At 34.4% G+C, this 51,045-nt stretch overlaps 3 protein-coding genes and 1 non-coding gene across 4 annotated transcripts; 2 read left to right on the top strand and 2 right to left on the bottom strand.

Moving 5' to 3' along the window:
* The first annotated feature begins 3,014 nt into the window (after window positions 1–3,014).
* On the top strand, window positions 3,015–18,070 carry LOC111046839 (NADH dehydrogenase [ubiquinone] 1 beta subcomplex subunit 10). The gene is made up of 4 exons (XM_022332474.2): window positions 3,015–3,283; window positions 8,837–8,972; window positions 15,917–16,056; window positions 17,810–18,070. Exons 1-4 carry the CDS (start codon window positions 3,178–3,180, stop codon window positions 17,938–17,940), a joined length of 513 nt encoding a protein of 170 aa, XP_022188166.1. The 5' UTR covers window positions 3,015–3,177; the 3' UTR covers window positions 17,941–18,070.
* A 742-nt stretch (window positions 18,071–18,812) lies between these two features.
* LOC111046840 (NEDD8-activating enzyme E1 catalytic subunit) lies at window positions 18,813–24,093 on the bottom strand. The gene is made up of 2 exons (XM_039435093.1): window positions 23,358–24,093; window positions 18,813–20,896 (listed from the first exon to the last, which is right to left on the bottom strand). The coding sequence occupies exons 1-2, from the start codon at window positions 23,990–23,992 to the stop codon at window positions 20,356–20,358; spliced, it is 1,176 nt and encodes a 391-aa protein (XP_039291027.1). The 5' UTR covers window positions 23,993–24,093; the 3' UTR covers window positions 18,813–20,355.
* A 10,214-nt stretch (window positions 24,094–34,307) lies between these two features.
* Window positions 34,308–34,380, bottom strand: Trnaf-gaa. Its single transcript has one exon. It is a non-coding gene; the product is annotated as a tRNA-Phe (tRNA).
* Window positions 34,381–34,602: 222 nt separating this feature from the next.
* Window positions 34,603–48,084, top strand: LOC111046841 (MICOS complex subunit MIC13 homolog QIL1). Its single transcript, XM_022332476.2, has 3 exons — window positions 34,603–34,746; window positions 38,713–38,863; window positions 47,798–48,084. Exons 1-3 carry the CDS (start codon window positions 34,727–34,729, stop codon window positions 47,978–47,980), a joined length of 354 nt encoding a protein of 117 aa, XP_022188168.2. The 5' UTR covers window positions 34,603–34,726; the 3' UTR covers window positions 47,981–48,084.
* Window positions 48,085–51,045: the final 2,961 nt, after the last annotated feature.

The following is a 51,045-nucleotide window of genomic DNA, read 5'->3' as shown; positions in this document are numbered from 1 at the left end:
GTTGAGCAAACCAGAGACATTCTTAGCTGCTGATGACAGATATAATTTTTCTCAAAGTACTGCTCATAGAACATTCTATGAGATAGTGGATGTCATTGCAGCTTCAGTAGATGAACATGGTCGACACCCTTGCAGCAACAAAAGTCATCTGATGTAATTAATAATAATAGCCTTTACCAACTTCATAACTTGTGCTTGCTACATAAGAACTTCCTTTAATACAAGATTATCACCGGGTTGCACAACGGTCTGTTAACTTTTAATCCCAAATAAATTTCACTTTTGTTGCATCAGTAGTCCACACATGACCCTCTGTGGTGACTTCTGTAACATAAAGAAAACAATGATATTAAAACACCATTAAGTAGTGAACATGATTGACTTCCATAAGGTAGGTCTACTAAGCATTATGTTATAATTACAAGTAGTGCAGTCTATATACAGTGGTGCTTGCAAAATACATTGTAGTTCTTAATTTTCATTTTCAATATGTTATAAATCACTCTCAAACAGGCTGTATCATTGCCACTTTTTTGAAGTTGTCTTTTGAAGGAAACTTCAAGCTTGGCTACAAAATCTTACAGAAGCTTGATTAAATTACACCGGAAGAGTAGCTCAAATTATGTTATAATCACATAATTATAACATAGAAGAAACGCGTCTATAGTGAGGTCACGTTATATTGGCAGTAGAGTAATATAGAAGAACAACGTTGCCGATTCTCTGCCTTTTATAGCTGATACCAGTATATCTTATGTAACTGTTCATTCTTCTTTAGAACAATCAATTTATTGTACTCATCAAGTGAATTTACTTTTTAATAAATAATACACTTGCATAATTAGATTGAAAATTTTGTTAATAATTAACAATTATCGATCATATTTCAACATTGTAAAAAATCTGGCAAAAGGATAGCAACACCAATGTTAATCAAATACTGACTATCCTAGGAAAAATTAAAGGTTACAAATTTTCCTAAACATTTTATTCGTCTCACAGTTTTAGAGATTTCTCTATACTGTAAGTCTTCTATGTTTTTCTCTGTATCTTCTTTAGTATTGACAAAAGACAGACTTCTTTCAATTGTGGAGTAGCTTGGTTTAGTTTTCAAAATGCAATGGGTTTAAAGCTGCATATTATACACCAAAGTTTTCACAGATTCTTCTATAAAAAAGTTGTTGATTATCTTTAAAAATTTGCTGTTCTCAAACAATGTAGAGCAACAAGAGCTGTCAAAATTTTCGCTAAGAAAGCATAGTCTGCATGGACTTGTAATGAAGGAAAATTTTGTTGGCAACTTTCTCAGTGTTTAGAATGTATGGTAAACAAAAATCATGTTAGATAGAGGGATATTCACAAGTTGAGGAAGCAATTTTGCTGTAATTTTAACATATTGCCATAATTTGTTGAAAACTTTTAATGACAACTCTAATGTAAAAGCTCCAAGTTTTTAGCTTGGCATAAATTATCACAGTATCTACAAAAAATAGCAGCAGAATATGGTAAAATTATTTATACCAATGTGACTACTATCACTAATCGTTATTACGGTATGTGATAGAAATTATATTATAAGAGGATTGCATGAAAGCGCCTTACCTGCTGCTAAACCAGCCATCTCGATGTGGCCATAGTTTTGTTTCAGATAGGACTGGAAGAAGTCCAAGCTGCCTGTAAAACAAAAATCATAAAGTTTCAGTACTTGAGCTATTAAATTTAAATTAAAATCAATCTTTATGAAATGCAGAGGACCTGCATAGCAAATAAAATTATTCTTATAGAAAGCAAGAGATAATTTTTATAATCTTTATAATGCATAGGCCTATTCCATAGAATAACAAACTTTTTAATGAAATGAAAATGAGTGAAGTTTATTAGGTTTAAGTTTATGTTTAGCCGATTAAGTATTCTGAAATTTGATAATGAAATTCTATTTATTTTTTAATAAATTATGTCATAAACAAAATACGAATAGGTATTGAGGTTAAACAGCTATGAAAATCTAAGAAGTAGCCAAAATCAAAGTAAATATTTCAATGCTATTTAATGGATCAATAACTTTCATGACCACACAGAATAATATTAACAAAATATTATATTATTTATTTTATTATTCACAATTTCCTTGATGAACACTGAAAAGCCTACTGTAACAGTTTTGGATACCGTAGATCACGTCATGAGCACAAATATATTTTAATATAATAGTTATACTAAACTAATAATATTTTCAAAAATGCAATTAATAAACTTACCAGCCAATAATGTGTGAATTTCCTCCTTTCCAATTATTTTATAAAATATGCCTTCAAAAACAAACTCATGTTTGTATTCGTAATGATCCTCCATATTTGCATTTAGTTGTGTTGTTTACTTGACTGCAGACCAGAGCAGACGATGCGAAACTTTCAACCAATAGGAGCGCTCCGATTCCGGGTGACTCGAGCTAGAACTTCGTAGCCCGTACTATTTGGTCGGGTCACGATTCCTGACCCGGGCTAGAAAAATCAAAGATGGCGACCGGGTGATGAACTGTCAAAAGCTCCCATGAAACGCGGGTCACCTAGCTCGAGTCACTCGAGTCATTGGAGCAGTGTATCCCTGAAGACGCTCATTGTTCAATTCGTAACAGGTCAACGTGGCCACTCAGCCGCTCCATAGTTTACTATAATAGCTCGTTGCTTCAAGGTCTTTGGAATAGACATGCCCAATACTGAAAGTCGATGAAGCCAAAATCTACTGCCATATTGTCTCATATTGCCCCATCATGACAACAGCATCGTATAGAAAACTTTTCTGTAGAGTTTGTTTACATTGTTTTCCATAGCAGATTGTGAATATTTCAGATGGAAGTAAATTACTGAAGATTATTATACATGGAAAGATAAGATCTATCTAATTTACAAACTCTACAGAAAAGTTTTCTATACGATGCTGACGTCACGATGGGGCGATATGGTAGTACATTTTGGCTTCATGAACTTTCAGTAAGAATATACAATAAGGCGTGTCTAATCTATAACTGGTCTAAGGAGAAGCAAATCTAATAAACAGCTGTTTCGACTTCCAACTTTCAGCTCACGAGCTCAGATCTCAGATGTCCGATCGACCTTGTTTGTAATTAATATAGGTTAAGTTATCATTTGCTTCAATTTCCTATTAAATCAATCAAAAATGCCTGATGTCGAAAAAATCCAAATTCCTACGACTGAAAGTTTGCTTGTGAAAGCAGTCAGTAGCTTTGTCGCATTCTTTGAAGCACCAGGAGATTGGGTTCGCAGTAAGTAAATTTATAATATAACCTACTACAAGTAGAAGGAAAAAATAATATTGGATAGCCTATAATAAGCCAATATATTATTATATTTTGTATGTTTTACCAATTCTCAATAAAACACAATATCTTAACAGGTTTTTTGAAATTAAATATCTACCGTTTATATTTGTTGATATGTTATAAAATAATGATAACCAGTCACAACTCTCAAATTATCAGGTAGTCAAACTTTAAAATGTTTAACCTTTTGTCAAGTGCAATAGGCTTGATTCACAATAATATAGTTAAATTTTGGCTCAAGTTTAGAGGAAATAAGAGCCAAATCTCTAAATAGGCTATTGTCAAATCAATTTTTTTTTGTATATTATTCAAATAAAGAATTCTAATGAGGTCCATGAATTTGTACTGCACTGTGAGACAACCCACAAGAAAGGAAACCTGTCTAGACAATGTGGTAATGAACTTGCCACAGTGTTTTTACAGAGTGGCAGTGATGAGTTATGCTTTGAGTGACCATGAGTCCATCTGTTTCTCTGTGGATGGAAGGAGCTCTGATCTTTTTGAGAATGATCCTCCTGAGGAAATTATGGTGCGCCCAATAGCTAAGAGTCGGTTGAACCACTTCTCACACCTCCTGTCACTGGTGAACTGGAATGAAATAGTAACACCTGGCCCTGCAGAAGAAAATTTCAACAAATTCTTCAGTCGATTCAAGTATCTCTTTGACAACGTTTTCCCTGTCAAAATAGAAAAACCAGATCAAAAACCCAACCATTAAAATAAGCCCTGTTGGACGAACCAAGAATTGGTTGTACTCAAGAACTGGTCATTGTGGCATATGATTGGTACAGAAATCTCAAGACAAATGATGCCAAGCAAATGTACTAATTGCTCAAGAAAGATTACAAAGAAAAACTTCTAAGAGCTGAACGAAATGCAAATGCACAGCATATACACTCTTCACAAAATAAGTACTCAGCTGCATGGAGAGTCATAAGAAGAGAAATAAGGACTCCAGGAAGAACCACGAGGATCAAGCCAGACGTTTTCAACTCCTACTTTGTGGACTCAGTTAAGGCAGTTCGTGATTCTATAGGCACTCCAGAAGAATCAGCCCTGCAGTTTCTGAATGCTGTGCCCAAGCCTGAGGCAGCTTTCTCACTTCGAACAGTTTCATGTGAGGAGGTGTTGGAATTGTAGGTGAATTGAAGAGTTCAAATAGTGGAGACTTTTTTGGCATGTCAGTGAATCTGACCAAGAGTGTTATTATGCAAATCCTTATACCCCTGACCTCCTGCCTGAATGCATGCATCTCAGAGGGTGTCTTCCCTACTGTTCTGAAGATCGCTAAGACCATTCCAGTGCATAAGAAGGGATCATTCGATATGCCTGGTAATTTCAGGCCTATCACTGTCCTGCCAGTCTTCTCAAAAATACTAGAATCCATCATTAAGAAGCAGTTATGCTGGTACTTCGAGAGCACTGGGTTGTTTGTAGATGCTAAGTTTTGTTTTAGAGTTGGCAGAACTACAGCCCAGGCAGTTGGAAGGCTGGTAAACACCATTCTGGAGGGTTTTGAGAGCCGTGTTTTTTCACCGGATTGACATTGTGTGATCTGAGCCGTGCTTTTGACACTGTTCAAGCTGGATTATTATGGAGTCACAGAGGGGACATTGAAGCTCATCAAGTCTTATCTGTCGGATCGTAGCCAGGCAGTTAAGGTGAATGGAAGGTTATCTGGATTGGAAGCGATTCATCATGGGGTTCCCCAAGGATCCATATTGGGCCCCCTACTCTTCATTATCATGATGAATGATCTTCCATCAGTGTTGGGTAACAGGTTGGTTGCATATGCAGATGACACCACATTGTATGATGTGAATAAATCAGTGGACAATCTGAATGTAGAGATGGACTAGTCTCAGAGTGCCGTCTCAGCTTCGTTTGAGTCCAACTATCTCAAAATAAATGAGGAAAAGACTCAACGGATAATATTTGGCTTGAGAAATGTCACAGATCAGGCAAGGAGTGTTGGACTTCTGGGTTTTCATCTGGATTCAAAGTTGACATGGAACCCTCAAATTATCGACTACATGTGTACAAAGCTGTCCAGAGTAATCTACCTACTTAGACAGCTGATGCTGTGTGTACCTAAAAGCTATGTGAGGACTGCATATCTCTTTCTTCCAAGGAATAGTGATGTACGGTTTAGAACACTGGGGTGCAGCCAGCGGTATTGATAGAGTTCTTCTACTGCAGAAGAGGGCCATCAGGATCATCACAGGCTCTGGCATAATTGATCATTGTCACCCACTATTTTGTGCAGAATCGGTCATGACTGTCATCTGCCTTTACATCTTCATATCCCTTAAACAAATCAAGGGCACCCTGGAATATTTGAGTCTGAGGAGTGACTTTCATGACCACAACACAAGAGGCAGAAGCCATCTCAACCGGCTGCCAGCATCAGCGAGGACTCTTACAACACGGCAGTTCAACAAATGCACCCATGCATTCCTCGTGGAAACCCCTCTTTATTCAATAAGAGAGTTTTTCAATATCCCGGATGTTACCGATTGTATTTGTAATTGTATAAGAACAAGAGACAAAATGCATACTGCCTTGAAAAAACAACCTTTTAATGTCACATTGAAAGAGAGGTATAGAGCCTATAGAAACTTATTAAATAAACTTATTAAATCAGCTAAATTCGAATTCTATAAAAACAAACTGAAATCATGTGAAGGAAACAATAAAAAGGTATGGAACTGCATCCAGGAAATATTAGACACTAAACGTCATAAGCTCCCCCCTGATATTGATCCTGAATTATTAAATAATTATTTCTCACAGGTGGGAAAGACATATGCAGAAAAACTATTTGAAGAAAATGAAAATTTTCCTCAAGAAACTGGTAATAATTCTAACTTTCGACTTCTGAATTCATTTTTCATACGTCCCACAAATTATGATGAAGTTATAAATCAGATAAATAGTTTAAAAAATAGTGCTGCTCCTGGTTTCGATAATTTAAGTAGCGTTTGTCTTAAAAGAATAGCCCACTTCATAGCTCTACCTCTAACTTTAATCTTCAATAAATGTATGGAAACAGGGCATTTCCCAAGTCGTTTTAAAATTGCCAACATAATTCCATTACACAAGTCAGGAGATAAAACAAACCCAACCAATTATCGTCCAATCAGCCTTATAAGTAATATAGTATCCAAAGTTTTTGAAAAAATTATAAAACAACAGGTTGTTCCATACTTGAATAAATTCAATTTAATAAACAAATATCAATATGGTTTTCAAGAAAATAAATGCACTGAGGATGCCATGGCTGAACTTGTAAATATAATAACAAATAACTATAAGTCAAATAAAAAAAACTTTAGCTGTATTCCTGGACCTGGCTAAGGCGTATGACACCATCCCTCATTCAAACCTGCTTGAGAAACTTGAAGGAAATGGCTTTCGTGGTCCAATATTAAGACTATTTGCTAGTTATTTGGAAAACAGAACACAAGTGATTAATTTGAATGGAAGGGAGAGTAAAATAGCTTTGTCAGGATTTGGCCTACCTCAAGGAACAGTATTATCCCCGATTCTATTTCTAGCTTACATAGACGTTTTATTGAGTCTTCCTATTCAGGGGTGTAGGATATTGTCTTACGCGGATGACACTGTATTAGCTTTTACTGGATCCTCGTGGGACAGTGTTATATCTCTTGCTAACAGTGGACTTTGCAGGGTGAGGTCTTGGCTTGTGAAGAATGTTTTGACATTGAATTATGAAAAAAGTGTTTATATGACATTTTCTCCGAACTCGAGTACACAGCCAACTGACAAAATAGATAATGTAAATGCAGTTAGAGTACATAAAAGGAATTACTTTAATGACCCCAACAATGATGATATGAGTTGTTCATGTCCTGTGTTAGGGAGGGTAACTGAAACAAAGTATTTAGGTGTCACTTTGGACCCAAATCTAAGATGGAATAAGCATATAAATAAGATGTGTAGCAGGATGAAATTCATGATTCATAAATACTATAAATTGAGCTTACTAAAAGATAAATCTTTAAGTAAAATGGTCTATCTTGCATACGCCCAATCAGTTTTTCAGTATGGAATTAGGGTCTGGGGTGGTGCTTTTAATGCTCATTTCAATAAACTAAATATTATTCAAAAGAGTATCCTCAAGGCAGCACTAGGAGTGCATAGAAGGTACCCTAGCCAGCAAGTTCGGAGTTCTGTCAGTTAGGCAACTGTATATCAGAAATCTTGTTAAATATATCAGCAACCATATACATCTTTTTACACCTCATTCAACTAATTATAGTTTTAGATCAGTAAATAGATGCTTTGTTCCTCGAACAGATCTAACTATATGCAGAAGACAATTCAACTATACAACAAAAAAGCTTATTAATTTTATGCCGGAACATTTCATTGCAAGAAAACCTACAAAAGCACTTAAATTAAAAATTGAAAGCTGGATAAAGACAGAAGATATCATACCTAAAATATTTTAATTTGATGTACATATACTGTCTTCCTCAGTTCCTCTGAATTTATTATTAGTAGGGCTATACTCCCAGATTAATTTTCTCTCTCTGAGTTTAAGTTTTATTTTTTGTATCATGTGTACTGTATTGTATTGTTTTTCTAATTCTCTCTTTGCTTACAAAAGGAATTGCATATATGCTACAAATGAATTACATTATGTTACTAAATGGATTACATATGTACAGTGAATTGTAGATTAATAATTACATGAATCATCTCTTTTTCTTTTGAGTTTTTAAATTATTATGAATTCATTCTAGTTTTTCTGCTCTCTTAGTATTTCACTCTTAGTACTTCTTCTTTTCGGATTGAAATTTTTTTTTTTCTAGTTTTTCATACATTCCATATGTTTCTTTTTTCTTTATTATATTTTTTCTATTTTCGACTGAATCTCAAGCCACTAATTATAGCCGACTGATTACTCGTTGCCATCGCTCAAACTACTTAGTTTTGCTGGTAACGCCAATGATAATATTATAATCGATTTTTAAATGGAAAATATTTTAATTTTAAGTTTTTGCAATGTATTGCATATGAAAGTTTTTATATTTTTCACATTTGTAAAGTTTGTTTAATGATTTTGGCAATAAATATTTCTTTCTTTCTTACCATCAAAGAATTTTATACATGAACTTTATGGGATACGGTACTGTTTTTCTTCATGTGAAATTGTGTTTTTGCGCCTAAGACTTAATTTGCTCATTAATATGATAGGCTTTATCAATTTCTCCTGTTGTTGATATATATGTTTTGTGTGCTTGTTTTTCTGACGAACAAATTGCTACTATTAGCTTACAAGGTATTTATTCATTTATAACCTAAAATAGTGATTTTGCAGACAGTTTTGATATGAAGGAGGTCTAGGAAACTCAGTAAACTCACTGTTCAATAAATTGAACACCTTTAAATCCTAACGTTGAATGCATTCTATTGTAAATACATTTGATCAATAATAATCCATTATACATTTCTTATGTAATTTTTCAGAGACCATAGTCGAGCCAAATCAAAAAAAGTACCCTTATTACCATCAGCAATTTAGAAGAGTGCCAACTATTGACCAGTGCTATGATGATGACGTCATTTGTAAATTTGAAGCCGACCAGCAGTTTGAAAGAGACAGGTAGGCTAATTTATTATTAATTTGTTATTAATTTTATTTTTTTATAATACATATACCTGTACGCCCAGAGCGCTCCTTGCTTTCATCAAATTGACAATTAGTGGTTCATAACTTATGTGACTATGGAACAATGAGTGGTATGCTGTTATCAGGTAGTCTGCTTGAACAGATAACTTCATCCTTTCACTCTTTAAAGGTTGCTAAACAAGTTCATTCCACATCAGCTTGGGATTAATCCAGAAACCCAACTGATTAAGCCAGCACTTTCATGACTTACATTTTTCAATGTTCAAATCATGTTTTGCGTCTTGTCCTCATTCAACTGAAGCATTTACTTTCCTACTTGATACTTAAAGTTATCCCACTGATAACGCTAAAAGCGTCGTGGTCGTCATCGCAATAATCAGCTTGCATCCTCAAATGACTCAAAAAAGGCTGTATTATAGTTACACAAGCACTTTATTAGGATAATACATTTCAAAAATCAAAGAGAGCCTTCGTTTCCTTTGTTCCAATCACTGGGTATTTTTCCACTTCGGCATTTATTTGCTTTTGAAGTATTAAGAATTTTCTTTTTGCGTAGTGGTAATGATGGGTTTTTTTAGACCCTGCTTTTCTGAAAGACGAAGAGAGGATTCCATCTCACGACTACCTAGAATAAACTTCAGTTTTTTTGCAAAATCATTTGTTTATCTAGGTCCGAAACTGTATAGCATTATACCTAATGATGGCAGGAGGAAAACCTCCCTTACAAATTTCACGAAAATTATAAAACCTTGGTTGTTTCAACAACATGATTTATACTGTTTACTTCAAGTTTTATATTAACATGTCAGATTATAGTTTTAACCCCATTGTAATCTCTTCATGAATATATTAGTGCTTTATAAATTTTCTGAATTGTATTTTGAACTGTTTCTATGTTTCTGAATTTTTTAGTTTTGTTATTCGTTATTAAATTTTTAACTGTAAATTTTGACTCTAAGTTTCGTTCTCTATAAACAGTATTTTTCTTATAAAATTATTATCATTGTACCGCAATGGCCGCAGATAATAATTGTTATTTATTTTATTTAGCATCTCTTACCTTTATATTATTATGAAATTTATATATAGAATGAATGTAAACTGGCAGCGTCTATAAAAATTGCTGCTAGTATAACTCTGAAACTATTAGTGTTTTAAATGTTGTATTACTCAAATGCAGAATAAAGTTCATTTTCATTTTTTTTTTAATTTCATTTTCTTCAATAGGTGGCTTCTCAAGCATTTCTTGAATGGCCCCAGATTGTTGATTTGCTTGATATCCTGGGGTAATATGTTATAAATGTTGCTGCATAAGTATAGAATCAACTTGTACATCCCAGATTGCAATGATGACAAGATATACGCAATAACTATAAAACTCGAATGGAGAGCAATCTGAATAATCTAAAAGAGGGCTTGATTGACAGCTCAGTGATAGATATCGCAGTAAATTTTCATGCGATTCTTGAGGTCATTTCGGAAAAAATTTCGAGGGAGGCAGTAATAGATATAATTCCTGTTATTTCATTGCTTAATAAATACGATGCAGCAATTAAAGTTAATGAAGATCTAAAGACAAACCTAGCAGACTTAGCAGCTGAAAATGTTTCACTGGGAAAATCACAGTGAATTTCACAGGAACGGAAGAACAGGAAGTACGAGTTGGATGATTCGATTTGCAATGAAGAGAGGGCGGATTCTGAGATTAGAGAGCTCAAGTCAAAGCTAATCTCAGTGCAAACCACTGTTGATAATCTAAGAGTGGAAATCACTACAAAGGATGCTATTGTCAATCTTTTACAAGGTGATGCAAAGCATGCAGCTGATCAAATTAAAACATTAGGGGCCGGTTTCCAAGCTTGGGATTTAGCTAAGTTCTAGACTTTAACTGGCTTTAAACTCAGAAAATTGGCTTTCCGAGTCAGAGCGTTAACGTAGTCGAGGACTTGAATAGACTCTGGAGTTTAGAGATCATGTTAGACCCTGGAATTTATAATTTCGCTTTCTGAGTGAAGGGATTATAAGTCCAGGACTTGAGTTAGATTCTCGCCTCTTTCCAAGTCGAGGATTTATCAAAAATCGTTAAGTCCAGAAACTTAAAACGCTTGAAACAGCGTGATTTTAAACCCTCTACTGGAGTAGGGTTTAAATTTAAGTTCTAGACTTAACTGAGCAAACACAATTCAGTTATTATTTTGGAGTAGATGAAAAGTCAAATAGATGTCATGGAATACCTAAATTATTTGGATTAGTCCATCTAAATTCATAATTTATAGTTTGCAAGTTTATTTTGGAATAAAATTGTATCAGAATTATGTGTAAAAAACTAGCCTCATTTTACGACTGTGACATAACCTAAAAATGTTCAAGAAAAATAATACAAGGATTGCCTTGGAATTTGTATTCCAATCTGAATGTTATTAATCAATGTCATATTCATCATATTAATAATAATTGACCGAGCGAAGTGAGGTCTAAGATTCAAGTCGACGGTTTGGCATTTCTCTTAATGTTTGAATGTTAAAATGTTTATATGTTGCGCATTTACGGCGAAACGCGGTAATAGATTTTCATGAAATTTGACAGGTATGTTCCTTTTTTAATTGCGCATCGACAAGGTTTTTAGAAATTTTGCATTTCAAGGATAATATAAAAGGAAAACGGAGCCTCCTTCATACGCCAATATTAGAGTAAAAATCTGACTATAGAATTATTAATCATAAAAATCAGCTGACAAGTGATTACACAGATGTGTGGAGAAGCCAGTCCATTGCTGTATTTCCATAAGGTCTATATTTTCAATCAGGTACTTGTGGATGAGAATACTGCGTGAGGTCTACTGTTCACAGAACTACTAGTATAACAATAATAAATTATTATTCCAGTTTTTTTTTAAATCAAATACGGTTTCAAACTTAATAGCCTAATGAAAGTTTTATTCCAAAATCACTGGTTAGGATCAATGATCAATAATAGCATAACGTAAAATGAAATGTTTATTCATTCACCTTTCAAAGGTTTTGCTTTGAATAGGCCTACAAAGAAATCGAAATGTATTTTCACAAAATAGTTTGGAGAGCATGCTCATTTGAATTATCCCGCTGCAATCAGCTGTTTCCGTTTTGCTGTAATGCCAACAATACAACAGCAAAATATTGTGAATTTCTCTCATGTTTACTGCGTTAAAGTCCTGGACTCAAATAAGTCGAGAACTTAATAGACACCCGAGTTTAGAACATAAAATCGTGACTCAGAAAGTCAATTTAGATCCGAGCGCTTATTTTAGTCCTGGACTCTGTAAGTCCAGAAATTATAGATCCCGAGCTCGGAAATCGGCGCTAGAACATGAATTTACAATATTTATAAGAAGAGAAACGTTTCCATCAGAACAGTTCATTATCCCCAAGAAAACTTGTATGTTGAATCTAGTTTGTGGCTAATGTGGTTTAGACGTGACAAATCGTTTCTCGCTTCTCGATGTTGATAATTATGATTGCGAATCGCAGCAGTCAGCCGCGGGTCACACATCTGCAGTGAAAGAGCAAGTACAAACTGCACAAAGTTACTGTCGGTGAAAAACCGCATTGTGATTCTCGCTGATAGCCAGGGAAGGGATATGTACAATTTGTTGAACAGATTATACAAGGAGTATTATATTTTTGTTTATAACGTCGTCTGCAAAAAGCCATACCTTGCCCGTAGGAATGGAATCAGGCAGGTCATTCACGTATAATATAAGAAAAGCACCGGACCCAAGTTTGAACCTGCGAGACTCTGATGTTAGTTGGTGGTGATAGGCTACACTTGAGTTACAGCAGCCCTTTAATCCATCCTGTCCTGAGTGCTTCGCAATGACAATCTGTGTTCTATCCCTTAAATAAGTGACAATCCACCTCCATGGCTTTCTTTTATGCTTGATGTTAATAACTATTTTGAGAGTATTTAGTGTGAAAGGAGGTTGAATGCTTTAGTCATATCGTAAAAAATGCATAATTGCTCAGCTATTCCATCTAGATTGTAATTGAGTTGAACTATCAGATCAAAAATAGCATCCGTCGTGTTACTTTTTTTGGAAGCCAAATTGGTAATCGTTCAATATATTTCTTTTTCCATGTATCGTATTAGTCTTCTCAAAAAAAAAACTATTTCATAAATTTTAGAAAATACGCTCTGTACTGTCAGTTTTATAGTTGCTCACTTCATCTTTCTCACCTTTCTTGTGTATAGGTACCACCTTAGATGTCTTTATTATCTCGGGAAAAGGTATATACGGCAATGGTATATTTTTACGAGGGTACAGGTTGTTGTCTACGGTCACGACAACCTATCACCTGGACTCCACACCACAAAAAATCACAATTCCATATGATTACCATATCATTGATGGATGAAAATTTGTCTGTCCTAGTATTAGACTCAATTTACTCATAAACGGTGCATCTGACGGGAAAATATAACTGAACAAAATGTGTTTAGAATTGTGTTCTACATCTGGTTCAGTCATCAAAAGGGCTTATTATTCAATTATTTTCTGTTTTCAACCAACTCGAAAAAATTTTCCTTAATTTTATCCTAAAAATAGCAAAGACGGCGAATATCTCCCGAACCGTGTGTTTGACGGGAAAATGTTACTGAACCAAAAGTTCTTGGAATTCAATTCTACATCATAACCAGTAATGAAAATTGCTTGATCCCCCCCTCCCACGCCGCGGGGGTGAAGGTTGTGCCAACTGGTGCCCTGTAGATGACAAGTTGTCAGGGTCACACCTTGACGCCAGCGTGCTAGGTGTCACGTTGTCGTAAACGGTGCCGACAAAGTATCACCTGCAGGTACAGGAGGCAAGTAGTCGGGGTGACACTCTGACGTGAGTGTGTGAAGTGTCAGGATGTTGTTTACGGTCATAACAAGTTGGCACCTACGGTCCAGTAGGTGACAAGTTGTCGGGGTGACAACTTGACGGCAATGGTATATTTTTACGATGATACTGGTTGTCGCCTATGGCCAAAATGACTAGGTGTCAGATTGTCGGGGTGACACCTAGACGGCGACCCCGTAGAAAAGTAGCAGACTCTTATCACTACCTCCGTAAACAAAACCATAGTGCATTCTGGTGACGTCAGCACAGGTAGGGCTACTCACTATCCCTATAAAAACACTAACTGATATAGATCAACTGAAATCAACAAATGTGAGTTAGTGTTTTTATTGGTGTAGGTGATGGTGAGTAGCCTTACTTGTGCTGACGTCACCAGAATGCTCTATGGTTTTGTTTACGGAAGTAGTGCTCTTATACGATGAGCGCTCGTATTATTGAGAAGCAGCTAGAAAGGAAAGGAATGAATAAACGTAAACAGGTGGTGCAGCAGACGCAGGCAGAAATCGAAGCCAAACGAAATAGAGTTAGAGGAACACTTATTGACAAATAGTCTAAATACCTTTAATTTCTTCAACTTGTAAATACTGTAATTCTCAAGTCAATATACAAATATTCAAAATGTTTATAATCGATAAATTGCATTTAATTTATAAAAAGAATATTGAATGATATCTTCAATTTCACTCTGATTAGTCGGCCATAAATGAAAATCTTCCTCAGATACATCATGGGCTGCATCAATGTCTGGTTCAACTACAGGGTCGGTCAACTTGTTTATTTCAGATATATAAAAGTGATTGAATATAATTATTTGCCACAGTAAGAGGGTTTGTGATAAGTTCGTCGTTGTGTTTCTTGATGCAAATCCAGCTCGGTCGATCGAACACCTTCCGATTCAACCACTTGCTTCCGTTTGTGAAGGTATGACTGTAGAGTGTTGACTGCCCCACCGGAAACACCAAAACGTACCCATTTCCTCAGCATCAATTCATTACACAATCAAAGGCTTTACTCAGGTTGCAAACCACCAATCCGCAATTCCAAAGAATCTCCATCCTCAAAATCAGCCAAGACTCCACAAGAGACATTACTGCTGTAGAAGTAGATCCACCTCTTGTTAAACTATGATGGCTCCTTACAAACAAGACATTCATTTCAAAATGGTCCACCAGCTGCTTCTTCATTACTGACAATGGAGATTGGTCTAAAATTAGACAAAATATTAGTACAGTATCTCCTTTCTTGTAAACAGTACCTGATAGTTCAGCTATTATGGTCGTTGTCCCCGTCGTTACTGAGGATTATTTACTTTTATTCTATGATATTAACTTTTCGGTTAGTGTGCCATCAATTTTTTCAGATCAGATGAGAGGCTCGGTACTCTTCTTGATTAGGTTATCACAGTGGACAGTGCTATTAATTACCTTTATTAATTGCAGCTGTAGCAGTTCTAGATATACAGTAGTAGATATGGGACAGTTACTAGAATAAGGTCAACTAGTGAAGAAGACGTATAGTTAGCTGTCTTGCCGGCTAATGCAGTACTCTAATCCCTCCCCATGCTGCTGCCATTTCAACTTTTCTCTCGTGACTGAACCTGACCATCTATATATGATATTTTTATATCGAAGAAATGGAATGTTTAATCCACACAAATAATTAGTGTATAATTTAATGTTATCTACAAAAAGTGTTATAAACTCTTTCAAATCTTTATACAGCTAAATTATATAATACAAGACTTCCCCCGAAAAATATTCGGGGAAGGAACAGTTTTGGGCTGTACCTGTTGCTGTTGGTCCTTCTCCAATCATTTTAATGAGTTGTGTTCTGCGTATCATTGAATAAAAAAATAAATGCTTCACCAATTCTCCTAGATCGGTACCTATCCTTGTTTGCTAATGGCGATGCCCACATAAGCTCTAGGCTTGTTGAGTGATGATGAGAGGTGGCACAATGTAATGTCTGCATGTTGTTCTTTTTCCACTTATTTCTATATAGATCAATGAAAATAAAGCGAAATGTTGATTTGTTTTTCAGGAAAGTAGACTCACAAATCTTGCAGATCCTGCGTGCGAGAGTAGAGGATTGCTTCATCTATGAAGGTTACGAAGCCAACGAAAAATGCAAACCACTACAGGATCAGTACACCGAGGCCTCTACTAACTGGTTCATTAAATGTGAGTGATTCAAATTGAAATGTATTACAGTTGTTTGATATCGTAATGATAGTTGCTGATGTTCATAGTGAAAATCCTTCATCAAATCCAATAAGATTAATCGCAAGAACGCATTTATATTGATTATTGAAATATTTTGCAAGGTATGTTGGAAGACTTAGTTTTCGGATGTGAACACAGAGAGTGGGCAGGCGTTCTAATTGGATTTCCCAGTTAAAGATAATTTGAAGAAAAACAGGATACTATCAGACATACAGCAAATATCTGTAGCTACAGTATCATTTTATTATACATGGTGAGTCCGAGAACGGCTTAATATCTAATACACAAAGGTAATTTGACGGTGGGTGTGATTGGGGATCCTACTCAATTTGAAAATTCCACTTTACTATGACTTTGAAAATCTGGTCCGCCATATTGAATGTAACTTTATTTTTTTTTAAAGGAAGGTTGTCTTACGATACATGAATTCAATACAGAATTTCAAGACAAAATGAATGGCGAAAACCGCACATCGATATCTCAAACCGTTTAGAAGATATTCACATTATTAATCAATACCATGCAAATCAGAAATGAAACATAAGTGGTATTGATTAATGATATGAATATCTTCTAAACGGTTTGAGATATCGATGTGCGGTTTTCGCCATTCATTTTTTCTTAAAATTTCGTATCGAAATCATGTATCGCATGAACACCTTCCTATTAAAAAAAAATAAAGTTGCATTCAAAATGGCGGACCAGATTTCTAAAGTCATAGTAAAGTAGTATTTTCAAATTGAGTAGGATTCCCAATCACACCCACCTTGGAATCACATATTTTATGAGATACTAAGCCGTTCTTGGACTATTTTTCTCTTTTTTGCTTATCGAAATCTTGTATCGCATAACCACCTTTCTATTAAAAAAAGTTGCATTCAATATCGCGGATCCAAAATGGCAGACCAGATTTTTAAAGTCATAGTAAAGTAGTATTTTCATATTGCGTAGGATACCCAATCACACCCACCGTCAAACTACCTTTATGTATGATATATTAAGCCGTTCTCGGACTTTTCACCCACTCTGTATGTTTAGCTCATCTCTCATACTAATTCAATGATTAAATGCAGCTTCCATGTACTCATTTTCTTGTTATTACGCCTGACTACTTTATTTATGCGCATATCCGTAACGATCGAAGAATATTTAATTAAATGGTAAACTGGTGTTTTACAGGAAATTATGGTTATTAGAAAACTTGATTCTTTATCTAGCTTAATGATACCAAACTAGTTTTGTATAAATTGAACTAGAACTATACTGTGAATAAAATATGTTGAGACTTGAGCTTCCAGCCGACCAACTATCGACGTTGTCGATAGCAAGCCCGTGTGATTAGGTTTATTCAGTGTGGATTTATAGATGTTTGTACATTAAAATTTAATATGTTTTTCAGTAACATGGGCTTGCGTAAGAAAGTCTCAATTTTAAACACAATCTTGGGTGAGATGAGATGTTTTGTCACATTTAATAAATTTAGTTACATGGGCTCAACAAAAAATCGCGATTACACTCAATCTGACAACGCCAATATTTGGTCGACTGGTAGCTCAAGTTTCAACCTATTTAATTAAAAAAAAATATGTACGACAAGACAAATATCGTGTTTTATCTAAGGTGTGGAAAAATTATTGCCAAGGTTATTACTACTTGAGATTGAATTTATGAGTACTTGAAAATAACTTTGTTCTATTTCTCCGAATCCAAGATGGTGACCTGGGCATCTACGGCAAAGCTGAGGCTTGCTACTTCAAGCAGAAGCACCGACTTATCTGGGAACGCCGTCATGGAGAAGTGGGAACTGGCATGAAGGGACAAAATGGCAAAACCACTGAGTAGAATTGCATTTGTGCTCACTAGAGATATCCATTTGTGCTACTCGTTTATGTTTTAGGAGATCAGCTTTTCAAGAATATGTTAGTTGTTGATTTATAGTAATTGGTCAATAAATTTATTGTACAGAGCAAAATTTGCTGGGTTTGCTTTTTATTTGCCTCCTATCAATATTACTGATTGTGTTTGAAGATTTGGAATTGTCAGCGATCTACATGTTGGCCCAACCTGCAATATGACCAGTTCCCAATGAAGACAAGAGGTAGCCAGCGTTGGTGAACCACCCACCCATCCATACACTGGCGCTGGTCGACATTAGCCTTCATTGGGCCAACATGTAGATGCGGCATAACAAACAATCCCCTAATTAGCGAGTTCTAGTCCGGGTCCTGTAGCTTTGCCTGTCGGCGCTAGGCCACTAGACTATAATACTACCCGTTCAAAAACATCGACCTCAACTCTGTAGGGAGCTTCCTCCATCTATAGTGAGGTCCACGTTATAATGACAGTATTTGATCAACTTTGGTTTTGCTATTTTTGTCTATCATTTGACAAAGCCGGTGGTACTATCCTTTTCTAGGTCTACACCGATGCTAATTATGTTTTTGACAGTGTAGAAATATAATAATTTAATGCAGAGAATCGGCATCGCTATTCTTTTATCTTTATCCACTGCCAGTATAACATGGACCTCACTATAGGGATCTAGGCACCCTGATGAGCATGTTTTTTCAAGTAGGAATTTTACGCTCCGAACCGTACCTTGCCCATATGCCGTTTCAAAGTCACACCGAGGCAAAGCTACGGGATGCGTACTATAACTCGCTAATTATATCTTTAGGCCTATTTAAATAGATTATTCAAAAAACACTGTTTTATTTTTTCAATTCCACTTTTATTTAATAAGATTTTCATTCATTCAATAACAGTTGTTTATCCCTTTTATAAATGTTTAAATAAAAATTTATTGACAAAAAATAGAAGTGTCTTTGAAATTAAGTGGAGAAGTTCTATAACATCTATACATATTCAACAAATTTCATCAGATAAGTTTATGTGACTTTTTCAAGTTGTTTAATTCAGCATGGATAGCTTAGACATTAACATCACCTCCACTCATATACATAAAATTAATTATTATAATCATGTTTGGTGTAGATAAATTATTAGCATTCAAGAAAAACTTGTTCTGAAGTCAATGACCAAATGTTATATTTTCATAGGGTTTCCTTAGTGGAGCGACCGAAAGCTGTCAATTTCTTTGCATTGTTTGTACATTCGATGATAAACGTAATTGTGATGCCAAAAATGATAAGGTTTCTCCTCATGAAAAAGAAGACAATTGAAGCAAGTTATTTATTGAAATATGCTACAATTTAAAATATATAAACAAGTATCAATTTTAATTTGCATCTGCATAATGCATAGATAAATAGTTTATTCGTGTGTATGCTCGATCGCAGTAGAATTAAATCATTATTAATTTGATATGGATCAAATATATTGATCAATTTATTATCCACGAAAATTGAAAAATTTTAATTAAAAAAATGAAGTTACTTCACTGATTATTTATATTATAAGTTAACTTATTTAGCTCAATATAAGTAATCACAAATCACATCACGATGAAAAGTCTTTTAAGAGCGGAGACTAGTAGTATTAGGCTACTGATATCACAATTCCGAACTGGAAAATTGATATTAAAGGTCGTTTAAACAATTGATGTTCAAACTAAAACTGAAAAGCTTGATTTATTGTGTGGGGGTTCATTATTGATCCACAATACCAGCTATTCCGATTCATTTTGAACTTACTCTTAGCAAACGTTCAAAAATCTTTCGACATAATACAGTAGAATACAGAAGTTAAACAGTGAGTAGGCCTACACTGTGTTTGAAGATACACATACAACACCATCCTGAAATCAAAACGACTGTGGCACATCATTCAACTTTACTCTTTTCTTTCATCTATATTTTCACAGCTTCTTCATAATAGTAATAATATTAATAAATTACAATTTTTTATAATAATTCATCTAATGAAGGTAAAATTAAAAAAATCTGATTATATTCGTAGGTAGAAAAAGTGAGAAACGTTTTGAACCCAAGGTTATTTAAAAACAAAAATCTTCACTAAGAGAACTAGTCATTAACAAATCAATCTGAAGATACGCGATTTTTCAAGAGGGGATTATTTTTAAGCTTCAATAACAAAATAAATATAATGTCCCTTTCGAAATAGATTTTAGTTACATGAAGTAGATTAGAGAATCCATTATTATTTAAGAAAAGAAAAACAACTAACTTTCTGTCCTTACACTGACCTTTTGAAGGTTAACTGGTACATGAAATTCATATCATCAGCCTAGCTACAGAAATGACAAAAATAACCTTTGAAGTTATCTGTCACTCCCTCTCACTCAACCTGCATCCCCTCCCCCCCACTTGCCACCCTCAACACAAACACCAATGTATTAGGACTCGTCACATCGGCCACATTAATCTCACCCCCGTTTCCAAGCCCCAACTCCCCCAAACTTTTCTTCAAATTCTCCCTTGTCTGCTCCTCGATCGAAGCCACAGTGGGCAAATACAGGGTACGATTCTTGCCCCCCAAACTCATCGTTACACCGGGGTTCTTCATCTGGTACTGCTCCGACAGTAAATCGATTAATTGTTGCAGTTTGATATCGGTTGATTTGATTTCGAGTACCTTGGAAGTTTGTCCACAAGCTAGACAATCTTCCTTCTTCTCGGCTTCGTAGGTGTAAGTGTAGAGTCCATCGACATCATTGAACACCATGTAGTTGCTCAATGGCACACTGCAGCTGGTAGCGATTTTGAACACCTCCGTGGTGCAAGCGGCCGCTATGGCAGCGTTAGTGGAGGCTACAGCCGGTATGATGTTTTTGACGACACCCTGTACCAACCGGAAGTTTTTCAACTTTTTATGAGTGCTCAAAGTACATTAGACCGGTCCAAAGTCAAATTTCAAACAATTTGAACGCTCACAAAAAGTTCAAAAACGTCTAGCAAAGGAACAAATTATATGAATCTTATTGGAAATTTCTTCCTATTTCCAACCATATCCTTACAATTAAGATTTGTAATGATAGCTTTCTAGTTATTGTCGTTCTGAAAGAATATCGAAAAATCTATATCTCTCGAATAAGAAAATCGATATAAGAAAATTTTACTTAACATTTTTTGTTGAAAATTTAATGTAGAATCTATGGTTTATGGTTGTTACACCTTCCGTGGGACACTGTATATGTAGCCTAAGATATAGATATAGTAGAAAGCTACAGGATCTCAGATCACTGTCTGTGTGGCCGGGCCCTAATACCAAGCTTATAATGTCAATATTCATTTATTCAGTTTTAGTTGTCAATTTGTTATGTTACTAATTCACCGGTAATACCAACTATCCAAAAAATATCCAACTATTGAGAAACTATATAATGTGCCTACTATCCTTTACAAAAAGAAAAAAATGTTTAGTGTTGGATATGTATCGAGGAAATGAATATTTTCAATGTGCATAAGAATTTATCATGCAGATCTAACTTCACCATCGGAACGACTCATCAAGCTGTTAGACTGGGCACTATCATTCCTATTGGTCCAGATTCCGGTCAAGTTAGCCGAGTTGACTAGGGCGTTGTACTTCAGTCTGCTAGCGCTACCTGGTCGTGGGTTCGAATCCCGCCGGTAGGCATGAGCATTTGATCATCTCATCAAATATCACACTCACTTTTCATTACCAACACACAAGCTCATGTGGGTGTATCATCCGCAATAATAAAAATAGGAATGAGTGATTATACATATGAAATAATATATATAAAACAAATTAATGTGATTTAAAACATGTTGCCATCTATCAATTATAAGTTTTTCCTGATGATTCCTACGTATTTGGTATGGTTCTGTTTTTTCTATATCTTCTGGTTTCTTGGTTTTATGGCCTGCTGTCATTGGTAGGCGATTGTTGTGTCTTTGATCTGGATGGCCACAGTGGAATTATTTTTGGGAACTCTTTTGGTAATATTGTTGCTTCATAGTCCATATCATTTTAATTTATACTATTGATGTTTTCAGTTTAATCGCTCTTATTCCTACAATAATTTCATGCCAACAGTTGTCCTACTAACATAATTTTATTATCTTCATTATCTTTACATAATATTTTGATGTTTTTACCTACAAGTTTTATGTATGCAAAGTTTCCCATTATTCTCTTTTCTTTGTTTCTTTTTTATTTTTCTGACTGTATATAACTGTGAAGAAACTAAGTAGCGGAACTATTGGCTGTGATAGTATTTCTCTGTTTTGAGTATGTAAAATGTATGTATATGTTTACCTGATGACTTAGTCAATAACATGTATTTGTTCACGGCAATAAAAACATTTTGAATTTGAATTTTTCTTCAGTATTAGTTACATACGTCTTTCTTTTTCTTTTATAAGTTTCATATTTGTAAGGTTTTCTACTATTTTGTTTGTATCTTGTTTTCAGTTTTTTCCTAAAATTCAATAGTATATTAGTTGAGTTATATTATTTTGAATTTAATGTATTGTTTTTCAAATTGTATGCTCAATGTGCGTTATGAGGGCAATAATGGGATTGAGTTCCTGGTGCCCTCAAATATGTATATTTTCAAATAAATAACTTGAGTTTATAACTTTATAATGAGAAAAGGGATGATTTCCCTCACATCACCTAAGCAGAAATCAAACACTAAGGCATCATTAGCAACAAAAATGATTATGATACACGGTAATAAATAAATATTCAACATAATAAATTATTATAATATTAGCAGCAATAGGCTAGGCTACTGATTATGATTGAATAAACTACTAAGTATGCATTTTTAAGAAGATTAGGCTACTCTGAAGCCTTACCTTCACCTTCATAATCTTTGAACAGTGCTCAATGCATTTTCAGATGATCTTGGAAAATAATAATTTTTGAATACAACGTTATTTAGTGTCGGTGCTTCACACTGGCAGATGCAGTAGGAATGATGACGAACGCAAGAGTGTTAACAGCTAACTACTATGAGACAATGCCACTCGGCTTGCGTTTGCTGCGATTTATGTCGATCAAAGGCGTTCATCATTCGGCGATCGACTTGGATAATTTTAAGCAAGAGTGAAGCGGAGGCATAACATGAAGTATATTTTTTTAACTGTAAGGTTCCAACTATACGAGCGTTTGTGCGCTGAATTTATTTCGCGCGTCTTCAGAAAATGCATGGTATCTTATGAGGAACGTCTATTTCACATTTAAAGTTCACTCTATAAGAAACAATGCATCCGGCCAACGAGCTAAGAAAATTCTGAGACGCTCGTATAGTTAAAGCCTAACATAATATATTTTCTACATATTATGTAGACTAATATTATTTTTATCTTACTTGTGGAGGAAAGAGATCCAAGGTGCACTCAATACAGGCAGAAATTCCAGGGAGAATAACTCGTACATTTCCCTTGAATCCTTCGGTACCGCCATCAACCATAGGAATAATTGAAGACTGATCAAGGTCTCCATCATCGTCGTAGTTCAGCAAAGATATGAGCATGCCATTAATCCATCTCCGTGCGACAATAGAATCCAAACCGCATACAACAATATGAAACTGTCTGTAGAAAGACTCATCAAAATCCTGAATCTTACAGTAGTGAGGCGTCACTCTGCAACCGGGAATACGTTCGTTGATAAATTTAGCAGCAACTTCAGCTTTTGATTGTCCGATATCATGTCGGCGAAACAGAAACTGTCTATTTAAATTGGAAAGATCAATAGTGTCCATATCAATCACATGAATGTCTTTAAATCCCATTAGTGCTAGATTCTTCAAAAGTTCACAGCCTAGACCGCCGGCTCCAATAACTAGGATTTTACAGGTAGTCATAATAAAATGGTTGGTTACGTCTATAGATGGCTCGAAATCCGGATGACAAAATGGTCCAGTTCTTTCCAGAACTTTTTTCAAGTGACACCATCTTTTCGGATAAGCGTCCTTATTCTGCACTGTCTCATCCATGATAATGCTATTTGAATTTCGTGGATAGAATCAGCAAAATTACCGATGAAAGTTTATCCAAAAACTGAACAAGTGTAGGCCTAACTAGAAACTTGAAACATAAGTTTTATAGGAGTATTATAGGAGTTTTCTCTGTTTCAAAGGTAAAAGGATAGGTTAGGCGGTTAGGATTTTGCTTTGAATCACATGTTTGTGAACATGTTCATGAAATGAACCACATGTTTGTGAACATGTTCATGAAATGAACCACATGTTTATGAACATGTTCATGAAATGAACCACATGTTTGTGAACATGTTCATGAAATGAACCACATGTTTATGTTCTAAAGATGACGAATAAATCTAAAGTATTAAATGTGAAAGGGTTAGAGGTTAGGTTTTATTTAGGTTATATTTAATAATGTGTTATTAGGATAGGTTAGGTTTTTGCTTTGAAATTGCAATATGCTAGAAGGGGCTAGGGTGCAGTTGGAGTTATGCTTTTTGATGTTTCAAATGTGAAAGGATAGGTTAGGGGGTTAGGATTTTGCTTTGAAATCTAAATTATCAAATGTGAAGGGGTTAGAGGTTAGTGGTTAGGTTTTTTCTGGATTATATTTAATAATTTTCCATAAAATTAGGTTAGGTTTTTGCTTTTAAATTGCAATATGCTAGAAAGGGCTAGGGTCCAGGTAGAATAATGCTTTTTGATATTTCAAAGGTGGAAAGATAGGTTAGGATTTTGCTTTGAAATTGCAATATGCTTGAAGGGAATAGAGGTTTTTCAAATAGTTATGTTTATTGATGTTTTAAATGTAAAAGGGGAGGTTGAGGGTTCGGTTTTTGTTTTGAAATGACAATATGCTGACTTAGTTATAGTGTTTTTTAACATCAGTTAAATAACAACTGTTATATTTTATTAATTATATTTTTCAAAAGTACTCTTTCTTTTATTAAATAAAATAATAATAAATTGATTATTATATTGAATTTAATGATAAATCATCATTGGATAATAATATCTTCATCAAATAGAATGACGATTGGCTCCAGTTACAGTGCTCGGTAACCACACAGAGAAGAGATCGATCCTCTTCTCTGTGGTAACCATCATCAGAAAGAACGTTACATTCAAAGATCTGACTGAATGGAACGGGAAAAACCCGTTGCTAACGCATGCGCGAAACGGTGCTGTCTGAGACAAGGAGTGGTTTGTTTCTTTTCAATCGTTGTTTTGTCGTTAAGTCCTTAGAACAGTTATAGAATAGACACGGCCAATTGTATATTCATACCTTAGACCAGTGAACTCTAAACTAACTGGAATGGACTAGCAACACAAAAAAAGTGAGGCAGCTGGTAAAGATAGGCAACCCGCATTGCTGTGGGATTCGTTCATTTTGTTACGCATTGGCTCTTATGGGAGAATGCATTGCACAGTTTCAATTTCTATTTTATTTCTACATTGTATGTCTTATTCCACGGAAGCGTTATTTTTCCTTTATTAAGCAGTTCATTGTTAACTTTTTGAGAGCAAAAATAATGAAATAGGTTGAATATTAATAAAGAAAAGAATTTTTTTATTTGTGACTGCAGTAGTTTTAGTATTGTCAACTTTTCACAAGCATGGGAATAACTTTGGGCCAGATTTAAGAGAAGCGTATTATTTATTTATTTTTATTTATTTAACAAGGACAAATATAAACTGTCATGAAATGATTGGGAATGAAAAAACAGGCTCATAGTCCAATCTCATATTTTTCACAATAAAAGTAGGTAAATAAAATAAATTATGATGATTCAATAACACAGGATTATTAAATTATGTAATGATAGCAATATACTAGGTATTCTGATAACATTTCAAATCAGTGTGGGAGTTTCAGAAATGATGCAAAGAAATCTATGAAGAAACATTATATCAATTATTGTATTATAATTATGACCATATGATAAGCAAACAGTAAAATATGCAAAATAATAATTATTTTATAATTATAAATTATATAAACAATAATACACATATAATTATACACATAAAATTATTTTATAATTGTAAATTGAACGATTATTAAATTTATTTGAAATGGAAAGATTTCAAAAATTAATTACAATTCAGCTGATAGCAATATCATATTTTTCAAAATAGAAGTAGGTACCTAAAATAAATTATGTCATCTCATGATGATAACACAGAATTATTAATCATTATTGTAAAGCTGTGTTTACACAAAATTCATTAAATGTTTATTTTTTCGTACTTATAGATTCTATTAGATTATAGTATTATTCTATTAGATTCTATTAGTATTATATGCTGCTACTTACACTAAATTTATATTATACATTATACATAAAATGTATGATACGCCTACCTACATAATATACTGTATACAAATTATGATAAATATACTATATTTATTATATGCTGATGCTTAACACCAAATTTATATCCATAAATTACATCATACATAGAATGTGTGATAGAATGAATGATAGTCTTTGTAGGGAAACATTCACAATTTCTGCATCAGATATTATTTATTCTTTTTTGAATAAGGATTAATTTGTTCTTCAACTATGTTTTTTATTTTAGATGTTATAAAGTAGGCCGAAATTTTCAATAAACATAGAAACTATCACAGTACTGTATAACTTACTAGGAATATAACCAAATTTGTTGTTTTATTTTTGGTCAAATAAACTGATCAATATAGAAAGAAGTATTGGAAATGTATATAAAACAAAAAGATTTCTTCAAATTAATTAACAGAATAAAAATGTTTGACTTACCTGTGAAATGGTATTTCATTTCCTTTAACATGCCCATTCTTGCATCCAAATGCAACACAATACATCACCATTTTTTGGTCGTATTTTTATTCAATTCTACGCATTTCACGACAAATACATCACAATATTTAAGAGAAAAGGTTGTGATCCAATACTAATAGCCCTAATACTCATTCAAATCCGTTTTTACTTTAAAAATGAAAAATCGTACTCAAGAGCTGCAACAGCCTGCTTGAATGTTGAAGAGAAGGGAATCCCACACGGTATGCCTGTCTCACTCACTCCGCCTTACACACTTTTGGTTGTAGCTAAGCATTGGACAGCCCGTTCCAGTTAGTTTAGAGTTCACTGCCTTAGACCAGCTGTTATAGAATAGACACGCTGGGAAGTATAGCCTCTGAAGCCAACATCTACTGCCAAATTCGCCCACCTTGACGTCACCACAGTGACGTCAAGCATCGTATTGAAAGCTTTCAGATTGTGTCTATTTCAGATTCATGGTGTTTTTAGGTTATTTCTAGCTACGGGCAAAAACGATATATGTTAATTTATAATGTGTTATGTGATATCGGCTTCAAAGTTATAATGTGTTTTGAAAATAATAAGGTATGGTAGCCTACAAAACTAATTATTTATTGTCATGCTGCAATGACTTCACTTACATCATAACCAATGTTAATATAACAGTTACAACTTACAATATTTTTATGTGTATAAATTTCAACTTACATCTGAAAAGATATTCCAATTTTTTGACGTGACAATGTCTTATAAATTGGTTTGCCGGGTGACACTTCAAGAAACTGTGTTACGATCCACGTTATGCGCTCACAATGAGAGCGAGTGAGAGCGTTTGTTTCGGTTCACGGTCGTCTGGAAAGAGCATGAATAGGAGCAGTGGCGAGCAACACAGCAGCACCAGCAACCCAAAGGCATTAACCTGGAGAGAGAGTGAAACAGAGCAGTCAACCTGTGTAGGCACCGCAAGCAATCTCCTGCAACTGCGCCACTACTTCCCAGTCTGCCATACCTTTCGCTGTGCCACACATACCCCATAACGCCAAAGCACAACAATTCAAACAGCAAAGGTAAATAATTTCAGACTGATAATATAACATGATGAAATAAATGACTAAGACATAAGTGAATAGGTTATGAAATAAAAACACATAGATGTTGTCAGTTTTCTACACTTTTCAGTTGAAGTTTTGAATAGGTTATGTTGTAGTAATCACAATGTTGTGGTAGTTTTCAATCACAAAAGTAGTATAAATCGTTTCTCAGCCAATAATAATTTGTTTAACTTGAAAAAATGAGCGCTACTTGCTATGTAAAAAATTGAATCGAGCACAGTTAGCCCGCCTAAGAGCGAGAGAGACAGAGTGATTTTGTTGAGGATGTGTGAAGGTAAAAATAAAATTTTGTTAATATGAAATTCAGTGCGAGATTCTTTGTATAAATTAATGTTTTAAATATAATTCTTTGTATAAATAGATGTTTTAAATTGTTACTATTATTTCATCCTTCTTCCTACTATATGAAAGAATATTCACATTAAAATTATTTTACCACTCAAAGTCGTTGTCACGTAAAACTTTCGCCCGTATACTGACTTTACAGGCAACCATGCAATTTTTTCCTAAAAATTGGAATATCTTTTCAGGTTTAAGTTGAAATTTATACACATAAATATTGTAAGTTGTAACTGTTATATTATTCTTGGTTATGATGTAAGTGAACTCATTGCAGCATGACAATAAATAATTAGTTTTGTAGGCTACCGTACCTTATTATTTTCAAAACACATTATAACTTTGAAGCCGATATCACATAACACATCATAAATTAACATACAGTAGAAGCTTTCTTAACCGACCTCAGATCAACCGCCTGTCAGATTAACTGATTGTTTCCAGGAATATACAAACTTCCGCAACTGCTGCGATAATGATCCAAAAATAACTTTCATGTTTCAACAGGTCGAACATAATTATGATTCCGTAGCAAGTCAAAATTCAGTCAGTTGCTCTCAATATCATGTGCGGGCAGTTTCTAGTGTGCTAACTGTGTTTGCAAACTTTGATATTTAACAGTTTTTGATACCGTAATTGTTTTTTAATTGTTTATGTAATTGACTTTGTTAGTTTAAAGAACAGTAGTGTAAAATGAGTGATGTTAAACGTAAGAGACTGGTTGTGACAATGGAACAAAAACTGAAAGCAATAGAACAGCTTGATAAAGGGGAATCTGTTAAAAGCATTAGCGATGAACTCGGTGTTGGTGTTACAACGGTTAAGGACTGGAAGCGTAATAAAAAATCCATTCAGGACTACTGCACTCAAATTGAATCCGAGAAAATCTTAACCTCTCGTTGCAATTTAAAGAAACCTACAAACGAGATTGTTGACGATGCATTATGACTGTGGTTTACTCAAGAGCAGCGGAAAGGTACACCGATTAGTGGGCCAATTTTGAAGGAAAAGGCGATGGCGTTACACGCTAAAATTGAAAATTGTGGGACTTTCACGGCAAGTGATGGTTGGCTAGCACGATGGAAGAAACGTCATGGTATCCATTTTCTGAGTATATGCGGTGAAAAACTGTCAGCCGACCCAGGTGCATCTGCAGGAACAGTTTTTAAAAACTTTTGACGTGATAACGTCTTATAAATTGGTTTGCCGGGAGACACTTCAAGAAACTGTGTTACGTTCCCATGTTATGCGCTCACAATGAGAGCAAGTGAGAGCGTTCGTTTCGGTTCACGGTCATCTGGAAAGAGCACGAATAGGAGCAGTTGTGAGCAACACAGCATTCCGAAGGCATTCACCTGGAGAGAGAGTGAAACGGAGCAGTCAACCTGCGCAGGCGCCGAAAGCAATCTCCTGTGACTGCGCCACTAATTCAAAATGTCAAGTCAATGGTTGTCTCTCTCGCTCTTAGGTGGGCGCGGGCTAACCATGCCCGAGTGGAAGGGACGCGTGCCTCTCACTCACTCTCATTGTGAGTTATTATTTCATCCTTCTTCCTACTATACGAATGAATATTCACATTAAAATTATTTTACCACTCAAAGTCGTTGTCATGTAAAACTTTCGCCCGTATACCGACTTTACAGGCAACCATGCAATTTTTTTTCATGTGTTTGAATGATTTTAACACCTATTACGACTATTTACAATATAATTTGGTTTACCGACCTTTTTTGTTATCCAACCATGGTCCGGTCCCGTAGGGGTCGGTTAAGAGAGCTTCTACTGTATATCGTTTTTGCCCGTAGCTAGAAATAACCTAAAAACACCATGAATCTGAAATAGACACAATCTGAAAGTTTTCAATACGATGCGTGACGTCACTGTTGTGACGTCAAGGTAGGCGAATTTGGCAGTAGATGTTGGCTTCAGAGGCTAGACTTCCCATCGTGTCTATTCTATAACTGGTCTAAGGTTGAGTCTTCCTTCCACCAATTCACTTCGATTTTTGGACCTTCGACATCCAACCTCGATATTCCAAATATCGATACTCGTGTATCAATAATATCGATATCTGAATATCAAAATTATCAGATAATGTTGATATTCCATACTCCCGCCACACCACCGGAGACTCCCACAAAGTTTAGGTGCTTTCTACTCCAATATTATGATATGATCCCCCCGAAATTTTTTTCTGGATACGCCATTGTTTTGTAGATCATTTTTCATTTTACAATTTTTATTTTTTTCAATTTTAATCTTTCAATTCATAGTTCCAGACATGGGAATTATAAAAAAAATCAACTCATTTTAGACATGTTTCAACAAAATGAAGAAATTTGAATTATTTATTTCAAATAGATTCTAATCAATAAAATTAATTTTTTTTATTCATTTCAAATAGATTCTATTCAATTAAATGCAAATTTCTTTATTTTGTTGAAACATGTACGGTATAAAATGAGTTGATTTTTTTTATAACTCCCATGTCTGGAACTATGAATTAAAAGATTAAAATTGAAAAAAATAAAAATTGTGAATATTGAAAATGATCTACAAAACAATGGCATATCCAGATAAAAATTTCGGGGGGGATCATAAAATTGGAGTAGAAAACACCTAAACTTTGTGGGAGTCACCGGGGGTGTGGCGGGAGTATGGAATACCCCCATCAAAGGGGTGTCCGGGCCCCCACGGAAAATTTTGAAAACACATTCAATTTGGTGCGATTTTACGCTATTTCCACTTGAAAACAAACATTCCATTCAAGTTTCTTTGGTGATCAGTAGACCACTTATTATTTCGATTTTCCCTTGACAATGTTATAGGCCTATGGGTTTTTTATTAAATAACAAATAGAATGGAATAGAGTAGTATTTTATTCGTTGTTGGATGATTATCCATCTTGTTTTGACTGTTATTATTACTATCATATTTTAATATAACTTTAAATTGAAAAAACACTCACATTCTTTGGTGTGACGATGACCGTTTCATGCTGGTGTTGCACATTTTCTAGCCTAGCCACAGAGAAGAGGATGTTCTCCTACTTTGTGGCCTATAGACTGGTCCACGTTATAATGGCAGTGAATAAAGATAGAAGAATAGCGATACCGATTCTCTGCATTAATTATTTTTATATTTCTACACTGTCAAAGACATAATTGTCATCGTTGTGGACCTAGAAAAGGATAGTATCACCGGCTTTGTCGAATGATAGACAAGGATAGCAAAACTAAAGTTGATGAAATACTGTCATTATAACGTGGACCTCACTATAGCAGAAACTGAAGTATTTAAGGCTATGAGGGTGAGATTTTGTTAGAGTGATTGTGGAGGGGAGTTTTGGCGGTTAATGGAGAAGGATTTTAAATGAGTTTGTCGAACAGGGTGTGAGAGGAAAAGTTGATTTGGTCATTTAATATATTGTTTGGTGTACTTGTATATTATTTTCAAACTGTTTTCAAACTTTATAGGCTTAGTTTTAACTTGATTAATCATTTTTTCAAATTCACATGACTTTTACTTGAGTGTTCAAATTTACATTGTTTTTGGGGGGGGATAAAACTTTTTTCCAACTATTAGGGGGATGTGTCCCTCCTGTCCACGGTGGAATCTACGCCCGTTCATCATGACTGTGAAATTTTCGGGGCTACTCTCTAGAAAAAGCTGCTGGAGCTTTGTTTATAAGGATATGCATGCAACTGAATAAACTACCGTGTAATCAACTAGAGCAATATAAGCTATATTCAATTTCTTTATAATAATAGATGGTAAAAAGTGAACTAACATTGAAGTGCTATCTGTGGTCTGTCTCCCCTGCTATCTAGTCCCTATGCACTATACCACTCACTGTATATAAGAAAATAGCTCATTATTATTATTATTGCTATTGCAGTGCTACTTTGATCCCTTATAATATATTTCTCGACTTACATAGTAACGAAAATATGGCATTAGATGCTAATTTTTGTGGCTGATCCAGCCACAAAAAAAATCCAGGTTCTATTTCGGGGGGAATACATCCCCATATCCCCCCCTGGATCGATACGCCACTGCTACAAGTAGATAGCCTATCTACAAGTGGGTACCGAATTTTAATTTTATGATCACTGTAGGTATCTCGAACAGATTTCTATAATATTTTCCCTCTCGAAAGTAGACATGAAATTTCTGATTACAGCTTATCATTCAATTTTTCGCTTATAATTTCCCAAAAATGTATCAAAATAAAAATAAATACACCTATTTCTATATATTTCACACGACATTCATAAAAATGAATAGGTACCCATCATAGGGTTCGAAAACATAAACTCCCCTCTCATAATATGTACGGTAATATTATTTTATTACCGTATTTTACTATTTCATGTTTTCCTTGAATTGTTCAATATTGCAGCTTCCTAATTGAAATTATTTCCCTCATTGCAGATTATTTTCTTGAATGCAGCTTTAGTTTGCAGTGAGCAGAAATTTTCAATTATTTTTGGCTTTATTATTAATAATAAAATATTTATTAATTTAAATATTTTTGGCTTCAAAATTTTCTGAAATAACTTAATTTATTCAAAGTGCAGTAATATTAAGTGCAATATTTGACTATAATTTGGTATTTTAATCATTCTAAATTCAAAATTTCTAGCTCATATATATATTTTTGGACAGAAATTGAACTTTAAATTTTTTCAGTAAGAACATAACCTATTTTTTGGACATTTTATTATTTATCAAAATTTGGGAACAGAATGGTTTTGGGCTATGCCTGTTGTTCTGTCCCGATCATATTTATATGATTTGTAATTCTATCAACAAATAAATAAATAAATTAAGCAACAAAAGTATCTTCTCAACACTGTGGTTAGGGGTGGGGACTTTTAACATATTTAGGCTCTCTTTTTACTAGTCTCATTAAAATGGCAAAAAGTGTGTTCCAGACATTTGAACATTTCCTTTTTTTGTAAAATGATCATTTTATTTTGTTGCAATATTGAATTCTCATACCACTCTTGCAAAGCTGCTATCCGTAACAATTCAATGAAAACATGGAATACCTTAGTCTTGGTGAAATAAAACATTATTTATTTATCATATATTTATTCATCCAACAAAGACAAAAACACATAATCATGAAATTATTATGAGAGGGAATAACATAATATAGACATTACTATAAGCATTTTTTTCGCTCTCAAAAACCAAAACTGCTGTAAAAGTTGTAAGCGAGTGCTTGAAATAAATAATTTAATACATCAAATTGAAAATAATTCAATGCTCTACGAAGCTACGATGTATTTTAAGTTTTGTTTTTTAATACATTGTTGGAAAGAGCGAAAAATTGGATGAAAAACTTTACTGAGAGCGGATAGTTCAAGATACTGGCGCAAACCCTCTACCGGTACTGGAAAACTTGTAGGAAATAATTTAGTTTTATTTACCTACCAAAATTACCATTTTTGTATGGTTGGTCATGTCGGTGAAACCTATTGTTCCCGAAATATAAGTGTGTAAGAAAAAATGTAACTTTTATATTAAACCACCCTTATCCCTTTAGCACAAGAATTCGAGATGAAGATTTTTTATAATTATATGTTTACTTACTTAGGTACCGTAATTAGTTCCAACAAACCTGCAAAGTCAAAGATTGTGTTCCAAACATTATCCCTCCAAATTCCTGTGTGAATAATGATTCACCATATTGCACCTTGTTGCACAACGTTGCACCTTCAGTCGCTACCTGGACGCGGGCTTAAATCCCGCCGGTAGACATGGACGTTTGATCATTGAGGTTTATCTTATAAATCACCCTTGCATTTTCCATTACCCACACATAATCAAGAAGCTCATGTGTCATAATCCTCTGTAGAATAGAAAAAATGCATTAACAAAAATAAATTATCGCATAATCGTAGGGTTGCAGAGTATATATGGTAGGCATTATTAAATTCTTTTCATTTTTACAGTGTCTTCAAGTTGACTGAACTATTATTATAATGTAAGAATATTATGGACTTTATTGTAAAAATAATAATATTGTGGAAACTAAAATTTTGCTGCATTTATAAAAAAACTTGCCGAAACCCGGGATCGAACCAGGGACCTTTAGATCTTCAGTCTAACGCTCTCCCAACTGAGCTATTTCGGCATATGATGACAATTAATTGATTGCACCACTTGAAACAAGCCTCACTTTTAGCCATTAATTTCCTTTTATAAAATTTATGTATTTTATAAAATAAACCTTTATATTTAATTTCAATATAATATTCTCAGATATCACCGTAATTCCTCTCAAATTTTCTATTCATTCAACCATCTTTATAATATTTTGAATTATTAAATGTATGATACCAACCCAACAAAAATTGGAATTTGTTATTTTGATTTTTATCAAGTTTGAGGTTATGTCACTTTCAGACAGACGATACAGGTTGGATTTGCACTTGAGAAATATTTTGTACTATTGAATTGATTGTGCCTGATTGCTAATCATGGCTTTTGGAATTTTGAAGTAAGTTTACTATTTTTAAATTTATTTCATAGGTATTACAGCTTTTTAGCAAATCAATAAATTATTGGTAGGTTGAGTAAAAGCTTGAATGACTTTCTGTATTCTAACCTTCTCTTTAATTATTTGATATTTTTAAGTTTTTATTTACAGTCTAGTTTAATCCAAACACTTGATGCAATCATAAAATTGACAACTCATTCCTATAATCAAACAAAACTTTAACTTCTGATTTAAGTATGATAATGATTTACAATTCATTATCTACTGTAATATCTGATTCTCTAATCCTCTAGTCAAAATTGAAATTAGTATTGGAATTACTGTAGAAATAGCATAACTTGAATTTTCCTTAATATTCTGATGTAGGCTACAGAATTTGTGAGTCTTAGGTACCTACTTCTTTGATTTATTTTGCATATAGTTTTGAAGACAGCTGGCCCATTTGTATTGCTTGACAAACTAGCCTACATGGATTCTTCAAACAGTCTAGTTAATAGTCTTTTCCCTATGAAATCGTTTTGTTTATCCATACATTTACTGTATAAGCCTCACGACATGTACAGCTGGGGAGTTGTCATTATTTTCTTCACGGCGGGTGATTTCCTCCATGAGTATATCATATAAATTATGTTGAAATATATGCTCTTCAACATACTCTGATACTGCATTGTAGAGTCGGGCCAATAGGTATGACTTCAGGCCTCTGGCAAATACTGCCTCGACAAACATAGAATCGTATAAAAATTGGTCAATTATGAGTCTACTTGATATCCTACTTGAGGTCAATGCCAAGGACTGGGATTTCCAGTTAGGCAGTGTCATAATTTTCCAATTTACAGTAGAATAACCTGCATGGTTATTCGTGCTGTGGAGGTGCTTGACTCCCAAAAGAGGTTCCTCGTAAAAATGCTGAAGTGAGTAGAGTGGCTTCTCTGGGAGTTTATTTTTGCTGAGGTATGGAGCCAAGAGCCCCGTTTTTCCTTAATTTGCCTAGGAAGACTGTTGGGAAATCTTATTGCTTGAGATGGAAAGCTATAGTAGTTTCCTGCCAGTAGGCTTTGTCTAGTGGCATGTATTTTGTATTTGTATTGTTGCTGTCTATATCACACCTTTTTTGGAGCTGCTCCTGATTCCTCTTGAAATACATCAGAGAGCACAATACATATTGACTGTACACTGTGAGTATCCCGAGATCCCTAAATAGTGGCCCATAGGCGATCCCTGAAGCAGGAAAATGTCACTTTTCTCATAGCCTTGTTCTGCAGTAGCAGCACATCGAGGACAGCTGGCGTGTGACCCCACAGGGGTAGGCCTATGCCATAGATGATATGGCTGTCATCCATCACATGTCTCAGTTTTCCGAGGAGGTACAACATTCTGCATACTTGGTTCACATGGTGATTTCAGCTCAATCTCTCACCCATCCATAATCTTAATAGATTTACTGGATCTGATGCAACTGGTTGTCTTTTCAATGAGTGAACCAAGATGCTTGTTTTCTTCTCATTTAGTTTGAGCTTGTTGGCAAGTAACTTAGCTTCTTCTAATATATTGGACTCTCCCTTTCCCTGTTCCACAGTGACACCTTTAGCAATCAAGGTGGTGTCATCTGCAAAAAGCACTGCCCCCTTACTGCTTGAGAAGTTATTCATGAGCAATATGAACAACAGGGGCCCAAAACCAAGCCCCGTGGTACTCCGTGCTCCGCACCTTTCAGTCTTCAGCTAGCATCTCTCAGTTGGACCACCTGTTTTCCATTCTCTAGATAATTCAAATTCAAATTCATTTTATTATTGTGAACATTGATACAATGTATAACATAGTCATAAAAACATAGTATAATAAAATATAAAAATATGAGATCAACAAATAAAATATAATATAACTATAAAAGTAATTTTACATCACATATTAAAAAATAATTCATTCCTGTTATAAGGACATCTTTAACAATATAGGTTTTTATTTAACTTTTAAAACATTCAAAATCGTCAACCTTAAGACTATCTGGCAGGTAAAGTCTTGTACCAAATTCAATAAAACAGTTCAATGTATAGGATGGCTATGAACAGAGCTATTCAAAGCAAGACAGGCTAAGTTTTTCTTAATACATAACAAACATTCCATCGCATAAATAGCATGAATTGTCAAAATGTTATAATAATGCTTGAAAAATGGTTTGGAGACCGACTAGGAACACCAGCAATAGTTCTAACGGCTCGCTTTTGCAAAACAAACAGTTTTGTATTATTAGTATCATTTCCCCAGGCATTAACACTATAAGCTAAATGACTATGCACATGAGCAAAATAAACAGTTTTTAACACATAAGAATCGACAGTAAATTTCAAACGATTAAGTAGAAATATACCTCTTGACAGCCTGCCATGCAACAAATTTATATGTGACTCTCACTTAAGATTATTTTGAATAACTATGCCTAAAAATGTTGAACTATTTGTGTTAGAATTGAAACCAAACTCCAACATCTGACTTTTTTCTTTGCTGAGATATAGTGATTTTGCTGCTGTCCAGTCGTCAATTAATACATCAACAAAACTATGAAAATTACTAAACACATTGATAGGCCTACTTTTGATTTGTACTGCCAGATCATCCGCAAACATAAAAGGCTTTACAGAATTGGTACTTATGGCAGCAGGGAGATCATTGACGTAAATAATGAACAGAAGTGGGCCCAAAGTAGATCCTTGGGCGGACACCTGATTTCACTCCCAAGAAATCTGAATAGCAATTTTTGTAAAAGACAGACTGATGAATTAGTGATAGGAATCACTGTCCTCAGGACCATGCCACCTAGGCCATATCTCTATAGTTTGCCAATTAATATGTTGTGAGGGACACAATAGAAGGCCTTGCTGAGGCCACACAATGTGAGGGAAAGGGATTTACCATCCTCAAAATTTTTCTGGATGTTTCATGTCAATGCGCATGCCTGACTGCTGTATTCCTTATTATATAAAATTGATGATTGTATTAGTGAGGTCCATTTTATAAAGTCAGTGGAAAGTAGAGGACAACAGTGTTGCCAAATCTCTGTCTTGCCACCGCCTTCTATAGAAGGAAGCTGATAATCGGTATAACTGATAAGGTATAACGGTTCATTCTTGATGAAGATAACCAATTATATTTTATTCGTAAAGAAAATTATTTAATAATGCATTTTCATAATTGATATTGAATTAATTTGTATTTGTACATTGTTAGAAAACAATTTGGCAACGTTGCAGAGCTAGAAAAGGCTAGCGCTATCTGCTTTGTCGAATGATAGGCAAGGATAGCAAAACCAAAGTTAATCAAATTTTGCCTTTATAACGTGTACCTCACTATTTCATGCTGATTGACTCAAATAGCTGGATACAACTCAGCTGCTTGATCAAAAACGTGATATTGCTGTGCATAGTGACTTCTTGATGGAGTAAATTTGTCCAGTGATCAAGTTGTGAGAACGTGACTGTATGTTCACATAAGTGTATTAGCCTATCACATTGAATGCACGTACGTATGTGCAAGTGCACGATAGACCATGCATGACCACGCGTGCAGATGAGAAACAAAATCCGGAAAGAGCCATAGAAACACATTGTGACTTTTCTGTCGCTGCTCAAACTGAACGCCACCAAGCAAGTGCACGAGTTCAGTGTGAGTGTTCCTATGGCACTTTTCAGATTTTTCTCCTCATCTGTACGCGTGATCATACATGGTCTCGCGTGCACTTGCACATACGTACATCCCATGTAAACATACCCTTAAAGGAGCATCCCAGTTAGGCCCAATTACATTCTTTAGGGAAAATTTTGCAAATATAGTTCATTATGTATAGTTTACATCCTTCTAAAGATATAAGTAATTTTGTTGTTGAGGTGTCAATGCACTCAACTTTTCAACTTTCAATCAACTTTTGTTTGGGTGTAAATTAATAATTTTCTTTGTTTTTTTTAACAGATTTGGAACAAAAGTGGGAATTTTTGGAGGAGCAATCTATTATAGCAAGCAGCTTGGTGTCTGGTCCAACAGCGAGCGAACAACTCAACTGCTTCTGGAAGGCATCAATTATGTGAAACCCTACATCAAGGATGTGCCTGTACCTGTTGAGGTAATTTCAATTAAATCTTATTTTGTAGAAAAAATATGCACTATTTGATAGGATATGTGTCCCTGGACGGATTTTTGTACTCAAGTCGCTCCATAATTGAATGCCCTGCTTTCCAATTAATTTCTGCTCTGCTGGGCAGAAAGAAAATACCATTGGTTCGTTTGAGTGTTCACACTTTGGCAGACTGAAATAAGTGTGAACTATGAAAACTCTGCAGAGTAGGAGTTCATTGAAAAACTGGTCTTAAGATTCCTAACCTCTGAAGGTATATGATAATATACATGGTGGGTGAAAAGTCCGAGAACGGCTTAATATCTCATACACAAAGATAATTTGACGGTGGGTGTGATTGGGGATCCTACTCAAATTGAAAATACTACTTTACTATGACTTTAAAATCTGGTCCGCCATTTTGAATGCAACTTCATTTTTTTTAAATAAGAAGGTATTTCTATTATATTAATAGATATTCACATTATTAATCAATACCATGTAAATCAGAAATGAAATACGTAAGTGGTATTGATTAATAATGTGAATACCTTCCAAACGGTCTGAGATATCGATGTGCGGTTTTCGCCATTCATTTTGTCTTGAGATTTCGTATTGAAATCATGTATCGCATGACCACCTTCTTATTTAAAAAAATAAAGTTGCATTCAAAATGGCGCATCCAAGATGGCGGACCAGATTTTTTAAGTCATAGTAAAGTAGTATTTTCAATTTGAGAAGGATCCCCAATGACACCCACCTCGAAATCACTTTTTTATGAGATACTAAGCCGTTCTCATACTTTTTTCTTTCCTTTCTGCTTTGAATTGTATTGGTTAATAATGTGAATATCTTCGGAACGGTTTGAGATATCGCTATGCGGTTTTCGTCATCCATTTTTTCTTAAAATTCCGTATCGAAATCATGTTTTGCATTATCACCTTCTCATTTAAAAAAATAAAGTTGCATTCAAAATTTGCGGATCCAAGAAGATGAAGGAAATAAATAATATTAATCCATGAGTATCAAGATCAAGGTATGCTGAAGCGAGGGCCCAGTGCCTTAAAATGCGTTCAGACTTGACTTGTTATGTAAGTTTGTTCTTGTAACAAAATGAATTGTTACGGGCTAAACATAAGCCGATAGACGGGTAGTAGTTATCTCAAAACGCAGCAAAAAGGTTTGGATGCTGCGCATCCGGCCTGCACAGGATTACCAGAAAGAAAAGATAGTAGAAGATCCCTCTCCCCCTGCTATCATTATATTTGCCTAGCAAAGTGGAATTCAAAAACGATTATCAACTCCCAGTTCAAGTAGAGTTCAAACTTTGTACAATAATTAGAAGAGGTTTCAAAAGTTTTGAATTTTTAAAATGAAGTACATAATAAAATTACAAGTCTGGTTCCAATGTTGTTTTAAGAGTGCGCAGTACCAGTCGGTCTTATTGAATTGATGTATTAAAAAAATATCAATGTAAAACAGTCAAATCATGCATTTTTGTGGATCACATAAGATCTACAGTTTACATTGGATCTTATTGAAAATTATCATTGTATAAAGTACTAGCAAGAACCCGTGCTTCGCAAGGATCTATTTTAAAACTTGACAAAATGAAAACTTGACGTAATGAAATTTTGAAGAATTGAGAATAGGCCTATAACAATCCTTGGTTAATTAAGAATCTATAAGCAAAATTTCAAGTTAATTAGTCCAGTAGTTTAGACGTGATAATGCGTCAAACATAATTTTCCTATCCCGTACGTGCATAAGCCAGCTCTACTTTATATTATAGATATAGTTAACGACTGCAAGAGATAGGACTGTGGAACAGAATAGTGGTGAAACTATGATAGCGCCAGAAGTGTCTCAAACACAATATTAGGTACTACATGAACTTTTTGAAAGTGATTTGAAAAGATGTTGAAACAACAGAACTGAATCCTTATCATTCTACCTTCATTTAGAGAGGCTTTTGTTTGAGCCGAATGGAAATTTATTTATAAAAAAATGAATGTCTGTTTGTGTGTTTGTTTGTTCCCTGTAGACTTGAAAACTACTTGACATAACGGCATGAAACTTTGGGAATATGTTGTGTGAATATTGGGGATGGTTTCTGAACAGAGATTTTAATAGGGGGGGGGGGTGGCTAATAATAATTATTTATTAAACCATTTTACAGACATAGGTTTTCGAAATTTTCGGCCTAGCGGCTACTGAAGAACGAAAAGATGATCATGATTCAAGATCATATTGTGATAATACAAGGTGACACACGGGAGACGGACGGTTTTGAACTGCGTAGTACTGAGAGTGCGGCGGTGGGAGGTGGTTGTGGTGGGGATAGTTCTGCTCGACATAAGACGCCATTTTGTTTACTCAGTCACTATGGAGCAGTGGGACTTACAACGTCGATTGTTTGTCTATGACAGTTTCGTGAAAAGTGGTGAGTCTATTACAGCTACGCAGCGATTGTTTCGTGTGCGGTTTAATGTTGGTCGACATGGAGCTGTTCCAAGTCGTAACACAATCCTCAGATGGGTGAAAAACTTCAGATCGACTGGAAACATACTGGATAAGAAGCATCCTGGCCCGATACGCAGTGTAACAACACCAGAAAATGTTGAAAGGGTAAGGGAAGCAGTAGTCAGAAGCCCAGGACGGTCAGCTAGACGTCATGCTAATGAGCTACGAATTAATCGTGAATCGGTTAGACGAATTTTGCATAAAGAATTAAAATTCCATCCCTACAAAATGCTCATTGTCCAACAACTTAAGGCAACTGATTTTGCTGTACGCGAAGACTTTGCATACAGAATGCAAGTGATTTTGGGATTGAATGAAAATGCAATTTTATTGATGAGCGATGAGGCTCATTTCCATTTAAACGGGACTGTGAATAAGCAAAACCTGCGTTACTGGTCTCCAGAGCATCCACACCTTATCCATCAGCGTCCTCTACACTCAGAAAAAGTAACAGTATGGTGTGCTCTTGGCTCTGTTGGCATTATTGGACCTTATTTTTTCGAAGAGAACGGGGCCACAGTTACTGTTAATTCGGCTCGATACATTCGTATGCTTGAAACTTTCTTTAAACCAGAACTACGAAGACGACGAATCCCCTTAAAACGTGTTTGGTTCCAGCAGGATGGGCAACATCACACACCGCAAACAATTCAATGACAGTTCTTGCACGCATGTTTCGTGGAAAGATTATCTCACGTTTTGGCAATGTTCCTTGGCCTCCCAGGTCTCCTGACTTATCAGTGTGTGACTTTTTTCTGTGGGGGTACCTTAAGAGCTGTGTCTATAACCACAAACCACGAACTTTGGATGAGTTGAAGAATGCAATCATTCAAGAAATTGCTGCCATCCCTGTAGAGATGTTAGTCCGTGTGATGGAGGATTTTGAGAAGAGACTTGAGTCCTGCATTCGAAATGATGGACATCACCTTGAGGACATTATTTTTCACAAATAACTGAAATGACAGGTAATGAGCTTTGTTAACTAAAATGGCAAATAATAAGCTTTGATTTTGTGTAAATAAACATGTATTAATTTTAAAACTGGCTGAGTATTATTACATTAAAATCCGTCCGTCTCCCGTGTGTCACCCTGTATGATTTAGCATCTAAAGTTACCAGCTGTAATAAACACATCACCCTGTGATAAATTATTGTGTACTGGTATTAAAACGGTAGTTTGGAGTTGAAGTGTAGTTGATTGGTACCAGCTGTTGATAATGGTTCCTTAGAAGACCTATAGAAATAATTATCACTCCCCTATCATTGAGAAACTGGAAAATGTTGAAAAAAATTATTCACCTAATGAAAGAGAGTATATATATATATATATATATATATATATATATATATATTGTATAGTATATGCATAGTATTCATATTGCATTCATTAATTACTGAAGAATGAAAGAATAATTTACAATTTTTTGAATTAGCTTAGCTTATATTCATCCTAAAATGGAAAGAATATGGAATTCTGTGTGATTCATCGTACATCGCATATTTCCTGGACCATATATCGACAATCTACAGCTATAAAACATTGAATATTTTTCTTTGAAACACTGATATAACCTTTTTTTTAATTGAAAACTTTACTGATAGATATAACTACCAAATGATTGAGAAGAATAATATGTTTTCGGAATAATGAATGCTGCATGACTAAGCACATAGGAAGTCCGTATTGAGATGTAAATGAACATGTTGATTGTCAGATAAATTTCATGATTCACCAAATAAAGCCAAGTGTAACATGAGATACATTGGCGGTACGAAGTTCGCTGGGTAAGCTAGTTGTAAATTAAGCTTTATTATTAATAGACAACGCTGAAAAAAGACAGGCTCAATCACCAGGAATACTATAAATCTATGAGGGACCAGTAAGCCATTAATTTTGAGTAGTTCAATTACTTCCATTATGGACACTGGATACATTATGGACAATCAATACATATGAAATATATTAGCTACCGTACAGAATAAAAAAATATTTGATTGCAGTGACCCTGACTACTGTTTTATGAATAACCATTCGGATCAAATATAAGGAATTACTCGCATCTCTTATCAACTTGTAATTTTTATTCACAAAATATTAACAAAAATATATATATATATATATTAAGTTATATTTAATAAACTCACAGCTAGTACTCAAGTTTGTCTTTTTCTGGCTGAGCTACAGATAAATGTAGGTATATGTTTGACATTTTGTTTCTGTAATCTTGTTGTCTATTAAAAAAGTTTTCAATGTGGTTTTTGATGGCAATAAAATTTGAATTTGAATAAAGAATTATCAACAAACTCCTAACCAAAGAAAACCTTTGTGCTCTGTTCTAATCGGAGTGTATGAGACTCCATATACAGCTGATAGAAGGCGCAAACCGAACTGGCCAAGCATACAACAATGGAACAAACACATGGCAAGCTCGCGCTCTCAATCAACGCAAAATCAATTCGATCAGCTAATTGATGAAATTGTTTTAAGCTTTCCAATGATTACAGCATATGTTGAAATATAATGTGTCAATTATCTCAGTTCCATATGGAGTTCACCTTACCATAAGCTTACTTAATAAAAACCTTTTTCATCCTTTGAAATCCTTAGAGGCAAAATATCTCAAAATCCGTTCTTAGTGCGCATCTAGCATGTTTGAAGAAGAATATTTGTGCAAAGTTTCAAGTCTGTAGGCCAATTAGTTTGAGCTGTAGTGTGATTTTACATCAAAATTTTCGAAAAGTGCCCTCTCCTGAACCCCCCTGTGCTCCTGATTGGAATTTTTCTGCATAGATCTGATTTTTTCGTACCTGAACGAAAAAGTTCCTCATGACTTTGCTGTGCAATAAACGGTTAAAAAGTTAAAATTGTGGGGGCTCAGCTCCCTCAGGGGGGGGGCAGATTTCTGAAAATCCTTTTGTAGTGGATGTTTTGAGGCTACAATAAACAATTGTGCGAAATTTCAAGTTTTTAGGCTCAGTAGTTTGGGCTGTGGTGTGATTTCTGTTTGTCCGGGCTTAGCCTTTTAGATATAGGTAGAAGAAGAAGAAGAAGAGAAGAAGAAGAAGAAGAGAAGAAGAAGAAGAAGAAGAGAAGAAGAAGAAAGAAGAAGAAGAAGAAGAGAAGAAGAAGAAGAAGAAGAAGAAAGAAGAGAAGAAGAAGAAGAAGAAGAAGAAGAAGAAGAAGAAGAAGAAGAAGAGAAGAAGAAGAAGAAGAAGAAAGAAGAAGAAGAAAGAAGAAGAAGAAGTAGAAGTAGAAGAAGAAGAAGAAGAAGAAGAAGAAGAGAAGAAGAAGAAGAAGTAGAAGTAGAAGTAGAAGTAGAGTAGAAGTAGAAGTAGAAGTAGAAGTAGAAGTAGAAGTAGAAGTAGAAGTAGAAGTAGAAGTAGAAGTAGAAGTAGAAGTAGAAGTAGAAGTAGAAGTAGAAGTAGAAGTAGAAGTAGAAGTAGAAGTAGAAGTAGAAGTAGAAGTAGAAGTAAGAAGTAGAAGTAGAAGTAGAAGTAGAAGTAGAAGTAGAGTAGAAGTAGAAGTAGAAGTAGAGTAGAAGTAGAAGTAGAAGTAGAAGTAGAAGTAGAAGTAGAGTAAGTAGAAGTAGAAGTAGAAGTAGAAGTGAAGTAGAAGTAGAAGTAGAAGTAGAAGTAGAAGTAGAAGTAAAGTAGAAGTAGAAGTAGAAGAAGAAGAAGAAGAAGAAGAAGATGATGATGAAGAAAAGAAGTAGATGAAGAAGAAGAAGAACCGAACCAAACCTCGAACTGCGCAGCAAACCGTGCATTCCTCCGAACATCTTGCCTTTCAACGAACATGACATATGTTTCATAATGTTAAAAATCAGCTGTTAATCATTCGCCGTACCGCACTCCGAACCATTCGCCGTGCCGCTTGCCTCTGTTCTAACTGTTCGCCTCACCTCACTCCGAACGCTGAACTTTTCAGCCAATCAGAGCCCTCGATCACAATTCGCCGTGCAGCTCGCTCCACAATATTTTGGCTATCCATCACAAGTGGAAAACATGCGAACATGAATACAGAAGTATGGGCAATTTTTTATTTGATTAAATTCATGTTTTGAAGAATTCATTGTTACGAATGAAAAATTGATAGGAGCTTATAAATATTTTCTAATTCAAATGAAATAACTTCTGAAAAAATAATGATTGGATAAATACCAATATTGAATTATTGTTGACCAAGAACTCAGTATATCGACAATTCATTCAACTACTTCTGTATTGATAAAATTATAATCATTTTCTCTATGTATTGATAATCAATTTCATCAACTAACTGAAAAACGTACTTCAATTTCCATGAATTTATTAATAGAATTATATAAATCTAAAGTGTAGGTCATATCTAAATTCACAAAGAGTTCGATTCTTGTTTGCAAGAAATATGTTATTCAACGCAGAAATCATTGTTATTTTACTAAAAGATAGGATAAAATAAATAGTTCTCTTTCAGGGGGAGTTTTGACAACCCACAAAACTCATTTTTCATTTGAAGAAATAATATCAAAAAGTGCATAGGACCTTACTTTTTTGTTCAGCTTGCCAAAATACCCCTCATTTCAATATTAAAATTTTCGACTGACTGTACAGTGAGTCAATCATTCTATCAAGGCTTGAATAATTTTGAAATTTTAATTAAATGAAAATGGTAGAGAATAATAATTATTATCATGTAGATATCAACACCTTTATTTAAAGACATATTAACTGCATGCGTTTTCATATTGCCGATACAGCATTGATAAAACTGTAGACGTTTATTTAGCAGTCTCAAAAAACTGTTCTAGCTGAAAAAATTAATAATACATGCCACGTGTAGGCTTATACATTGCATCAGGAAAACGAAGTTCAAAACTATGGTTTTCCTAAACATATGTTTTTGAGATAATTTCTTTGATGCAGCTGTTTCACATTCACCATTATAAATAATTATACAGAGTTTGTGAAAATAAAAATATTTATTGATTACCAAAACAATACTATTATTATATTAATGATAATAATTAATTATCAAAACAATACTTTTATTATATTAATAATATTATTAAACATATTTATCAATTATCAGAACAATATTATTGAGGTTGAGTGGAATCAGGTAGAAACCAATAACTGAACAGATGTTCTTTTTTGAATTTCTATCATATTATTTTGTTATTTCTAATGATTACAACATATGTTAGAATATCACATGTCAATAAATAAATTATCTCATTTCCATATGGCACACACCTTACCATGTTCATAACCTTACTTAATAGGATCCTTTTTCATCCTTTGAAACCCTTAGAGGCAAAATATCTCAAAATCCGTTCTTAGTGCGCGTCTATCATGTTTGAAGAATATTTGTGCAAAGTTTCAAGTCTGTAGGACAATTAGTTTGAGCTGTAGTGTGATTTTACATCAAAATTTTCGAAAAATGCCCTCTCCTGGACCCCCCTGTGCTCCTGATCGAAATTTTTCTGCATAGATCTAATTTTTTTTCGTAGCTGAACAAAAAAGTTCCTCATGACTTTGCTGTGCAATGAGCGGTTAAAAAGTACAAAATTTTGGGGGGCCCCAGCTCCCTCAGGGGGGCAAATTTCTGAAAATCCTTTCTTAGTGGATGTTTTCAGGCCACTATAAACAATCGTGCAAAATTTCAAGTTTTTAGGCTCAGTAGTTTGGGCTGTGGTGTGATTTCAGTCTGTCGGGGCTTAGCCTTTTATAAGTATAGAGAAGAAGAAGAAGAAGAGAAGAAGAAGATAGAGATGGTGTGATTTTAGTCTGTCTGGGCTTAGCCTTTTATAAGTATAGAGAAGAAGAAGATAGAGATGGTGTGATTTTAGTCTGTCGGGGCTAAGCCTTTTATAAGTATAGAGATAAATTTAATGTAACCCTCATATGGCTTGGCCCTTGAAGTAGAACATCTCACGTTTGAAACGAATAACTTTTCAACTTTTCACTTTAAGATTTATAAGAGTATTATCATAGAGGTATAATAATTAAAATTAAAATAAGTTTTGCAATTACTCAATTATACACTTTGACCATTGTATGTATCTGTTTTTGTAAATAAACTTCTTTGGATACATTCAAAGAAATTACTAATATTTTTGTATAATAAACTTACCAATCGAGCATTCTTCACTGCCAACATTCAATGCTCTCTTTTGTTGGTATTGCAGAAGGATAATTATTTGTTTGCTGTACGTTGTAGCTATTTTGTAATCCAAATACACTTTAATCAAGAAGATCCATATTACCAATTCACTTACAAAGCTGTAAAGTCTCTTATAGGCACTGTATTTGTGGAAAATATATTGTGATGATTTATTTGATGTACGTGCTTAAAAATGTTGTGTGATTATTTATACAATTTGTAAATTTTTTCCCTTTTTGCAATAAATTCCAATTTAAAAATAATATTTTTTATAGACAACACGAGTACCGAGTATGGCCGAACTAGTATCTAGTTCGAAATCTTCATGGAACAATGGAGTTCTGGCCACGTCAACATTTTTGTCAAATTTGCCCAGCAACGCTGTCGTTTGGAGTAAATCTGCAATGGATTTCATCAACCAGCAATTACAACCACCAGCTAACACTCCAAAAAATTGAAACAGACACTATTATGACTCAAAAAGTTGACTTGTTAGTGATGTAATGAAAATTGGTTTGTGTAAATAGTAATAAATTTGTTTCGTTTGAAATATATATATATATTTTTTTGTTTTTATTCTTCATGAGGTGGTGAATCTTGAAAGAGTACCTACATTCAAATGCCGCATTAAAATTTAAAGATAACAAGAGTACTTGCATGCCTTCGTTAATTCTGTACGTCTTATTCAGTGTACTGGGAATATTTTAACCCTTAAGACCCCAAAAATGTTGTATCAGAGTCCGTTTCCGGATCAGTGAAAATATTTTTGCCATCAGATAATTGGATTCACTCGGACCGTCTGAGTGGGAATAATCTCATTATAACTCATGGAAAGAATATTTTCACTAAAGAGTAAATCAACTCTCTATACTGATACATTATGTGGGAATCCAGCTTTATAGGTGGAAGACACTCAGTGCCTGAATCTCATATGAGTTTATTATGAAGCTTTGTTGTAAAGGTTAACATTTGCTAATAACTTATATTATTGACCAAGAGCTGATTATGAAGATTAAAACATCAAATGAGAATCTTAATGTTTTTGAAAATCCCATGAGAAGAGGCAAAATGGGGAGGTGACATGAAAAGCGATCTTATCACAAGTTCCAGGGAATTTCCAGGAATGTAAAAACCGACAATTATTGATCACTATCATTTTTTGATTCAAAGCATATATATTTAGTGAATGAAGAATATTATATCTAACAATATTTTTGGATAGAATTCATACGATTATTATGTTATTATAGATTCAAATATGGATGAGTTTTTTATTTGAGTGAACCAGAATGATAAATGATGTATTTTATTGCTTTATGTGCATGTGAATATGCTTTGAAGCATATATTATGTCACCCTGGCATCACATGAATGCTTCACTGACTCGAAGCAAGAATCTTCCATTCTCAGTGACAGATATTTGAAATGTAATCAATTCATGTAAAGTTTGTACTGAAGTCAAACCCAAGATTTTGAAAGACAATGGAGCTCTAGGCTCACAAAACAAAGAAATAGGAGTATTAGACACAACATAGAAAATATCAAATGTATAAATATGGAATATCTTTAATATATGCTCGAGTGAAAAAGTCAGTACCTGGTAGTTTTTTGATTGAATTATTTAATATGTAGTCTACAATCTTCTTCCAGTCACATGGTTCAGAATAGTAATGTGTTTCTTCAGATTCTCCTTCATTGACGTTCGGTAAATAGTACATCCTTTGGTATTTTAATCATTCAATCCAAAAATCTAGAGATTTATTCCTAAATAATTTGAAAAAATTAAGTAACTTATCTACCGTACTTGAAGGTTGAAGGATTGATTAGGCCTACAACATGGAAAATAAGTCCGACTGTACAAACTAAGTGAAGCATTTCTTGTTTTGTTACCGTTAGCGGTACTCATAATCTAGAAACCAATCTTTTGAACAATGAAACATGGCTCATACTCTCTACATAGCATTCGAACACAAAGAAAACAACAATCTTGGAGCAAATGGGAGAGAGCTTCTTGGAGAAAACATCTTTTAAAGAGCATCTGACCATAAATTGAACTGCTACTCATTAGTGAGAGACGAGAAAGCATCATTTCCATCATCCATTCATGCTTCATCTCGTGAATCATCATCAGGTTTCTTCAGAAAATGATTGTAGGGTCAATCATATCTTATCTTTCCTTTTGCCTTGTTTAGCAGGCTATTTTCTTGCCTTCTATATAAATGTAGCCTATATTGTTTGTACATGTATTGGTCTTTGCAATACAATAGGTACTCTGTAGTAATAAACAGTGTCTAATATTTCTCAGCATTGCTGTATTATTAGGGGTACAATTACAATGAAGATGTTGAATATAAAGACGTCTACCCTACCACACTAATTAGTTGATTATTTCTTATTTTACTTTATCCTTCTCTCATTTAAGATATTTTTCATTATTTATCTCCTTCTTTAATTCTCCCCATTCTCATATTTTATATTATTACTTTTATTCTTTCCATTCTACTTTCTACTTTTTCTCTTCTTTTTTTTACCCCAATATTCTCTCATTTTTCCTTAACTCATTGCTCATCTAATAGTTTTTATTTTTCAAAACCATTGTTGTTTATCTAATTATGATTTTCTCCTGATCATTCTTCTATTATTTCTCTGTCATTCATTCACAATCATCTTTAAAAGATGATGATGATGAGAGGTGAATATGGATTGCCGGTAAGTAATTTTACAGCGCTCAAATTAGACTGTTTAGCCTACACAATAAAGACGTTGGTTTTATCAATGCATCTTATTCAATGATACAATAAAATATTTAAATATAGAATATAAAATACATACAGCTCAGCAAAGATAATATAGGCTTACAAGATATTCACCATAGTCCAATAAATACTTATACGGTAGTTCAGACAGAGCTATAGATATACGAAGCCGCGATTTTCTTCCCCACTATAGAGGGGGTGAGAGTACAAAGCATGACTACCACAATAAACATCTAACAACAAAAGACTGATGAGTCTGTTATGTAGGAGGATATGATCTTCGTTTTTCCTCTCTGATTTTCGGGTCACTACCCTCTCCTCCCCCATCAATCAACCCCAAAAATCTGCTTTAGAATAATGAACTCCAGCACGAAAGTTTTTCAGGGATAATAGGCCGAAACTACCCAGTAGCCCGTAATCATTCGGAAGATAGACATCTATTCTTAACTCTTATCCTCTATGAATAGTTAGCTCTGTGGATTATGGCGGCATTATCCGATTTTTCACTTCTTATCTTGTTAATCAATGCACTCTTTTCATCACTACTCTTTTATACGATATCTCTGATTTTATCAGTTTCTGTCAGGTTGAATATAATTGGTTTGATTGTATAATAGATTTTCTTGCCTAGTTATAATTGGCTTGATTGGGAAATTTGATTGTTTTGTGTGGCTTGACAAGGATAGGCCTATAATGTAGGGGTATTTGAAGAGGATTGCAATTAGTAATGAGAGAACTGAGAAGGATGGAGAATAATAACAGAAATT

The sequence above is a fragment of the Nilaparvata lugens genome, chromosome 8 (genome assembly GCF_014356525.2).
Source record: "Nilaparvata lugens isolate BPH chromosome 8, ASM1435652v1, whole genome shotgun sequence".
Lineage (NCBI taxonomy): Eukaryota > Metazoa > Arthropoda > Insecta > Hemiptera > Delphacidae > Nilaparvata > Nilaparvata lugens.
Note: the sequence above shows the minus strand (reverse complement) of the source record. Positions and strands in the feature narration are given on the sequence as shown.

What these genes read in the sequence shown, in the direction of transcription:
- LOC111046840 (XM_039435093.1), bottom strand. Translation starts at nt 23,992, where the DNA reads ATGGATGAGACAGTGCAGAATAAGGACGCTTATCCGAAAAGATGGTGT. An exon ending in CTCTTTCCTCCACAAGTAAG is followed by an intron (nt 20,897 to 23,357) that starts ATAAAAATAATA and finishes ATGTACTTTGAG; the next exon opens with CACTCATAAAAAGTTGAAAA.
- LOC111046839 (XM_022332474.2), top strand. Translation starts at nt 3,178, where the DNA reads ATGCCTGATGTCGAAAAAATCCAAATTCCTACGACTGAAAGTTTGCTT. An exon ending in ACCAGGAGATTGGGTTCGCA is followed by an intron (nt 3,284 to 8,836) that starts GTAAGTAAATTT and finishes GTAATTTTTCAG; the next exon opens with AGACCATAGTCGAGCCAAAT. An exon ending in CAGCAGTTTGAAAGAGACAG is followed by an intron (nt 8,973 to 15,916) that starts GTAGGCTAATTT and finishes TTTGTTTTTCAG; the next exon opens with GAAAGTAGACTCACAAATCT.
- LOC111046841 (XM_022332476.2), top strand. Translation starts at nt 34,727, where the DNA reads ATGGCTTTTGGAATTTTGAA. An exon ending in ATGGCTTTTGGAATTTTGAA is followed by an intron (nt 34,747 to 38,712) that starts GTAAGTTTACTA and finishes TTTTTTTAACAG; the next exon opens with ATTTGGAACAAAAGTGGGAA. An exon ending in ATGTGCCTGTACCTGTTGAG is followed by an intron (nt 38,864 to 47,797) that starts GTAATTTCAATT and finishes TATTTTTTATAG; the next exon opens with ACAACACGAGTACCGAGTAT.